This window comes from Telopea speciosissima, chromosome 9, assembly GCF_018873765.1.
Source record: "Telopea speciosissima isolate NSW1024214 ecotype Mountain lineage chromosome 9, Tspe_v1, whole genome shotgun sequence".
Lineage (NCBI taxonomy): Eukaryota > Viridiplantae > Streptophyta > Magnoliopsida > Proteales > Proteaceae > Telopea > Telopea speciosissima.
The window spans coordinates 1,566,802-1,633,223 of record NC_057924.1 but is presented as its reverse complement, the minus strand read 5'-3'; the positions used below and the strand labels follow the sequence as shown (position 1 = coordinate 1,633,223).

The following is a 66,422-nucleotide window of genomic DNA, read 5'->3' as shown; positions in this document are numbered from 1 at the left end:
AAGGAAAAGTTTACATCTGCCAATTAAGTAACAAACAAGACTTTACCCAAATGCATTTGAAAGTGACCAAAAATTCTAAGCCCTACCCTTGGCTGTCTAGCTTTTCATCTATGACTCGAGAACAATGAACTATGAAACATGGCATTCACTACCACTCTAATAACTCAGCCTATATCGTGCTAACATAACATCATGGGTCAAAGCTTATACGCAATAATTAACAAATCCCCACGTAGTAACTTGTCCTTATTCAACTGGAAACCACCTGTCTAAGAATCTAAAGGAAACCACCAAACATCATAATTCTTTAGCAGCAAACTATTTCTTAAAGAAGAGATGTCTATCTTAATATCAAACTAAATTCAAATGCAGCAAACTCTATATTAAAGATGCTAAAATCTACAACAAACTAAATTGAAAATCAACCTAATGTCTATCGGTGACATGCACCTACACAAGCACTAACAATGGTCTAAAAGTATATCTAGGCCATACAGATAACCAAGAAACAAAAAGAACTAGCAACAATCTCCATGATCTTCTAGAATGTTTCCTCTGGTATAAAGAGTCTAGCACCTGCAAGCCAATATCTATCCTGCCGCAAGATGTATTACACCAAAAACTAGAGGCACCCATGTAGAACTGCTAGAAGGAAGCTTACACAACTGCAATTGACGCACCTTTTCTACCTGGCATAAGGATGGTACCGACTACTGCCACTATAACCTGCTCTACTTCCATATAATCCACCTGCCCCACCATAACTGGCACCAGGGCCAGAATCATAACCACCACCATAGCTTGACCCACCATAGCCTCCATAGCCTCCATAGCCTCCATAGCCATCACCTCCTCGGCCATAGCCACCTAGGCCACTTCCACCATAACCACCTCCAAATCCCCCACCATATGATCCCAGGCGACTAGAATAACCAAGGGAGGACTCTCCTCTGTACCCACCTAGGCCACTGCTGCCCAACCCCCCATAACCACCGCCAAAATCTCCGCCTCCACCAGCATACCCCCCATAACCACCAAGTCTACCATCAAGACCTCCAGGTGTCCTATAGGAAGCAGCACCAAAACCACTATATGTGTCGCCAAATCCACTGAGAGGGTCACCAATGGAACGAGCCCTAGAATCACTACCGAATGCAGGAAGTGGTGGTGGGTTTGAGGCTTTCTTTGGTTCAGCCTTCTTGATCTCCACCTACAACAAAGCAAGCAAGTTAACCTACGTTCCACAAACTTTCAATTATCTTGACATCCCTGGCATTGAAAACTGTAAAAAAATCTGTAACGATATCTGGCTAAAGAACTTTGGTTTTTTTTTTTTTAAAAAAAAAAAAACTTAAAACATTTAACTGGAACCAAACAACAGTAAGAAATACCAAACGAAGAAAAATTAACAAACATTATCAAGTATAACATCAAAAATCTTAGAGAACTTAAAGTGTGACATGGAGCAAACCCACACCCATCTCTGTGTTTTCTGGCAAACCACCATTCCACTGAACTCACCTGGTTACCCGCCAGATCAATCATATTACCCTTCTCAAGCATATCATCTACAACTTGTTCGCTGTCAAATATAATAAATCCAAATCCACGAGAACGATTGGTTGCATGATCACGAATTATCTGGTGGTCCACCACCTTCCCATACTTGGAAAAGAAATTTTTGAATTCATCTGTTCAGGAACATACAAGAATTACAGTATCAATTAAATACATTGAAATTATATGATACTAAAAAAAATCATAATCTGTGGACAACCTACCATCAGTAACAGTTGTTGGCACCCCACCAACAAATATTTTCTTTGTTTTAAAATCCTTAGAATGCACAGAGCCTTTTGGGATGGTTCGTTTTATCTCCACCTGTCAGCTCAAGAATGATTTCAAAAAATAAAAATCTGAAGCTTTCCAGGGATAAGGTAAACATATATTATTGGCTCACTGGCTAACCAAGAACTACCACAAGATAATTAATTTGGTAAAAGATGTCAAGGATCAATAGAGCCACCATATTGAACATAAAATCAGTAGACATCACAATAAAAAAGGCAAACATTTCAGTAAAATCTCATAATTTCTTGAGACTGGCAAAACAAAGTAGAAAACACATTAATTTGAAATAGTAAATAAACATCATGATGGAGATGTATCATGTAACAGTATAAGCCAGGCAACTATATTAGTTAACTATTTGTAGTTGCTGAAAGGTTTTCAATATCTCAAACAAGGTGTCACACATGGGCCTGCAATTAAAAAATTCTTTTGTTAAAATTTCATCAGCAGTAGAAAGGTAAGTAAGTTGAGAAACAATGTAGGACTCCAATATATGGTCCTTGTGGGGTTTGTCCATACAATAAATTTAATCGTTGTATTTGAATTCACTTCTAGTATTACATTTTAGACTCAGCTTCAGTAATTGGAATTTGCAATGCGGATTCACCAGTGTAGTCACCTACTCAACCAGGCCCTCTGTGGGAGTCCAGGCAAGGGGAGCCAACCACAAGCAAGGCACTCGCCAAGATTTCTAGGCATCAACCTAGACAATCATCTAGTAAGAGCTGTCTAGTTGTGTATTATGGAATACAGATGCCTTCTACTTCTTAGTTCCTTGGTTTTGATTTGTGTGGAACATATTTTGTTCTACGGTATCATTATCATGATGTAACGTAAAGATTCCATTTAGTTGCTTTTAATTCGTCAATTTGAGCATGTGCTATGTATCTTTGAATGTCAAAATTGAAATTCTCTAGCATTATATTTGATTTGTTGACCAGATAATGCAGTAGCACTCGACTGGTTGGACCAGCATGAACGGGTTTGGAAACCCAAACCCAGTCGGAACTAGCCCAACCTGATTTTTTGGTCTACTAAGGGATGTAGTAGTTTACTTAGTTTTTATGTCATTTGTTTATCATGATTTCTTACGTAGGAATAGGAGATAGAGAGATAGAGTTTGACTGCAAATAAGTTTCAGTTTTAGAGTCTAGTTAGGAGTCTTTGTTTTTCTCTTTATATAATTGCATGTACCCAACGAAAGAAACAGATTTGATGAACTACAAAATTGATATTGAGTTTTTGCTCATGGTGAGTGTGGCGTGACTCTTTCTCCCTGCAATTCTGAGTCTTATCTCAGGTGTCTTCCCTTCTCTCTTTGGACCTCCATGAAATGGTATCAGAGCCGAAAGACCCCATCTTCCTCCCTCCAACTAATCTCTATCTGCCAGTTCTTTCCTCCTCCTACTATTCCCACACTAAGTTCTGGCGCATAATAGTACCCTTCGATTGTGAACTAATCTCCCTAACTCCTCCTTTTCCCCCATTTTCTATGCATAGGACCATCTGTCCTAGGTGACCTTAGCCTCTGAATCTCAAATCTGAGATCTTTTCCTGCGGTGGAATATCACATTGAGATCAAATCTCATCTCTGTTCTATCACCTGGCTTGGTTTCAGCAGTCCTTTAACTCCTTCGTAGTTGTTGTTAATGTGTATTCAAGAGACCTCGCCAATACCGACTCCCCCTCAACACGGCAGGATCGACTGAAGCATATAGGAGGAGTTTTCACCTTCAAAAGGTGTTGTATTTCCGCCGTTTCAGTACATTCCAAGGTAGAAAATGATACTTCAATTTCCCCCTTTTAAAGCTCAAGTTCCCAAATTACCCTTGTCCTTTGTTTCTTATTGAAGCTTCCATCCTTTAATTTATTTCCTTCCAAGTATAACCTCAATCTATAATTCAAATCCATATTGTATCCCTTCCATATCTTATTGACAAATTACCCTTTAAATTCCCCATTACTTAAAATTCTACCACCATCCTCATAATCTTCAGTTTATTTACTATATTACCACTAAACCTTTGATTTGAGTGTTCTCTAGCTTGGGTGGTCTAATAAGGATTGGTAGCAGTTTAGTTAGCCTTTATGTCTTTTCTTTGCCATAAGTAGAAATAGGAAATAGAGTTTGATTGCAAGTTCGTTTCAGTTTTAGAGTCTAGTTAGGAGTCTTTGTTTTTCTCTTGATATAATTGCATGTACCCAACGAAAGAAACATATTTGATGAAATAGAAAATTGATATTGGGTTTTTGCTCAAGGTGAGTGTGGCATGACTCTCTTTCTCCGTGCAACTCTGAGTCTTAGCTCAGATGTCTTCCTGATGTAAGACAAAACATGAAGAAAAAGAGGCCAGAATACTGTTCATGTTACTGTTCAAGTGAACAGTGTCACAGCCCATATTTTCCTTGTGTGGAAATATTTTTTAGAAGATTTTTTGGGCCCATCAAGTGGAGAAAGATTCTATCCTAATGCTGCTATAGTTTAGTTTATATTTTCAGTTTTAGAAAGTATATTAGGTAGATTCTAATTTCAGTTTGTTACTATTTTTGTTTTGTTCTCTAGAATATGAGTTTCTATTTTGAAATAAGGCAGCGAGGAAATTTCTATTTTGGTTGTAAGCTACTTGGTAGTAAGTTACTTTCTACTTTCTATTTACTTGAGGGGCAAGGTATTGCTGCCTATATATGTAATGGAGTAGCCTCTAGCCGATTTGAATAGTTGAATGAAAAAATTGCTTTGAAGCAAAAGATTCTCTTGTCCAATGGCTGTGACATGAAGGGCTTCAAAAGATTCTCGTGTCCAATGGCTATGACATGAAGGTCTGGGAGGCCTGGCTGAGAGAGCCAAAATCCTAGTGCTAGTAGGAGCCAGGCTGTGAGAGCCAAATTCTCCTATCCCTTTCCCTCTTCTTCTCCTATCTTCTTCCCTTCCTCAATCGATTTCCCCTGCTGTGACTACCTTGTGACGGCTACAAGCTGCTGTTGTGAACCTCTTGGAGGCCAGAATTGAACCACCAATTGAGCCTAGACTGCTGCTGCTGCAACCAATCAAAGAGAGACCTTCTACACCCTGCGGTTCTGCTTCAGCCTTGGTTTTTCTTAGGGGTGTAAATGGATAACCAAAAATCCGAATTCGATTCGTATTCATATCCGTTTAGGGCTATCCGTATCCGTTTGGAAACTATCTGCATCCGTCCGATAACTAATCGGATACGGATTCGGATTCCCCATTTCCGATAGGAAATCCATTCTGTTTAACTTTCCATTTACAACTTTACTTTTTTTCACTTTTAATAAAGGCAACAATGCTATCACGTGGGCTGGCAGGAAACATTGAGGTAAAGGTATTAAAATAAATTAAAAAGGCAATGAATAGAGGCGTAAAGAAGTTTCTAGGAAATTGGTATCCTTGTCTATTGTCCCTTCCGTTAATATCCTTTGCTTATTTCAATGCTGGAGAGCTATTCGTTTTTTCTTGAAGCTTCAAGGGTTTCGAGGGAGAGCTTCCTGTATGTTGCAGCAATCGAAGCTCCGACACCGATCTACTCCCAAACTGAGAAAGGGAAGGTTTATCTCTCTCGCTTCTAAGGGAATAAGAGTTTTAGACAAAGATTCAAAGTAGAACTTCTTGTATGCATCAGCGCTTGCTCCAACAAACCAACAAATCGACAGGGTAAGAGCTTCTAGTATGTATAACAGTTTAAGCTCCAACAGATCGACAGGGTCAGAGGAGAGCAGGCAAAAAGGGGTTGGAAATGTGTGTGTCCCCGGGGGGGGGATGGCTGGGGCGGAAGGGGTGGTTTGCATATGCAAGGGCTGGGGTCGAGGATAGGATCGAAAGGGCAGTGGTGGAGGTTGGGATTGGGGTAGCGGCGGAATAAGGTGGGGGTTGGTTTCCGGCGATTTTCTTCAGATTGCTTTTCTCAGAGAATAGGTGGAATTTTGGTTTATCGGATCGGATAATATCCCGATATCCAATAAACTCCCGGATTTGAATATGATATTAGTGTTTTAAATTCCATCGGATATCGGATCGGAGTTGGATATGCCATTCAGTAGACGGACTCAAATTCGGATAGTAGTAAATCCGAGCCGAATCTGATCCGTTTACACCCCTAGTTTTTCTCCAGCAACTTTGTTCTCCAATTTCTCAGCAACAAGAAATCTGATCCAGCAGTGCTTTGGAGGACTGATTGAAATCACCAATGGCTAGACTCGATCCCTGGTTTTGAGTCCAAATTCTTGCTGGTTAGCCAGATCTCATCAAACCCTCTATTTTCAAGGTCTGACTCATATCTCCGCAACCATTGACCAGATCAGGCTGAGATTTGGAGAGGTTTCTTATTGCTGTCAGACCTTCCTTCGATCCCAATTTGACACCAAACTACTGGCTGGTTTGCATAGTATTTGTTACCTTTTATTCTGGTGTTTACCTACTAATTCTGATTTGCTTCCATTATTGATGATCTACTGCAACTATTAACGATCCTACTGCAGAGTGGTTCTTAGATGAACCCCTTCTACATTACTTCCCTTTTCTCTTTGGGCCTCCATCACCAAGCATCATTATATGTCTGATGATTCATTTGGGCTTAGTTTTTATTAAAAAAAAAATGTCTAGATTGCTAAACTTTTAAATCTCATAATGCAAAGAAATAAAGACCGAAGTTTGTCCTTAGAAGTTCTTGGGCAATGCCTAGGCAGGTAACCAAAGGGTCTGCAGGCTGCAACCTAAGCAGGAAACCAAAGTTTCCAAATAAATTGGGATTTACGGTGAAGGTTTTCTTAAAGAACAATAAGCAGATTTTGGGGAATCCATGGGTAAATTCTGATTAAGGCTTCTATTACCCTACAATGCCTTTACTTTCTTTTTGTTAACTTACGTAAGCTGTGGGAGATACTGGACTGACAAATTAACCTCAATGGCGAAAGGTGTTCTCTGCAGAAACATCCAAATGGCCAGATGACCACACCTGACCCCCCTGCCATTGATAATAATCAGTATTGATCCAAAAACCTAGGAGAGAACTATCATAATCCAACTAGCCACCTTCAGACCAACCAACCCACAAAGAAACATCCACTCTTCAAACCAAAGTAAACTGAAACCTTCCACTTCCTTCCTAGAAGGAAATGAGCAAATAGCTTTCTCAATCCTACAACCATACAACTCTTAATTACCAAGATGAGAAGCCTAGTAGCCACAAACCTAGTTCTCTACTCCCAACAAGGCAACACGTTCAATACTTCAATCCCCTGTGACTTCAAGTTTACAAATACCTCATCAAATAGGTGGTATCTGCTGATCCGAATCTGAAAGTAATGACCTTCAGGAGATCACACCAAGAGCCAGCCATTTTCTTATGTTAGTACTTGAGTGTACAAATCCATTTCATAGCTTGAAGTCAGTATCATACCATGGGAAATAGAACCTCATCGTGACGAAAATCATTGCAATCACTCTTTCCATTCAGATTATGAAAGTATGGCAAACACGCTGAACCAATTTTTATTTTTTTTTTATTTTTTTTTTGGGGGGGCATGGGTTGAAGAGTAAATAAGTCATTTCACATTCTTCTTCCGTCACATCAAAGTTAATGATTCTTATAGATGAGCTTATCATCCTTCTGAGTTTTTATTCAGGGAACCACTCTCTGTGGGGAAAAAAATTCTGAGGAATCTCACAATAAGTGACCAATAACTTGCATTTTCTGCAATTAATGCAGATACTTCAGGTTTTGGCAACCTCCAAAAAGTTGTAGCAAAAACAGCAAGACGGATAAGTACAACACCCCCCCCCCCACACACACACACCAGAAAGGATGGGGGAGAAATAATACTTCAAAAAGTTTCTTTAAACAATTTCAACTCCACATAAACAGAAAACACGAACTCAATCAAAGATGACAAAAACTTTAAAAAAAATGACATGGCAAATAGTGCTTACTTGTTTTCCGTTAATGACATGGGTTTCTTCGATAACCTTGTCAACCACCGACGGCTCAGCATATGTAATAAACCCAAAACCCCTTGGCTGCCCCGTGTATCGATCTTTCATTATAACTGAATCAGTTATATCTCCATATTTTCCAAAATATTTGGTGAATGTCGCTGATTGCATCACAATAGAGAGGCGAAGGGAAGTCGTGAGCGAAAAATCCCACAAACAAAACAAAGCCATACAAACAATCAACCTAAACACTATATCGCTAAACTCCAATAGGAAAACTCTTCTTTTTTTTTCTTTTTTTTTTGAGGGGGGTAAGGGAAAACCCTATTAGATAAAGAGCAATAAAGCCAAAACCAATCCAGATTCACCAACAGACGATGAATCGCATTATTACATGTGAGAGGTATTTATTTCAATCTAAACCAGAATTTGAAGATATAATGTAAAAAATAATGCTAAGTATTAAACAACGACGGAAGGCGTACCGAGACTCGTATCTTTATGTAGTCCTCCGATAAAAATCTTTCTGCAGTCGATAGAAGAATGAAAACCAGAATGAGTGAAGCTCAAAAAAAGAAATAAATAAACAACCAACTTAGATGGATGTACGAGAAGAAGACAAACCCGGGACTCGCTCCATCTCCTGTGTTTTTCTCCGATGTCTTCAAATCGTTTTCTGACGAAGCACCCTTAAAATTCACCATGTCTCCGAGAAACCAGATATCCGAGAAGGATAGAGAATAAGGTGTGAAAGGTGAATAAAGCTAGGGTTAGGGTTTTGGCTTCTGCGACCACGCGGCTATATAGGGAACGGATGTGCAGAGAACAGACAGAAGCAGCTTTGGTTATAATGAAAGGAAATCTGTAGAAAAGGCGAGGAATTGGGATTTGGGAGTCCATTTGATCGTGAATTCGTGATAAACACGCGACAACGGAAATCTTCCGTTTTCAAAAGTGGGCTTTGGGCGGACGGGTTCGGGAGTCGGGTGCTTAATTCATAATCCGGACCCATTAACGGTAATATCGAGAGAGGTTTCCATGACGCCAGTGTAGGGATAAATCTGCACACCATATGAATACTGATCATGTAAATAATGGTATCATCCACCTGAAGTCACATTAGTCAAAATAGGAAAAAGTGTCGGTGTGAGTTTCATTTCTTATTATGTGAGAGGGCGCACATTGGAATTTGCCTTTCGAGATTGAGCGTTTTTTTTTCATTAAAATTAAATGTTGGAATTTATTCAACAATTGTGTGGACGGTTTTGCGTCATTCTTTGGTTCAATATTGGCCTTTTTTTTGACGATTTTGGGTCATTTTTTGGTTCAATGTTGGCCTGATTTTTTGGCTAAGGAACATATATCTTTAAAGAAACATCCGTTTGTATAGGTGCATTCATAGCACTTGGATTAGAATCTTTTAATCCCATCTACTCATGTCAATGGACACACCCATTCCATGAGGTGTCTTGAAGGGATACATCCACCACTATAAATAGAGGTGAATTAGACAGTCCAAATCATTCAATTTTTGTGGGACGTTTCAGTCAGTTAGGTTTTAACAAATTCTCAATTCTTTGATAGTTTCAAGTGATTACTGTCTCTGCAAATCAATAATCAGTCCAGCCCGTTTTATCTTGGGAGGCAGATTTGCTACAACCCAGTGCAATAAGAGGGTGCAAATAACTGTCTTAAGGACAGAGCGTTCTCGTTCGACTCAGGCTATCTCTTTGTCCTCTTCTTTTGATATCAGTGTTTTTCTAATATTAAATAAAAGACAAAAATTTTCGAGCATGCCAAAATGGGAAACCGCACCAATGAAGGTGTGACATAGATTTGTTCAATAGAGAACCCACGTTTTGCCTAAAGAGAGAGTGTCAATGTGAGTCGGTCTTACATGTATAAGGTTTCCCATGTCGCCTAATACAAACAAAATCTCTATATATCTCTTTCTTTTCTTTTGTGCTTCCTCATTGTTTATCCTTGGTGGTTGGAGGTTTTCGGAGGATTGCATTTAGTAACTTTCCTTGAATTGACTCCAATCATTGCACCTTATTTTTTAATAAGAAGACAGAAAGTATAACTAATTAAGATGGCAAATTTTTACATTGTTAATATTTGGTTCCATAAACTATTCCTTTGAGGAACCAAGAAGGGAACCTCATATCTATGACCAATACTTCATCAATGAAAACACCTGGTAACAAGTTTATTAAGTAGTGGAAGGATATGGAGATATAGTAACAATTGGTCGTTTTCTCTTAAATTACCTATCATAAGGGATTCAAAACATGAAATCGCGATTTGAGTTGATCCTAGCCAAACGGCTTAGATCAGTTTGGATTGTTTGGAATCAGTATATTTTTGACTTCTAGGTTTTCTCGTACAAGAAATGAACAAGTCGGCTGATTTGGCCGATCCAATCCCAATTCTTAAAACCTTGCTTATCATCTATGTCATGTCTTCACTTGTTGTCTCATTTTCTATTTCAAAAAAGAGAAAGGGATCTATACATTGTCCGTTTATATTGACATCTTATATGTCGAATCAATAGTACATAGTGACAAATTATTTAACGAGGGAAGATAAGAGACCCACTTATTTAATGAGAAAATAGACCATAATAGGAGAGTACACATTGACAAGATATACTCATGTTCTCATATAATTATTATAACAATAAGAATATTAGATTTTTTTTTTCCCTGTAATTATTAAAACATCAAGATTATTTTAGGGTCTAAGAATCATTCCAAAACTTAAACACTTATCCTAAAGAACCCAACCATGCTACATGTGTAGCAAATCAATGTTTAAATGATTTTACCAAAAGTAACTACCTTCTCTATTTTATTCAACATAGCCTCCTCCCCTAAGATGTTATCCATTGTTAATAATACATTTTGAAATCTCCTTCAATCCAACTTTTGGGTTTTGTCAAATATACCAACTTATAAACAATTCATTTCACCTCATGGGACATGGCTTTCCAACGGGGGGGTATTGAATGTTGTCTTGCACTAGTAGGCCTAAATGCATCATTGGGCCTGACTGGTTAAAAGTCGGCACAAATTGACCAGTTTGTAAACGGTTCAATGTTGGACCTAGTCTGATTACTAATTGATCCGTAACGGTGTGAGGCCTTAAATTAGTGGAGATCGATTAGGCTTGATCGAAACCAACAATGGCCACCCTATTGACACCCTTGGTTTCCAATCTACCCCTATTTGTGGTAAGCTTGGGTGAGGTGTAAAACATTTACATAGAAATATAGGGAGTCTTGTCGTTGCTAAAGCTATATTTCTTTCGTCCTTAAATATTTTTATAATAATTTATTATATATTTCCATTTTATTGGCTTTATTTAAGGGTTGGTCATGACTAATAAGCACACTTGACCATGATTGAGGGAAAATAATCCATCCATGTTATGGGGTTGAGTCCTCCATGAATGGTAAGATTACCGATAATAAATATACCATCAATATTGTGGTAAGACTATATTTCTAAAATATGAAATTAATGTTGTTTTCTAACCTTTTTGTATTGCAAATTAGTTTAAGAAAATCTCTTCCTGACCCTTATATAATTACAAAAGGACAAGTTTGAGCTCGTTTGTTTTATTTTATTACTTTATTAATTGAGACAAGTTTTCCTTAATATGCTTTTTTATTTCTTAAAAAATAAAAAATTTGACCATAAAAAGGAATGGATTCCTTAACATTAATCAAGTTGGTTTATACATATTAGTATTTTAAAGGGACATTAACAAGTTTAGCTAGCTACAGCTGTTTGTAGTAGCAATAGAAGCATTATTTCCACATGACCTTAAAATGAAAAGATCAAGAAGGACCAGTGTTACATGACAATAAAAAAATGAATGAGATATTAAAAATCACAAAAGCATCATCATATGGATTAAATATCTTACGTTTTAATACACTTAGAATAAAAATTTAGCACATAGAAGACAATAAAGTGGTATGTAATAATTTTGGTTTAATTTCAGTAATCATAACATTGTGGTAACTTCAATTCTGGGAAATCAGAAGCATGTCCATAAATGTGGCCATTTTGCCTAGACACAAAGTGGGGTGAAATGATCACCCCGCCCCCATGAAAGGTGGGAATTCCATCCCTATTGATGTTTTTATGTGTGCTTTCATTGGTCCCGCATTGATGCAGCAGCCACGCTCCTAGACAGAGATCATGTTCCCTAGTTTTTTTTCTTATATATAATTAATTTTAGGAGAAGAATTGTCTATAATTGCCCTTAAAGAAGTACCCTTTTAACATACAATACATACACATCTTTATGAAGTTGTCTTGGATGTTGAGTTTTCGGTCCGTCTGAGATCTACATCATTGTCTTGGATGTTCAACTCCCATGAATTTGTTTTGAGTTACATTTTCTCACTCATGTAACTAGATTTTTGTAGTGTTGTTACCCACTATGTTTCTAAATGGACAGTCATTTACCCATTGATTTTTATCCGCTGCTGTACTCATCGTATGACACTGTAGGTGTCATGTGTCATATGGGGCTTGCTGTGCACACATGGCACTTGCAGTGCCGCATGATGAGTACAGCAACACTGCAGTTACAGCAGCGGATTAAAGTCCTTTACCCACATTGGAGTTTTTGGAAGTCCTGTTTTATTGAGGATCTTCTAAATCTTATAGTTTTTTTTTTTTGTAAGTAAATGTACTTCATTTTTTTTCCTTTATAAGTTCAATATGTTTCCCCCTTCTTTTTTTTTTGGGGTGGGTTGGGGTGGGGTGGGGGGGGGGGGGGGTTGCACCCTAAACTTTGTGAAGTTGTGAATTTCTTCTTCTTCTTTAGCGATATAGCTAGAAAACCCAAGTCTCAAAACTCCATGAAACCTAAATTTGCAGTTGCTTATACCCCATGAAGGTCAAATGGAGCCTTACTTTTCAATGGTCACCAAATGAGCGAGAGGGAGAGATCATTGAGAAATTGAATTGGTTAGGGCTTAGGGTAAGAGCTACAAAATTAAATTGTATGCCTCTAGTTTTTAATTAATGATGGATGTGCCACATCGGGGAGTTACTGTATAAAATATTTCCTTTATGGGGTAGAGGGTGTAATAAGTGAAAACTTTTTTTACCTTAATTGAATTTTGAGCAAAATAAGCCAACAACGCGAATGTGCAAATTCGCGCACGGCTTCTAACATCCCACCTGTGGATCCTACACACTCTCTCTCCTCATTAACGTCCCTTTATTGGACAATTCGATCACCCACCTCGTAATTGGTGGGAAATTACACTCAAGCATCATAGCAATCCTTCGCCTGTTAATTTTTTCAATTATGTTTCCTGGCATCAATTGAATGAAAAATGACACTAAGTAATTTACAGACCGGCTCCTCTCCAATAAGCTCGCAACCTAGGGAGTGCCTAATGAGCATCCGACGGCTAGGTTGCTAGCACACATCCCGTTGCACATAATTTACACATTAGACTAGGGTTGTGAGAATGTGTTGTTCTAGGAAAGGAGCATTTTCAAAAAAGACAAGAGACAGAGAGTAATACTTCACATCCCATTTCTTTAAAGTTCTTTAAAAATAAAGGATAAGGTTCTTGGTGCAGCTAGACAGGGTAGGCTAGCACCTTTGCGTATACCTCTCTCCACCTCATATGAAATGACATCGCTGCCCTCCTATGTATGAAACTAGTTTGGTGCAACTCATTGGTGCACTCTCCTTTGCCATTTGCTCGAGACCTTCTCCCATAAACATAAAAGAAAATGCAATCATTCATCTAGTAACCAGGTTTGCTTTACTAACTTGAGAATTTGGGAAAATATTAAATGAGACCCTAAGAGAGTGTACATTAGCACCCTCTCTATCTTACTCTTCCTCATCTGTAATGACCTTGCAGCCCTCTCATGTATGAAATAATTCCATCTCTCCTCTATGCCACTTGCTCAAAGACCTGTCTTCCATTAAATTTGTAGATGGACTACAATATGGTATCAAGGAAGTCTAATCACATTGCTAATATATGTAGGGCTGTTGAATTTCAGCCTCACCGATCATACCGATTGAAATGACTAGTTCAATCAGGATCAGGACCAAGATGAAACAAATCTTATCGGGCTAGCTTCGGTATGGGCTCCTATGAAACAGATATAAACCAAAATCGATTAAGTCGAACAAAATGAAACCAGTTGAAACCGAAATCAACAAAAAATGAATAAGATTTGATAAACAGTCGAAAAAATCAAGAAAAATAATAAGGTTACAATATTGTTGCAGCCAAGGTTGATTACAACAAGATTTTCCCATGCCCAATACCAAATCAACAAAGGTTCGATATATAAGAGCCCGTTAAGACAACTCGATAAAAGACTGCACCAAATTACATTGGAACTGAACTTTAGCTCTATGGTTTGGTTGGATTATTAATAGTCCAAAACGGGTTCAATATGATTTAAAATCGGACCGAACCGACTAATTGACACCATAGTTGGAATCTTACCATGGTTGAAGTGCTAGTTCCTATAACATAAGAGTGGATCTCAAGGGTAAAAAGGTAATTTAAAGGAACCTACAAGGAAGGATGTCAATTTAGAATCAAACCGAATCGAACCAAATCAATTTTGGTTTTATGTTTAAAACCGTTAAACCGAACCAGATTACATATTTTCAAACTGAATAAAGAGCCAAATAAAATTACATATATATAATTTTTCAATCAAAGGTGGATGATAAAATCTATTTTTTAATAGTGTTTGGAAAAAGTTTGGTGGATATGATCCTTACAAATAAGGGTTTTTTATTTGGTAAAGATGTAAAAAGTAGGCATAATTACCCAAATACACGAAACCAAATTAAAACCCACTAAAACCCAAATAAAAATCGAAACAAGTAGAATTGGTTTTGGTTTTGAAAATGTGTTCGGATTCGATTTTGGTTTATACATTTTGTATCTTGAACCGAACCGATTGACACCCTTTAATAAAATATTAAGCAATTTTTTTTTTGTTAATTGAATAAAATAAGAATACACTCAAAAAATGAAAGGAAAGAGACTGTAGAATGGGGTGTATAGGACATCAAGAAGAAATTACAAAAGCGCTTACTATCAAAACAGTGGAGAGAGTCTGAGGGGTCATCTCCCATTGGCCATTCTGGTAAGTCAATTTAATTATTCTTTTATTTATTTTGGTTTATTCTGTTAATCTCTCTCTCCCTCCTTCCTCTACCTCGTTTGGAAATCACAATGCAAAACCCCCAAAATCACCTCTCATCTTCCTTTATTTCTCCATAGACCCATCTTCTCCCCTCTCTCTCTCTTTCTGTCTCTCTGTTTGTTTTGTTACGTTTACTTTCTTTATTTCCCCCACCTTTTTCTTCGTCTCTGTGGTTCTGTCTCGCTGTCTCCCCGTAAACATGAGTGGCAGTTCTAGGGTTCCAATCCCTAACAATGTCCGTAAAACGATCCAAAACATCAAAGAGATCGCCGGGAACCACAGCGATGAGGAGATATATGCAATGCTCAAGGAGTGCTCAATGGATCCCAACGAAACCGCTCAGAAGCTATTGCTTCAAGGTATTTCTTCTTCGATTTACTTATATATTTGGTGGGCTTCGGTTAGTTTGGTCGGTCCTGATATCACTCCTTCTGGGTTGAGATCCATGGGGTTCTTTTCAGTTCATTCATTGATTTGGATATGTTTTGCGATTGGGTTGCGAAATTTTGAGTTAGAGTACGAGGGGATTCGATTGCTTTACAGTGTTTGATGTAAGCTAGGTAAGGATGTCTTAGCTCTTTTTCTTTTTTTGGGTGTTTCCTTTCCCCTTTCTTTCCCCACTTTGGTACTGTTTGCGTTTATTGGACCTCAAAATGGGGTTTTGTCCATCTAAAATTTTCTGGTCCAGGGCTTCCATTTAGTCTAAAGTTTTCAAATCAAATCTGTTTCATTGTCGTTTTTTCAGTCCCTCCTTTTTTCTTCCTTTTTTGTTTTATAGGAATTTGATTTATTTGAAATATCTACGGTTCCTTGTTTTCTTTTTTAATGCTCATCCCACTGATGAAGCATGGGAAAAGACAGTATGTTTTTCTCCCCAAATTTCAGTGATTCGCTTCCGCCCTCCTCTTCCCACTCGATTCAAAGAACTGGGGTTAAAGTCAGTGGTTTGGAGATTATACCCTGGTAGAACTCAAGGTGATGTTTCAGGAACTCTGGCTTTCTATGGGCATTAGAAGCATGGTGAAGACTTGTTTACAACCAATTGTTGGATCAGCAAGTGGTGAGGAGTTTCCTAAAGAACACTTGCATTTTCTGGAGAAGGATTGGATGTTGGCATCCAGATTGAATATCAAGTTCCATGGCACAATAGTAGTGACTCTCTGAGGAAGTTCTGTACAGTTGGTGCTCTGTCCATGTATGATTATCACACTGGTGTTTTGGTCAGTTATTGTTTCCCTTAGCTAGGTAATCATGGGAAAAAAAATATCACAAAAAGAGTTGCATTTGGGTGGAGGTCGTCTTGTGGTGGACATGAACAACTGATATTGGGTTTCCAGTGAATTTTGCAGATGATAGTCTGGATTTATTTGTGGGCTCTTTAATGGGTTATCAGGTTATTACTGACTTAATTGGTGTCCATGTGAATTTTGTTTGGTGACTTGAGGAGTATTCTAACCACCATGATGCCTGTAGTTGTGTTAATACTTGTTTTCTTTTCCAAGATTTTGGTAGGCTTTGATGGTGGATTTATTGTGTCTTCCTATTTACATGTTACTTGGTCAGTTAACGACCCCCCTTCAATTGTTATATATAGCTTAGGATTTCTATTTTGTTAATTTTTAATCTGATGAAAAATCACGGATGTGTATAATTGATTTGTTACTACTGAGATTTAGAGAGAGATTTGGTTGTGGTATGCAATAAAAGGGTTAGAGTGTGGCTTAGATAAGGTCTCTCTTGATGTGATTTTAACAATGATTTGAGTTGTTAACAAATCCAAACAAGCTTGAGTAAGGGCTCTCTTAATGCACATTTTTTAGCAGCTGTAAATAGATGCAAACAAGTGATTAACTGGATTCAAGGCTTCAAGTAGTAATGCTAGGATAACTCCTTGTTCCATAGATTACATAACTTGCTTTCATCCTCTTGTTATCTGTGTTCAATAAATTCACAAACAGAACCTCTTTGTTGCGTTGCTTTATATGATTTTCTCAGATTGTGCTTTCATTGTTTCTGTTTTCCTTTCTATTTTTATGAATAAATTGAAAGTTACAAATACCTGGGAAAGTGGGAGTTATTTCTATGTTTAATATGTTTAATGACTTCCAAACTTGTTTACTTTGATTCAACAGATACATTTCATGAGGTCAGAAGGAAACGTGACAGGAGAAAGGAGGTGAGTTTTTCTTTGAGGTGATAAAACCCATTTCATTTTAATTTCTTGTTGCAGTTTCATTCATTGAATAAAGCACAGCCTATAATCAACTTCAAGAGTTATGCCATATAGAATGGTGTTGGTTTTGGTTATGTTTTTCGGAATATAAATTCTATGCATTCAAGGTCTCACTGTTTGCATTTATTTTAGGTTTCGTTTGGAAGGCAAGAAAAGAAAAGAAAAGAAAAGAAAAGAAAAACATAATAAGACTAAAGTACCAATGAAATCAATGATGAGTTTATTTTTCTTTTTTTGTCCTCTGTTTTAAAAGTTTTCAAACTTTTTTTATTATTTTCTTGCCTTCCAAACATAGGCTTAGAGATTTTTGCAGTAATCATTCTACTGGATGTATCAAAGAGGTGAAGATTTGAGTATGTTTGTTTGTTGTTGTGTTCAATGAATGTGGTTATAAACACTGCTTGATGCAGGATATGCAGCTTCTATGAGATGCATGATTGTATCGAGTCTTTAGTTGCTTTCTCGGGCCAAGGGACATTTTCTGTGGTGCTGTATTTTTTCCAGCTTTTACATTCAAGGAATTAAATTTTGATTTCCCTTGTCATCAGAACCGAATTATTTTTGTTTCTAAAATCACAATTAATTTTGTTGTAGTTGAAATCACTGTTTCTTTTGTAAATGATGACTTGGTTCAATTTTGATGGAATAAGTAAAATGTTTTTGCTTCAGGTTCCATCGAAACTGACTTTTAGTTGGGTGATTTCTACTTACATATGCTGACATCTGAACATGTTCACTTGGTTACACCCTCTGTAGTATATTCACTTCGCTGGCACTAATGCTGGTTATGAACTTGGACGTGCCAATTTCATTTAATAGGACAGGAATGGTTATCTGGCCATCTGATCTTTTACCATGTCACACTGCATTTTTGTTCTCAGCCAAATTTCTCTTGGTGTGAGGGTTGGCTATGGGATATGGTAAATATCATTTTTTTTTTACTTCAGATACATTAGAAGCCGAACATAAGTTGAAAGAATTATGTGGGGAAGTATTAACTATTCTGTCTGTTCCATCATGTCTATGCTTTATTTGTTGCTGACAGAATAGGAAGTTGACTCAGCTAAGGGCAACAACTAATGCTTCCAAAAGATTTGATGTCATTATGTCAACAAACAAATGTAGTGGTGATAACTTTTATAATTGAATTTGTAAAGATGAGATAGATGTAAGAAAATTTGGGAACATAAGTAAGATTTTGGATGGTTTTGACCTTGACAAATCGAAGGGAATTCAGTTGATAATTATAATTATATGATACAGATATTGCATTTTACATTTCGTAGTTTATTCTTATCTGTGGCATGTGGAATTTGTCATAAGTTTTCCTTTCAAGCATTATGTGCTATTCTGTGCTGTCTAACTTTCCTCCCTCCCGCAAGGAACTGTTGTTTTTTACTCTTCTTTTTCATTTGTTCACTTGATTGACAGTACTATATTTCTTTATTTCTTGCAGAATCTGAACAACAGAGAGCCTGCAGATTCTAGATGGAAATTAGGTGTGCAGGGGAGAGGGGGCAGGGGTGGTCGTGGAAACTATTCTCCTCGTTACGTCTCTCATGGTATAAATCTAACTTCAACTTTATGAAGCAATTCCAGCACTTGTGTTACTGCCGATATGTAATCTATGTTTTCATCATTTTTCTAGCAATAGGCTTCAAGTCCATTCTTCTGTTTTGTTCTTTTGTATTTGTTTTTAAAATTTCCATCTTTATTGAAACTGGCAGTTTCTGTTATCCTTAATATATATGGTGCTTCTATAACACTATATTGGCTGGGATTCAGACTTACATATTGCAGCTGAGGTGGCAGGAAAATAAACACCTGTTTGTTGCACCATCCTCTATCCATCTGAGTGGCTATTCAATTGGTGGTCTTAATATCTACCTGGACATACTAGTTAAAAAAAAAACCTTTGCCGTATCCATGACATGTTCTAATCTGATTCCACACACAAATAGAAATAGAACGGGGCCAAACCAAAGTGCTATTGAAGTATAGCCGCCAAGACTGAGGAAATCACGTCTTTTATTATGTTTCTTGTTGTTTCTACAGTTTGTTGGTTCAACAAATTTTTATTGAGTTTATGTATTTAAATGAGAGAGTGAAGCTTAAGTTTCAGGTCTTATGGCTTCTTTTTTTGCATCAAGAGCTACCTTCCTCATCTCATCCTTGTTCCTTCGTCCTTCAAAGCACATCAACTTTTATCCTAGAGTGTTTCGATATTGATGTTGGTGTTGCAAACCAGTCTCACCATGCTTATAACAACAGATTGGTTTTAAGTTGTGTCAGTGTCTGTTATTTATATGTTGAGTTGCCAATTTTTTTTCTCTGACTTGTCTGTCTTGTCAGATGCTGGTGGTGGGAGGAACGCTGTGGCTGGAAAAGAAAATGGAGTCAATCAAGGCACTGAGAGAGGGGTTACACCTTCTTTGCCAGTATCTCAGGATACAGAAAATAAAGCAACGACTCCTGCATCAAGGTGACTTGTCAACGTAGTTTTTTGTTTTCTTATTCTCCAATCCTACTGTATTGTGTTGTATGACTTTTACTTGGGTATTGTTGTTTTGCAGCTCTGTTTCTGTTGTGGCTAATGGTTCCACAACTGTGGCTTCTGGGAGTTCCAGTCATGGACGTGCCTCCCAATTGCCAACTGGCAGTGGCATGAACACATCTGAAGATAGTTCCGGTTTTGATGCAAATCAGCTCGGAAGTGAACCTCCTCCTTCACATGTCAATGCAAAGAGTGACATCCCTGCATCTGTGGTTGGAGTTTCAGGTGGTCAGCCCACACCAAGCTCTGACCACTTCTCGGCTTTGATGACTCCTGCATCTGTGTCCGGTGTATATTCCTCGGCTTCAGATCCTGTTCTGGTGCTTTCTCTGGATTCACGGCTTCCAGGTGCGGTAGGCACAATTAAACGTCAGGTGGGGAGCCAACGAACAAGTGTTGAGCCAAATGCGACCATCTCTGCTGATAGCAAGTCAACTGTTCCTCAGGACTTAACTAATCATCTTCAGATGGACAAAACTATAGCTCATGATGTAGTTGAATCTGAGTTTGCTTCATCAACGAATGAGAAAGCAGTTTCAGACATTGGGAGCACCATGCACAGCAGGATGCTTGCCAAATCACAGGGAGTTGACAGGAATCAGCTCTCTGAGCCATCACAACCTACATCTTCTACTCATGGTGGCTCTACAGCTAGTAGGCCTTCATCTAATTACAACAATCGGTCGCAACAACTTATTGGTCCTCAGAAGGGTAATATACACGCTGGAGCCTGAAACCTCATTCTTTTTCTTCCTTTTAACAAGGCATTTGTGTTTATTTATTTATTTATTTTTTTAATATGAAGATATAGGGTTAATATGTGTGATAGATAATTATTGTAATTTTGATTTTTCTTGATGGAATTTAATTGACTTGAAAAAGTGGTTAATGAAATGTGCAGTTGAAGTAAGTTTGGTATAATTCTCATTTGGTGCATTTTCCTTAAAATAAAAAGAAGGGAGAGGGAGAGGAAGAGGGAGAGATTCAATAAGTTGGCTTGTTAATTATTGTTCCTTAATTCCAACCTTGATCTTAGTGTGTTGGGGGGTCCTTTGTCATGTATGTGAATCACAGGTTTACTTCCAAATATTCTCAATTAACATTTTCAAACAAGGAAGAAGAGATGTACCTGTTTGGATATTAAACTGAAACCTACATGTTGAATTAGTTGAATTACAGTCTTCTTTCTGTGTGTTGACCTTTAGTGTTGATGTGAATATTTCCTTTATTTGTATAATTATGCACATTCATTTGGCAAAGCAAGAGTACAGAGTTAAGTGACAATATCATCAGGAAAGTGCAAGTATGAGGACTCAAAGTTTGACCAATTATTTATTCTTGGAAGAAAATATGCTATTAAGAACAGAAACTGCCATATGTATAGGAATGTAATGAAGAATTGGAGATGGTTTTTTATTCTGTAGGTAATGTATGAATGAATAATCTGCATGACATGTTGAATAGTCAAGCTTCACACACTATATGCACTGATAATGCGTGTGAAGCTCATTAACTGAAGGGTTGTCATAGAGATATAGGTTAGAGAATAGTGTTAATTATTACTAGTGTTAAATATTACTTTTTCCTTGCCCTTGTGATTTTCTATAACAGTTACAGTGTGTGATTCAATTGTTGGTATGTTTCCCAGACTAATTTGGCACTAATAAGTTGAAACTTCATGATGAAATTGGTAATTTCTAATTTTATACTGCTTTTTTGTGCTATGCACTTTCTTTTGGCGTCTTTTTTGTAATCAACTCGTCTACTTTACAGGTCAAAAAGCCATATCTAATTAATGTTTCACTGTTCATAATCTAGATTTTAGATTCTGTGCTGGCCTACAGTCAACTTGTGCCCATGAAAACTACCATAAACTATTTTATTTTTTGTTGTTTTTTCTATCTTTACTTTGGGGGAGGGGGTTGTGTAGTTTGTATAGAAGATTTGCAATTGAGTTTTAGAGATTTTTTTTTTTAATTCATTTTTTTACAACTTTCGTGTTTTAACTTTTAATATTTTATGCTATTTGTTTTATAATTGGAGAAGAAGGATCCTTGTTGCCGACCCCATTTAGGTTCTCTTTGGTGTCATTATCTTTTCGTTTATATTATAATTATATAATATAATACATAATATGGGTAGTAAATAATTATTTAATATAATATCATACATATAATATAATATAAAATATATTATAAAAGGAAGACTTTTGCTTATATAATATATTATAAAATATATGTATATGCTTTTATATAATAACATATATGATGGTGTAAGAATGGGGGGGGGGGGGGAGGTAGTGAATTCACAATTGGGTTACATCAAGGATCAGCTTTAAGCCCTTATTTGTTTGCGTTTATCTTGGATGATTTAACCAAAGACATTCAAGATGAGGTTCCTTGGTGTATGTTTTTTGTGGATGAGACTAAATCAGGGATTAACGCCAAGTTAGAGTTATGGAGATCAACCTTGGAATCAAAAGGTTTTAAGATAAGTAGAACGAAGACGGAGTATATGGTGTGTAATTTTGGTTACGTTAGGATGGATAATGAGGTCGTGAAAATTTATGAGAGGGAGATACCACAGTGATTATTTTAGGTATCTTGGCTCAATCATAAATAAAGAAGGTGATATAGAGGATGATGTTTCATAGAGAATTAAAATAGGATGGATGAAGTGGAGAGGTGCTTCCATAGTGTTGTGTGATCGGTGTATTCCTTTAAAGTTTAAAGGAAAATTTTATAGAATAGTCATACGACCGGCTGAGGATGGGCCTTGGTGCAACAGTAAAGGTTGTTCCATTGTGACCAAGTGGTTACAGGTTGGAGTCTGGAAACAACTTCTTTGCGAAAGTAGGGGTAAGGTTGCGTACATTATGACCCTTCCCAAACCCCGTAGTGGCGGGAGCCTCGAGCACTGGGTATGCCCTAGTCATTCGACTGGCTATGATGTATGATGCGGAATGTTGGGCAGTTAAGAAGCATCATGTAGATAAACTCAGTGTGGCGGAGATGAGGATGTTGAGATGGATGAGTGGTAAAACTAGGAAGGATAAAGTAAGGAATGATCATATTAGAGCTGGTTTAAGAGTCGCTCCGATACATGATAAGCTACGAGAAAGTCGTTTGAGGTGGCATGGCCCTGTTCAACAGGGGCCTTTGGATGCTCCAGTTTGGAGGAGTGATCTAATTCAGATTGAAGGAACTAAAAGAGCCAGAGCAGACCTAAAATGATCTTAGGAGAAGTGGTGAGAAAAGGCATGCATAACTTAGGCCTTGTATCAAGTATGACCTCGAATAGAGCTGATTGGAGGGTAGGGATCCATGTAACCAATCCCATTTAGTTCAGATAAGGCTGAGTTCTATTTGTTGTATATAATTTATATTATATTATCTTATATTATATATAGGTAGTCAAGTGTGTACGAATGCATGTGTGTTTGAGAGAGAGAATGAGAGAGACGTTTATTAATGGTACTCGCGTAAATGTGGTCATAATAGATAAATGATACCAAACGCCTGCAAAAACGTTTTTATGTCAAAAAAACAAAAATAAAAATGATACGAAGAGAGCCTTAGTTGGGATACGGCTGAGTTGAGTTGTTTTATAATGCTGGAACTCTAGGACTTTGCAGTATTTTGCACAACTTCTATTGATCAAACTCTTTTATTTTCTGTGGCATTTATTATAGATATTATATGACGTTCCTATGCTATGTTTCCTATCTGCAAATTTTGTTCGTTATACTTTATTTCCTATATGCAAATTCTATTCATTGCAGTTCGATGGAAGAAATTAAGAATATAAAAAAATGTCAATGATTAGGGTACTAAGTTGGCAGGTGGTTTGCATTTTTTATGCATTTAAATCATTGTTACTGCCTGGATTAATTTATTCTGTGTCAATAATATTAATGGATATACAACTGGTGATCTTGTTTTTCCCACAGCAGTAGGCCCTGGCAAGGAGTGGAAACCAAAGCCTACAAACAATAATACTTCTCAAGCTAGTGGAGCCATTGGGATATCTGATGGTGTGTCTATCACTATCGAAGCTGGCGCTCAGTCACAACCTTTATTGAATGCCTCTGCTTCAGAAGAAGCAACTTTAAAGTTGCAGAAGAAGTTGGAAGATTTACGTTTCTCCAATGGTCAACATGTTATCATTCCTACCCACCTCCATGTCCCTGAAGCAGAAAGAACTGGATTGAGTTTTGGAAGCTTTGATGCTAGTTTTGGGACCAGCATGAGCTATGCAAATGGTCCTGATAGTGACAAGAGCTCTACACCTCTGTCTGAATCCTCACAGGGTTTTGAAGAAACTGCTGAGGAACCTTCCTCAAGGTTCGTATCAGAAAACACTTGTTTTTCTGTCAAGTGTTCAATTAATATGATGTCCCTAGTTCTATTAGAGGCCATGTACACTCCCTGCGGTTGTCATCCTTTCTTCCTGGAATGAAAATGATGCAAATGCTATTACCTGCTACATGATTATTCAGAAAGGGTATTGGATGGATAATGAAGAGGATGAAGTATGGATTGGGATTGTACAAGTTGTGGACATAAAGAAATTCTAAGACTGAGTCTTGCGAAAAAAATCATTCTTGTATAGGATTTTTGTGCCAGAATCCAAGCATGTTGGTGACGATAGACATTCTATTTCACTCTGTTGATGCTTAGTATTAAATCTGGCTAAGGGATCTGGATGAAAGGTCTAGAGATGATATGGTGGTGGTTATTTTGTTGGTTTTGATCTTAGAAGAATCTCCGGTGGATTTTATGGTGGTACTTCAGCTCCTGTAAATGGTCTATCTTTACTGCTAGGCTGTTTGAGATTAAGTCTAGTCCACTAAATACATTAACTGTTCTGAATCTTATCATACTTTCCCGTCTGCTGTTGTTCCTATTGTTATTACTCTCCACAATTCTGAAATTTTAACTTGTTTGCAATTGTGTGCAGCAATCACAATGCATTCCCTGCTGCTCAGGAAGAAGGGTATCCTGATCATCCACAGTCACCTACACAGATGCCAGAAAATTTGTCATCTGGAGAGGCTGATGTCTCATCCAGCCAAGTCACAGAGTCCAAGCCAGAGACGCTTTTGCCATCTGGTGGTCCTCAGTACTCGGTTGTCCATACTGCTGCAAATTACAGTTTTGGGTTCATGCCACCTGTGGTAGGAGGTCAGCTGGCACCCTTTGAAAGCTCTGAGCCTCAGGCACGTGATGTCTCTCGCCTCCCAAGCTTTGTTGTAAGCCTTCAATTCTTTTTCTCTCTGTCTTTTATCAATGAATTTTCCCATATTTAGTGTTGGCCTTCCACATATGCCAATACATGGGTATTATCTTCAGTTCTGGCCCCCCTGTACTTTATCATATGGTTCATAGTCTTGGGACCCGTCTGTGTCCCATTTGAGAGATTGACCTGGCAAAGAATCAGCTTAATCCAAATTATTGCCACCATCTATTTTTTTTTTCCTCTATTCATTGCAAAGTTGGAAAAGGGTATTAAAGATTCAGAGTTTCAATTTATGCATGGGTCAGATGCTGAAATCATCATTCCATTCTTAATTATTTGCATAGAGAATGTGTTAGCTTGAGCCCATTCGTAGATGGTCCAGATCATCTGAACATGAAGCATATTGTAGTAATGGAGGCCTCACAATAATTTCTGGGTTAGGACCCAAAACCAAGACACACACGGCCCAGATACATAGCATGACATATTCCTTATGAGATTGCAGGGCAATTGGCAATTCTCTTAGCTATCTCTGGTTTGTTCAATGTTATAACTGGTGTAGATCAATCTTTGTACCAGTTGGACTTTCTTTTCCAAAAAAACTAGCATGTTCTTCATCTACACTGTCGGACTGCACTCTTAAACCATAAGACTGATTTTTATTTCTATCTCACCCTACTTTTTTGTGGTATACTTCCTAGACTGGATTGGACCCTTTAATACTTCAAAGGTCAATCATGTTCTTAAAGAAGTCTTCTCCCGGCACCTCTCTCTCTCACTCTCAATCTCTGGGCTATCATTTTTTTTTTTTTGGGGGGGGGGGTTTATAAGGTACTTAATTATTATTATTATTTTTTAATATTTAGGTTCAGCAGCCATTTGATCCCTCCGCAAGCTATTATACACAGTTTTACCGGCCTGGTGTTGATGGTGATGGCCGCTTCTCTCCCTTCCTTGCTCCCGGAACTGCAACCAAGTACAATGGGAATATTGCAGTGCTGTCTTCTCAGACTGGCCAGTCTCAAGAGGTTTGTTCATATCAATCAATTTAAATATTTATTTTGTCCGGTATGTGAATGATTTAAATGTTACTGGGGTTCTTAAAGAATTTTTTGAAATCCTCATGTGGGAAGATTGAAGGGTGTGTAAAGGCCTTGTTCATTTATATTTACATACATGGGAAAAGGTACCACAATGAGTTGTTTCTGGCACACATGCTTATCAGTTTGGATGATTCATATTTCAGGCAACCGCTTGGATCGCTATTTACCAACACCTGTCCATTCTTACTAGCTCCTAATTTTATCAATAACCTTTCTTTTTTCTTCCAATGCCTGTAACAAAAGCTTACACTCGTTTGGGTGATCCTAAGCATCCAAGGGGTTTTGTTTTCTGTGGGCTAACTTACATGTCCCAATAGGAATTGGCTGTCCTCTGACATTTGGATGCTTAGAATTGAGTACATGTGGGTCATTTCTCTGTCTCCATCTCTCAATAAGGAGTTAAATTTTGATGGAGATGCATAAGGGGCATTACCCACTTCTAGTCCCGCCCATGTGGGGTCTTGGGAGGGGTGACTTGGAGATGGTCCTAACCTTTGGCATTTTTTTTTGGTGTAAAGTGGCTGCTCTCAAGACTCGAACCTGGGCATATGCCCTGGCAGCCCGAACCTTTTACCATTGTTCCAAGCAATGGCCCCTTTTGATGGAGACGCATCCACCATAGAAAACACACTTGGGAAAATTTTTTTCTGCCACAATTTCATAAATAAGGCCAGCATTTCCATGTGATGGCTGATGTGGCTTGCCCAAATGGGTCAGTTAGAACAATTTTAAGATAGGGATTTTCTTGCTGCTTGGTTGAGCTGGTGGATACTTGGCTGGCAATAACAATATTTTTTGAGGGTTTTATTGGGGGTGGGGAGAAGTGAAGGGATTCAAACCCAGAGTGGAGGGATTTAAACCCAGGTTGTGCTTTGACAAGGAACAGACATTACCTGCAGGACAAGCTGTGACCTTTTTATAGATTTTTAAAAAACCTCAATTTGTAATAGGACTTCGACCAACTCCTACTCATAGCTGAATTTAATTATAATCCAACCCACTTCTAATTTTTATAGAAATTGCTTTGCAAAGAAACAAAATTAATTGCTAATAAACCGACTCTGACTGATTTAGTTCAGCTGTCTTTTAACACTAACCATGTGCTTCAGAGCAATGTGAGAACCAGACCCACCCCCTTCTTTTTTAAGAATGAGAGCCATAGCCATTTCTCAGATGTGACTCATTTGCTCCGGGCTTTGGTGATTGTCCCTGGTGATGGTGAATGTGAGTGCAAATGTATGCTAAAAAATAGTCCTAGAACTTTCTTTGTTTTAGGAAATTTTGAATGTTAAAGAATTCTCAATATATGAGAGAGAGTTGACAAGTGGCACTTAAATAATGAAAAAAACAAAGTTGACTGAAATTTGACATTTATAATGGTTATTCAGGGCTTAATACTGGTTATCTTTTTAGTTAGCCCATGTGAACTTTCCATTGGTTCATTATGTATTCTACAGTCTTAGTTCTAGTTCCAGCAGCTCCAAGAACCTTTCTCTGTGTTAAATCAATCTATGCACCTCTTAGATTTTTGTTGAGTAAATGTGCATGTTTTCCTGGCCTTATACTTTGGTGTCCAATTGCAGAGTGGCAACTCCTTGGTCCTGTCTACTACAGCTCCAACTCCACTGGTGAGTCAAGCTGCGGGTGTGATGCAGAGCTCTATAGCTGTAACTCCGCAACCAGTTCCTGTTTTCAGGCAGCCTGCTGGAGTTCATATCTCTCATTATCCTCCTAACTACATGCCATATAGCCAGTATTTCTCCCCATTCTATGTACCACCTCCAACCATTCACCATTTTCTAAGCAACACTGCGTTCCCTCAGCAACCACCAACAGGCAATGTATATCCACCTCCTTCAGCAGCTGCTGCCACTGGTGTCAAATACTCTCTTTCTCAATACAAACCTGGAACTAATACCAGCAACTCAACACACATAGGAGTGGCCACTGGTTATGGACCATGCAGCTCCTCCCCTGCTGGTTACCCTCCCAGTCCTGCCACAAACACAGGAAACTCTGCAGGAAATGACGATGTTGCAGCTTCTCAGTTCAAGGAAAATAATGTCTACATCACTGGCCAGCAGGTTTGTATTCCTTTCGCTTTCTTTGCCTTCTGCAGCAAAGCTTTTCCAGTCCTTTATGTGAGTTCTTTTGCCTTCCGCTCTGCTCCACTTGATGAATGGATTGGAATTTCAGGCAACACAATAGGTGTAAGATTTCCACTGGGTAGGTCATTTCGACTCATGTTGAAATCAAAATATTTCATCGAAATGGACAAAATCTGTCCAAATTTGGTAAATGAGTGGAAATAAGGGAATTACTAAGAACTTTGAAATAAAACTTTAGGTGATGCTTATTTAAACACAAATACGCATGTATGAAAAATTAGATGAAAGTCAAATGAACACTCAAAGAGGTAGTTTGGTTTTGCCCCTATTTTGCTAGTGTAAGACTCTTAAGTATTCAAACATTGCTTAAATCTAATAAAAAAATTGGACCAAGATGATAACATTTAATCGTAGTTTCAACCTAAATATCTCTTTGCAATCTTGTTCTGGGATGGTGGTAGCCTAGATGAGTTTGGGAGAGGTTTGAATTCTCAAAGATTTGTAAGTTTTTTTAACAAATTTGAAACTCTTCAGCAATTTCGACTCAAAATTTGGTATTTGGTACGAATGATTGTGACATTTCATATATGATTTTGTTTCGAGGTCCTTCGTAACAGAAATATTATTTTGAATTGCAAATAAGTAGAGATGTTATACATGTGTTTCAATCTAATCAAGCTGCTGATACTCATGAAAATAATTGTCAATATTGTAGGATTCTTGGCTAGACTTATTACTTATTATAATTGAAATTTATACGAACATTTGTTAATGTGCTTGGTTGTAGGGACCCTGTTCTGCCATTCTACTTTGATTAAAGCTATGTTTATTGTCAGTGCAGAGCCAATTCATATATGTTATTCTTCACTTGGATTTTAACTCCTGTAATCTGCATGGTATCACTTCTTACTGTGTACTGATTGACCTCCATGTCAAATGCCTATACCACATCAAATGGCAATCATTCAACTTATCTCCAGTTTGAGGCCACTCGTAAAGCACCTTGAGTCGCTGAATTTTGTGTTTGATCTTTCTAAGCTTTTCCACTTTTCATCTCAAAACTATTAAGATACTGAGGAATATATCGATATATCAAACAGTTGTATCAGATCAAGCCAGTTTTGAACTCTAATGTATTTCTTTATTTTGCCACTGTATTCTGGAAATTAGAGTTGGCAGATAACTAACTTTTGACCGATTTACACAGAGTGAAGGATCGGCGGTCTGGATTCCTGCACCAGGAAGAGACATCTCTGGTCTGCAGGCTAGCTCTTTCTACAACCTTCCTCCTCAGGGTCAGCATGTGGCCTTTGCCCCTACACAGGCTGGCCATGGTGCATTTGCTGGAATCTATCACCCTGCACAGACGGTGGCTGCGGCAAGTGTCCATCCACTGCTGCAACAGTCTCAGACAATGGCTGGAGCTGTTGAAATGGTGGGACCCCCAGCTGGTGTCTATCAGCAGCCTCAGCGTGCTCAGATGAATTGGACTAATAATTACTGAAAGGGGGATTCTTTGTGGAGAGTGAAACCAAGAAATAGAAATCGATCTTGGAATTCTTGGAGATACATGGAGTTTGGGTGGAGGGGAACATCGGGAAAAAATCTATGACATCGCCATTATCTGAGTGTAAATATATAGATGGATGGGAAATTGTGTCAAGTGGGGGAGGATGCTCGGGGATTGGGATGGAAGGTGAGATTTACCTGTGACTGATATTGACCATTTTAAGTTAGTTGAGGAGCCATGTGCAGGTGTTTACTTGCTTGCTGCTGGTGCTGGTCCTTTTCTTTTTTCCCCATTTTATATTTTTTCTGTTCTGAATAGAAATTCTAGCCCTTTATTTTTGAATTACTCTGGGTGGTGAATAGCTTTATGGGTTTTTTTTCCCCTTCCTTTTTTCTCCTCTTTTAGGTCTATAGGGACTCCTGAAGGTAAGATGAAGTTGGTGGGTTTTCCTTCTTTTTCTTCCACTGTCTTACCTGTAAATTAAATTTTGATAGTAAGAGATGATGATGATGATGATGTATGACAAACTGTTGTAATTGGTATAAGAGAAGTAGAAATATTTTTTGGTCATGACACAGATAATTAGTTAACAGACTTGGGAAGCCATACCTAATACCTAAAGGTTTTTTTCGAAACTGATACGGGTACTGATGCAGTGTTTTATCTTTTATGACTATGATGCCTATTGCTGAGTTGCAAAATGTAGTGAAGTGGGCACTTGGTAGGGAAACAGGTAGGGGCAGCGCATCCTTGCATCACAGTGGAGGCAGCCGGGCTCTCAATGGGCCAATAAATGCGAAGAGCTCTTTTTCTTTCCATTTAAATACACAGCAAGTTATGGTATGTTATAGTGACAGAGGACTCAGGAGAGGAGGATCCTGAGCTTACTGTTCTTCCATTGACAAAGCTTGGATTATTGGTGATCTCTATAAAATTTCATTTTCAGCCCACCAAGAAGTAATGAATCACTAACCTATCATTTATAATACGCTAATAGAGTTAGAACAAACAAAGAGGGAATCGTCACCTTGCCAGTAATGGTATGAACCTTGATCAGATGATAGTTTGCCTATCAAGATCATAGCAGCCCAGCCACTGACTAAGCTCATAATTTGTTCATTGTTTTCGCTCAAAATTGATATAAATCAATGGCTTCACCATTAATTTAGAATCCAAAACAGAGGGTGGTTTCAGATTTGAGCATCTGAATCATTCACATCTGAATCATTGCTGTTATTCTTCATTTTGTTCTTCTTGTTTTAGAATTTATTCCGATAATGCATACCAAACACAACTTAATGTCCTTTTCATTGTTATCCAATCCTGATAAATTTGTAAAATTTATGCATCAAGAATTGCAGGATTGACATTGAGCTAAGGAGATTTGTATAACCCTCAACACTTCATGTCTTTGTTTTAATCTTTTGAAGGGATGATGTTCTTTGTCTGGGAGCGCATAGGGGCGCAGATTGTGCCCAGACACATGGGGTTGGACGGACACATCATTTCGGCCATTGGGGGGGGGGGGGTGATCATTTTGCCCACCCTCATGTGCAGAGAACATTTTTCCCTTTTTCCAATTATTCCAATTAGGCCTTGTTAACATAAAAAATCATATCCAAATCTAAGAAAGGCTTATGATCCATATAGAGAATATTGATATAATGTCTGGCCAACATCGAAATTGAGTTGGTAGTAAGGAATTGTGAAAAGTCAAGCAATACTTGTTTAATATGATTCTTTATATAAACCTCGAAGCAAAAATATGAGCATATATTCACTATGCAACAAATCATTCAACAAATAGAATAATAGAATGCAGAATACCAGGTCTCAAATGAAAACCTCCCAATTGACGAAATAAACACAATATAACAACTAAATACTTAATCTTATCATACATCGTGCAAGTTAGAATGTATGAGATACTTTAAATTCCAATTATATAAAAGAAAATGAAACAAAATTTAAAGGGAAAAAGATCATTGTCAGGCTGCATGGAGACTGTGCTAGACATAGGAGCGCACAAAATTACTACACCGGCTCAGTGAAATAAAAATCCATCCATTTTGATACCCTTGTGCACTCTCATTGGCTAGGGACTGCGTAGCCTCAATGCCGAGCATCACCTTGAACTATGATCATCATGTCGTTGATGCAATTGATGCGATTCACCCACCCATCCTGTCGATTTACCATAATCATTATGTCTCGTATTGTCCATCCATCCCTATGCCCACCAGTGTTCTCTTGCCCAAATTTAAAATAGTTATATGGCAGTTGGTAGCCAGGTCCAGGGGATGTCAAACTTCCGTCGCAAACTCGCCAAGTTTCACGGATCTACACAATTGGATGTCAGTGCGACACTCACTAGCTCACGATGCTATGAGTCAGCCTAAACAAGCCATAAAAGGGAAAGAAAAAAGCAAGGCAAAGACACACAAATGGTGGGAAGACAAAGCACTTTCATTAATAGAAGAAAAACATTACAACCTAGCAATCTAAAGGGCATCGATCACCAAGCGAAGTGTGTAGCAGGACAATGGGGCCTCACGCCGCTTGCATAGGGGCAGACTACCAAAGGCTACACTCCTAAACAACCTGTTACTCCCCTATAAGGATGCTTTTATGCTTTTTACTTTTCGGAAGGAGACATGACCCCCCTGAAAAATCATACTCATAGAAAAGTAATTACAAAAATACCATCAGGCACCATCCCCATGCCACGACTACCCCTCAACCCCCACCTGTGACACTACCGTAGGTCATGCGAACAGCGCTTGACAAAACAGTTGTGACATTCTCCCCCACTTGTAATGTTGACGCCCTTGTCAACTCATTTTGAAGGTACTCTTCGATCTTGTCGGGGAAGGCTAATAGAGACGTCACTGGTTTCCAACTTGCTTTAGACTCTAGCACGCCCTTCCACTTGACTAGGTACTCCATCAACGAAGGTCTGTGGGGTAAAACTAACTTGCATTCGTCGCTCAACTATAATGTATTTGACGTCTTTTGTTGGGGTAAACTTCACTACCGTTGGAGGGCACTTTGAAGTGTTTCAAGCTGGATCATCTGGATCAGCATGGTATGGCTTTAAGCAACTAGCATGGAAAATTGGATGAAGTTGTTGGAGCCAGACATGGAGTTACACCTGATAAGAGACCTTGCCAACCCGTTTGATGATGGGGAAGGGACCTTCGTAGCGACGTACCAACTTCGCAAATGTGCCTCGAAGTGTCTTGAGTTGCTCGGGCCGTAGCTTCACCAGGATCATATCACCAACGTTGAACTTATCAGGTCTCCTTTTCTTATCGGCCCACTTATTCATGCAGTGGGCAGCTTTATCCAGATAGACCTTAATCATTTCCACATTGTCTTTCCATTTCTTGACAAATCGATGGGCTACAAGATTGTTTTCCTTGTTACCAACGGCCAACATGTGTGGTGCCAACGGTTGTTGGCCAGAAACGAGCTTAAAAGGGCTTTTATGAGTGACAGAGCTCGGTTGCATGTTGAGGTAAAACTGTGCAACGTCCAACAAGTTCACCCAGTTATTCTGGTTGGCTTGCACAAAGTGTTGCAAGTAATCTTCGAGGAGGGCATTGAAGCACTCCATTTGACCGCCAGTTTTGGGGTGGCCACTTGATGCAATGTCAAGTTGTGTTATACCCGCACCCCGGGAGTATAATTAATTATTAATTCTTCCCCGTGACGTGTAGTTATCACTACCACGTATGCCGGTGAGTTGTTCTCCGGTGGTCAAACCCGCTATATTGACCATAGTACGAGGTTGCCTGTGGAAACTAGTCGGGACCATGGAGGTTGCCCCTTGACGTGTCGGGGTAAGTAGTTGACCAAATTTTATTGTGTGCTTCGCCCTCTCAAAGCCCTCGAAGTGTGGTCCAAAGGCCCCGACCTCTTATGGTGGGAACCACCTTCCTACTCGCATCGGATGCAAGGTTACCGGCCGCCTCCGACCCCGCATCCAATGTCGCGACAAGGACTCTTGTGGGTGAGACCGTATGGCTAAGGTGCTATGGGTGTCCCGCCATGTTTGACCCTACCCAAATAGACCCTAGGTTACACTTATGAGGCCTTATCCAAACAGGCCATTAAAAGTGATTTTCTATATGAGAGAGAGGGGTAAGACTATTCCTTAGTCTTTCTTTTTCTTTTCTTTCCTAACCTAATCGTGAAAAGGAGGAGAGCTTTGAAGAGAGGAGGCGGCAAGGAGGAGAAGAAGGAGAAGGAAGGGAAGAAGAAGAAGGAAACGGCTGCTGGGTTTGGAGCTTTAAAGAGGGCACATCTTGTGTATCTCAGACCAGGTAAGCCAAGTGCCCCTTTCCCCCCTTTTTCTCTCTTTCTCCCTTGCTCGTTTGAGCTTGGGTGGTTCTTTGGTTGCAGCCCCAAGATGGGGATTTCTTTTTGAAACCCAAGGGGTTAGCTCGAGTCATGTGTAGTTTCCCCTTGTAGGATGCTATCCCATTTTCATTACAATCCTATAAAGACCTCTATTTGACCTCTTGCTGAAGCTATTTGATTCTAAAGCTTCAACCACCAAAGAAAACCCCAAATCTGGATTTTTGAGCTTTTGATCCTTTAAACCCCCTTAAATCTTTGGATGTTGGGTGTTTCTAAGACCCAAATAGACTCCAAGACACCCCTCCCTTGTCCCTTGAGGCTTAGAGAACCAAATGGGACAACCCTGGGCTTTTAAAGACCTTGAAATCACACTTGGGTTGCATCGGAGGCAAGATCGTGAGTCCGATGTTTGCCTCCGATGTGTCCCGAGCCCGCAGGGAAGGTCGGAGGCAAGGTCGGAGGCAAGCCCTGAGTCCGACGTTGCCTCCGATGCAGCTTTTTAAGGCTTATAACTTATGTAAATGGTGGGGTTTCTCTATGAGGCCTCCCCTACACTCTCTCACACTCTTATTCACTTCCATAGGTGCCAACATATGTGCAATGGGGTGATTTTAAGCGGGAATCGTTGCGCTTATACAAATTCCATTTGAAGTAATTGGTGAGTGGGTTTGGGTGACTGTTTGAGCTTGTTTACTATTGCTTATTCATGCATTTATGAATTATATTGTGACATTATCATTCAAGCATGATTGCATATTTGCATTTATTCTTATTCGATGATGATGATTTGGATGATATGGATTTGTGTTGGGTTACGGTGCGGGAAGTCGCACCAACCCCGAATTACGTGGAATTGTATATTGCATCTCATTCTTGTCAGTATGCGCCGTGTTGTCTTGGTACCGGGTGTTAGATGGAATGGGACGTTGACACACCCGGATGTACCTCTCAACACGATAGGATTCATGTAGTATATCGTGTTAGGCTCGCTTCCCTATGCTACGACCCTTACCAACAGGGGTTTAGGTGTTGGGTAGCGAGCACTGCCTGTGGAGAGTTAGAGAGGCCAGGCGGGGTAGTAATGGTTATCGGGTGCTCCGCGGGTGGTGATGACTACGACTAGGGCTCCATAGTAATAATTGAGGTTGCATTGTGGTGAGAATGGAAGGATCCACAATGTCTTCCCAGTTATTGCAGTAGCATATACCCATTGACTTAGCATTGTGTGTTAGGTGGTAAATGGCTCGCCTCCCTATGCTACGACCCTTACCAACAGGGGTTTAGGTGTTGGGTAGCCGAGCACCCCTGCCCGTGGAGAGTTAGAGAGGCCAGGCCAGGGTAGTAATGGTTATCGGTCGCCTCCGGGTGGTGATGACTACGACGGCGCGGCTCCATAGTAATAATTGAGGTTGCATTGTGGTGAGAATGGAAGGATCCACAATGTCTTCCCGAGTTATTGCAGAGCATATACCCATTGACTTAGCATTGTGTGTTAGGTGGTAAATGAATTAATAATAGCATGCACCATGGACTATTTGTGATTGTGTGATTGTGCATCCCCTTTTCTCTCTCACTAGCTCGGTGGAGCTAACCCCGTGTACACATTCTTTTTAGATTTTGATGCGTATGATTACTGTGGAGCCAGAGATCGTGGCGAGGATCATGGCGATGGTTGCCCATGATGATTGTGCCTACGGGCGTATTGATACTTGGGACTTATTCCCTTCTTTTGTTTTTTTGGGGCCACGTGCCTTATATAAATATTTATTGTTATATTTGTTTTGGGATAGTTATGCTATGGTCATTCGGGATGTCCATCCAAACTATTTACGTATCACTTAGCCGTATGAACATGAGGTAACTACTGTAAACGCTTCCGCTTATTTTATGATCGTTGGAAATGTAATATACCTTTGTCTTTCGCACTCTGATATTATTGTATTGTAATATTGGTTTATGGTCGTGAGTTAGCCATCGCATCGAGATCCTGGCGGTGAGGTGGGATGACGCGTGTCACCCCAATCATACCCTGATATTGTATTTTATCCCTTGTTGGGATTGGGGTGTGACAACATGGTATCAGAGCAATGATGCTCTGCACCAACCACAGTCTTGCGGACTCTTGATTTACTCTCCACAATTAGGTTCTAAATTAAAAATCTTCAAGAACATAAATGATTGTGTGCAGACATAGGAGAAGACTGATTGTGGTGAAACAAGGACTTAGAAGATAATAGATAACATGGAACTTAGGACTTGAACCATAGGCTGTTAAGCTACAACTATGTAATTGCTTGGTTGAGTCTTAAGTAGGTCATAGATGGGCAACTATATGTTAAAATTCATAAATAATAATGAATCAATTATAATCACCCACAATTATCAACAATGAATTAAACAAGAAAGAATTAAGTAAATACATAGAGATACATATAAGATTAATTACAAATATCAAATTGTTCCAAATTTTCTTGGGAGGCAATCATATCCTTCCCATTTTAACATTCATGATTTCATCTTTTCCAATAAAAACATATGACTCCATCCCGCTCAATCAAGAGATACCAATCTAAACACCATAATTGTTCCGATTCTCTGTTTGGGCATAATCGTGCCTTTCCCAACTCGAATGCAAGACCCCATTTGTTCCAATTGAAACATTTGATTCTCGGTTATCTCGATTAAATATACAAGTCTACCATTTCTAAAAGTTCCTAGTTGTTCATCCTAAGACAAGAACTAGAAGAAGCGATCCGGATAACTTCAATTTGTTGAGAGAAAGTTGGGATAGTCATTTGCACCACCGCCACCATCGCGACCAAGAAAGGTGTTGATGTCATCTACCCCTCTCGATACCCTCTAGGCGCCGAGTCCGGTCGAAGAGTTGCTTCGTGACCTCATCGAAGCCATCCACCACTCGTAGGTTCAGCCGCCGATGGCCGACGAATGTCACTACCTCTCGCCCGATGAAGGAGTAGGGATTCCTTCCAAGTGAATAGTAGGTCTTCTCTTCCCCAATGGAGACATTGATAATGCCGCCAACTATCTGCGAGTGAAGGCTATAGGAACCCCCTTACATATGAAACAACCCGATAGTTTTGTGTGCGGGTTCCTGTTCGATTTGCATAGAAATATCCGATGAGTTTTGGGTAATATGGTTCAGGGAGGTTGAGAATGTCGGTCCACCCCAATGCCTCGAATCTCTATTCCACCTTGTATGCTTTGAGATCATCCAACACTACATTCCGCCCCTTCCACTAGATTTTTGAAGCGGAAGTAGTCTTGGTAAAGCTCTTGGTCCTCTATCTTTTGAAACCATAGTGGATCTAGGACAGTTGGTGCAACTTGTTCCACGCATGCACGCTGTGTTCTTGGAGCCATTGATTGTTTTAACCTGCAGCTAAAAGCCAAGTAGATAGCAAATTAATAACTTGAATGCTAAGGCCTAAGTAGATGATCAATGTAAGGTTATGAGGTTTAAAATCTAGCCTTTGATTCTTTTTCCAAAGCAAATTAAATTACAACAATATTCTTATGCTAGAAATTTCTGATTTTTATCAAATTGTGATCTAAGAAGTTGGGGAAAAAGAAAAGGTATGACCATTATGTGAATGACATGATAAATAATGAAGATTCATGGTCATAATATGCCTAGAAAGTAATGCTTTATGCAAAACAGTGAGTTCAAGCAAAATATGGATTTATTTGATCTTGAAATATGCTATAAACTTTAAAGAAAATTTTTAGATTTTGTGATTGGAAGTTTGAATCTTGAGAAACAAGTAAAGTTGGCTTGTGACCACTCAAAGGATGTAAACTAAGCCCTATCTAGTAAGACCTATTCATACATGGCAAAAGAGAAGAGGAAAATTCGAGTAGGTTTTGGTTTTTCCAAAATCCAACATAAATCCTTGAGTTAGATGCCAAGATCGTATGCAAGCCCTTGTATAGGTTGCTTATGGTGAGAAAATGGTTAAGATTAGATTGTGAACAGTCTACTGAGCAAAAGGAAACAAAAACCCCAAGTTTTATAAACCTGAAATCGATTTTGGGGTTTCTCCTTGAGAGAAATCAATGGGAGAAAGAGAGATCTTACCCGAATGCGATTGGATGTTGTTGAGGAGTAAATTGGAGCACTAAAATCCACCGAGGAGGGAAGAGAGAGCAAGAACGATCACGGCTTTTGGTTCTTCAAATGTATTAGGATTGTGTTTCGAAGGAGGGAAATAAACCCCTAAGTTGCGGGTTTTAAAATTTTAATTTTTGGGCCATGCGGTTTCACCCGTGGATTCAATTTTGTGAAACCGACTGAGAATCCGTGAATTTCTAATAACAAAATTGGTTTTGTGAAAGCTCGGATTTACCTGTGGTTGCAACTTACTGAAACCACACCTAAAACCGCCCAAGCCAGAAAGGATTTTCTTGCCCTGTCTTGATGAACCAACCTATGTTAGGCTTTTATTACCTCTATTTGATGTTTCCTCGCCCCTCTTATGGCATATCTTACCCCGGTAACTTAAGCTTTATCTTGGCAAATAAAAGTATAGAAGTGAAATGTCTACAAGATGTGAAAATTATATTGTGATAAGAGCATATAAGGGAAAATGAGACACGATAACCATAGGAAGATGTTTGGAGTAAAGAGAAATGAATAAGATCAATGCACATGTAAAAATCCATGTGAGATTCCTAATGCGTGGATGTGAATAATGAGACCAATGTGAACAACATATACTTTTGGCTACTTTACATCCCAACTAATATCAAACAAGCAAGTTGCTGGATGAAAATACCTCAACAAGAGACAAAAATTATTTATTTGAGGAAAAGAGGAAAGATTTTAAGGATTTTATCAACAATCATGTGTACAAGAGAATATACTTGAAGATAAGACAATGTGATAATTTTCTATGAGAATTTATGGCATGTAAAAGAATTAGATTTGAACTTGGAGAGTTTTCCCAAAATATTGTGAATTGAGGATTTTACTATAACTAAAACCTGAACATAATCCAAGTAAAATTCAACTATATATGATAAACCTAGCAACAATCTCTAAAATGCTTGCAAAGACTTGAAATTTATAAAAGATGCAATAATCAAACAAGGATCCAACAACTTAGTGCCATCGATCAAATAGGACTTGATTACACCCAAAAACCCTAGTTTCGGCCAATCAATTTTGGTATGGATTTGGTGTACATGGCTATGGGATTACAAGCAAAATCAAGACATGATCACAACTTGAGATGATTCATCCCAAATCTAAGAAAAGAGAAAGTAGAAATGGGAAGAAAGCCATATCTTGAACAAGTGAGAGTTAAACCTTGAGGCTTAAGATTACAAGAAAACCACCCGAGGGAAGCTTGAACGGAAGTCCCGTAGAGCTTTTTCTCCCTGCGGTTATGTTCCTTTCTTTGGAGCCAAAAGTGAGTTTTAAAACTCGCAGCTCTGTTATGTTAAATTTCTGTAAATGAACGAACGAGCGGATCCACTTGTCGTGAATCCGCTCTGTACAAAACTTGAAATTATCATTTTAAAACTGTGCGGATCAACGAACGGATCCACACTCATGCGTCCATCCGTAGATCCGTTTGACTTCAACTCTCTCGGCCTTTGAGACTTCTGAGACCGGACGAACGAACGGATTTGCATTCCACATCCGCCCGTTAGTCCGCTCTACCTATTTTCACGGAGGAGCCACGAATGCACCCGGAGTGCTGACGTCGCTCGTGAGTCCACCCGATTTTCTTTTAAGATTTTGAGCCTATTTTGGAGACCTTTTGACCACACCTATATGTGATGATCTTGTGCCTATACCCTAGATCGGACACCCCTGTTGTGTGACCCATTTGTGGGGACCACATGAGTCTAGTTAATACCTAAAAATTGAAAGAGGTTAGGACTTGTACCCGACTGGGCCAGCTAATAAGAACTAGCAGGCATTGGTAACCGCTGTGACTCCTCTCTTACCTAAAAGGAGAAGAGTTACCCTTGAGGATGAAGATCCTTAGACCCTATGAATGTAAGGACTCAAACCTTATGGATAGGGAACCCTAAATCTATGCGGGTAGAGACCCCTAAGGGGGTGCGTAGAATCTAAACCTGTGGGTAGGTACTAGGAAAGGAAAGTAATAGGCTGGTTTGGGCTGTTTATTTGAGTAAGCCATGAAGGTCACGTGTATTTGGAAGTCACTCATAACACCTCAAGCTAGTGACGACTCTATTTGAACTTTACTTGGTCCATCCAAACCTTGTTTAGACTCATAGAGAAAGTCCTACACCGTGATTTGACTTTCTAAAAAAGGGACTTAGCGAACCGTGCACTGAGAACTTCTTGTTCGGTGGATTGACCTAGATGACAGATATGTCCATAGGAATTTGAATGTAATTATTGAATCTATGCCTACATATTGGTGTGATATATATATATAGTTATCCCTTAGAACCTTGGACTTGTGTGACTAGAGTGATTCTCCGGTACTATAAGTATGACTTACCTCGACCTTGCCGTGAAACTAGTTGGAGCCCGACCTTGGTTGACCAAACCTTAGGGTAATGAATAATGAATTTAATGACCGAGTAGGTTAATTTATTGAGACCTACTTGAAGAGTTGACTTGGACCAAAACTATTAAAGGGTTATTGGTTCTCGAAAGAGGACTGATGTGGACTCTTCCTTGTGGGATAACCGTGTAGTAGGTTTAAAGGTTGTGAAAGTTGAAATCAAGGATGTAACAAGACCTTCTCCAACGACAGATATGAATGGGGTAATGGATCACCAAATGCGTTCCCTCCGATCGGGAGTGAACAATAGGAGATTCCATCAATATTCCAAATCATTCTAAAGTTGGGTTAGGTAATGAGACAACCAGATGTGAAAGCCTTCGAATGTAAACCCTATGTTGGGTCATGGACAGTTAAACCTGTAACCCAAGAATGACCAGAGATCAAGGCTAGAGTGGTATCACCGATCCGGAAGATCTAGGGAACCTTTGTTCCTTGAGACTTAACTTAGTAGTTGGAACCCCGTTTTCCTAGGGTTATTGTGAACCACACCCTTGTGGTAATGTGACCCGTAAGAAAAAGAGAGTTGTGGAACCCGACTTGTCGTGACATGTAGGCACCGCCTCATCTTGACCCGACCTTTGACTTAGTTTAAGATGTGGGTGACTTGGGATGTTGTTATCCAACAACCCTTATCACTTGAGACCCTAGTCGCCTCAAATTTCGGGACCAAATTTCTTGTAAGGTGGGGAGAATGTTATACCCGCACCCCGGAGTATAATTAATTATTAATTCTTCCCGTGACGTGTAGTTATCACTACCACGTATGCCGGTGAGTTGTTCTCACCGGTGGTCAAACCCAATATTGACCATAGTACGAGGTTGCCTGTGGAAACTAGTCGGGACCATGGAGGTTGCCCCTTGACGTGTCGGGGTAAGTAGTTGACCAAATTTTATTGTGTGCTTACGCCCTCTCAAAAAGCCCTCAAGTGTGGTCCAAAGGCCCCGACCTCTTATGGTGGGAACCACCTTCCTACTCGCATCGGATGCAAGGTTACTGGCGCCTCCGACCCCGCATCCAATGTCGCGACAAGGACTCTTGTGGGTGAGACCGTATGGCTAAGGTGCTATGGGTGTCCCGCCATGTTTGACCCTACCCAAATAGACCCTAGGTTACACTTATGAGGCCTTATCCAAACAGGCCATTAAAAGTGATTTTCTATATGAGAGAGAGGGGTAAGACTATTCCTTAGTCTTTCTTTTTCTTTTCTTTCCTAACCTAATCGTGAAAAGGAGGAGAGCTTTGAAGAGAGGAGGCGGCAAGGAGGAGAAGAAGGAGAAGGAAGGGAAGAAGAAGAAGGAAACGGCTGCTGGGTTTGGAGCTTTAAAGAGGGCACATCTTGTGTATCTCGCACTGTAAGCCAAGTGCCCCTTTCCCCTTTTTCTCTCTTTCTCCTTGCTCGCTTGAGCTTGGGTGGTTCTTTGGTTGCAGCCCCAAGATGGGGATTTCTTTTGAAACCCAAGGGGTTAGCTCGAGTCATGTGTAGTTTCCCTTGTAGGATGCTATCCCATTTTCATTACAATCCTATAAAGACCTCTATTTGACCTCTTCTTGAAGCTATTTAATTCTAAAGCTTCAACCACCAAAGAAAACCCCAAATCTGGATTTTTGAGCTTTTGATCCTTTAAACCCCCTTAAATCTTTGGATGTTGGGTGTTTCTAAGACCCAAATAGACTCCAAGACACCCTCCCTTGTCCCTTGAGGCTTAGAGAACCAAATGGGACAACCCCGGGCTTTTAAAGACCTTGAAATCACACTTGGGTTGCATCGGAGGCAAGACTCGCGTGAGTCCGATGTTTGCCTCCGATGTGTCCCGAGCTCGCAGGAAGGTCGGAGGCAAGGTCGAGGCAAGCCTCGCGAGTCCGACGTTGCCTCCGATGCGCTTTTAAGGCTTATAACTTATGTAAATGGTGGGGTTTCTCTATGAGGCCTCCCCTACACTCTCTCACACTCTTATTCACTTCCATAGGTGCCAACATATGTGCAATGGGGTGATTTTAAGCGGAATCGTTGCGCTTATACAAATTCCATTTGAAGTAATTGGTGAGTGGGTTTGGGTGACTGGTTGAGCTTGTTTACTATTGCTTATTCATGCATTTATGAATTATATTGTGACATTATCATTCAAGCATGATTGCATATTTGCATTTATTCTTATTCGATGATGATGATTTGGATGATATGGATTTGTGTTGGGTTACGGTGCGGGAAGCATCGCACCGAACCCCGAATTACGTGGAATTGTATATTGCATCTCATTCTTGTCATGCGCCGTGTTGTGCCGGGTACCGGTGTTAGATGGAATGGGACGTTGATACACCCGGATGTACCTCTCAACACGATAGGATTCATGTAGTATATCCGTGGTTAGGCTCGCCCCTATGCTACGACCCTTACCAACAGGGGTTTAGGTGTTGGGTAGCCGAGCACCGCCGTGGAGAGTTAGAGAGGCCAGGCCGGGTAGTAATGGTTATCGGGTCCGCCTCCGGGTGGTGATGACTACGACTGCGCTGGCTCCATAGTAATAATTGAGGTTGCATTGTGGTGAGAATGGAAGGATCCACAATGTCTTCCCGAGTTATTGCGTAGCATATACCCATTGACTTAGCATTGTGTGTTAGGTGGTAAATGGCTCAGCTCCTATGCTACGACCCTTACCAACAGGGGTTTAGGTGTTGGGTAGCCGAGCACCGCCGCTGTGGGAGAGTTAGAGAGGCCAGGCCAGGGGTAGTAATGGTTATCGGGTCCGCCTCGGGTGGTGATGACTACGACGGCGCGGCTCCATAGTAATAATTGAGGTTGCATTGTGGTGAGAATGGAAGGATCCACAATGTCTTCCCGAGTTATTGCAGTAGCATATACCCATTGACTTAGCATTGTGTGTTAGGTGGTAAATGAATTAATAATAGCATGCACCATGGACTATTTGTGATTGTGTGATTGTGCATCCCCTTTTCTCTCTCACTAGCTCGGTGGAGCTAACCCCGTGTACACATTCTTTTTAGATTTTGATGCGTATGATTACTGTGGAGCCGAGATCGTGGATCGAGGATCATGGCGATGGTTGCCCATGATGATTGTGCCTACGGGCTGTATTGATACTTGGGACTTATTCCCTTCTTTTGTTTTTTTTGGGGCCACGTGCCTTATATAAATATTTATTGTTATATTTGTTTTGGGATAGTTATGCTATGGTCATTCGGGATGTCCATCCAAACTATTTACGTATCACTTAGCCGTATGAACATGAGGTAACTCATCAGAACGCTTCCGCTTATTTTATGATCGTTGGAAATGTAATATACCTTTGTCTTTCGCACTCGATATTATTGTATTGTAATATTGGTTTATGACGTGAGTTGGCCATCGCATCGAGATCCTGGCGGTGAGGTGGGATGACGCGTGTCACCCCAATCATACCCTGATATTGTATTTTATCCCTTGTTGGGATTGGGGTGTGACAAGTTGAGACCCCAAAAGTTTGAACAGTTCCGACCAAAACCTTCCTGTGAATCTTGGATCTCTGTCGCTCACAATGTTTTGAGGGATGCCAAGTTGAGATAAAAAAAACATTGCACGATAAACAGATCTAAATTTGTACTGAGATAAGTCTGGCTCTACACATATGATGCTTATCCAACAACTGTCTTATTTGTTGACATAAATGTCCTTGTTCACTTAAACCTGGGTGGACCAACCTATGCTTCTAGGCATTATTATTAATAAGGGAAAAAGACGCTGTTAGGCTACATGGCGTCTACGCCCAGATATAGGAAGGGTGAAGTGACCTCCCACCCCCGTGAAATGAAAAATCTCATCTCTATTGGATGCCCCACACGCACTCTTATTGGTCCGCGCACTTGTGTAGGGGCCAAGCAGCTTGGCAGCGATCGCTCTCCCTATTATTATTTTGGGGAAGAGAATGCTGCTTGATCGCATGTAGCCTAAGTTCAGACATAACCCCCTAAACTGACCACCCCACCCCCTATAAAATGAAAACTCTCATCCATGTTTATACTTTTTTCCTCTAAGGTTCCCTCACCATACGGTTCGTGAGGTTCTCCTTGGGGATGCTCGACACATGTCAAACAAACATCCAACGACTGGCTTTTGAAATACAGTTTACGATGGTGGTTCCCAATGAACTAGTGACTCTCTCTCTCTCTCTCTCCTCTCTCCACTCTCCACTCTTTCCTCAAAACCAGACTTGTCTCTCTCCTCTCTCCATGTATGCAGTTTTCCAATGAAACAACAACTCTCACGTCTCCTCTCTCCATTCTTTCCTCTTTCCCACTCTCGTATCTCTCCTCTCTCTATACTATTTTCAAAAATCAACGAAGAGCCTTGGAGAAACTCCGGTGAAGCCGAGCTTGGTCACCTCTGCAAACTCCGGCGAATATGGTGGTGGCTTGGGTGTTCATTGCCTATCAACCAACTTGTATTACTTATTTAGTTCCTCTTGAAACATAACCATGTGACTATAATGTTGAGGCTTTCAACCTTGCTTACAAGGGAGGAAAAAAAAAGATTTTCTATTTAATTGATAATATTCAAAGCCAATAAGTGAAATCGAATTGCTAAATCAAGATCAAATTAGTTTGAACGAATATAAATTGGGTCACTTGTTTAAGAACTACCCTTTTGGGTTCTGTGTATCCTCCTTTATGTTCAATTCGTCGAACTATGCCAATGGAACCTTTTCATTTCTCTGTGCCCTTATGATTGCTTTCTGTGAATTAACAGCTTAAATCAATGGGCCACTAACTTGAGTTCCCATCCAAATGCTCTCTTCTCATGAGTGTAACTGATTGTTGGAGTCTCAAGTACAAGGTGGGGCAGTGCTTTGGGAGGGATATTGATGAAAGTGTTGAGGTGTAAGGCACAAAAGCAATAGTCATATAAGCAGTAACCAGGATTCTTTTGAGTCACCAGTTGGAGGAGAGACTATCTTTTATGATTCCAGACGAGGTATTGTTGCTGAGGTAAAATTTTTTCTGTCATTCCTTCTAACTTAGCCTGCTTGCATGAGGACTGCACTTTATCCACTATTCAGTTACTAAACAGTAACTTGGTGGAAGATTTGCTTTCTAAAGTTGGTATTTTCCATTGAAAGGTGGCTCCTGTTGAAGGGATGACACTACTTCACATTCATGGCTATAAGTGTATGCTACATGAAGGCTGAAATGTTACGAGGGGCATCAAATGTCTTCTGATAAGATGTAGCTTTTGCTTGACAAGTGTTGGAGCTTTGTCATTCAAGCAAAATAGGTATGTTAGTCACTTCAAGTTTCTCTCACAATATTTATTTCTGATTTTCTTGTTTCTCCCAGTAAGATAGTTTTTTGGCTTTTTCATTTCTTAATTTTAATACTCCTGTTTTATTGGCGTATCCATTTAGTACGCACACAGCCACCATTGCTGCAAGTACTATTACTCTTCTGATAAATAAGATGGAGATCAGGGATCTCAAAGTTTACAAAGTAGCAGCATTTAATAGAGCATTTGAGATACATGGAATCAATCCATGTCTGATACATTTATTTATCAAAGACACCACTATGCTTATATTGTGAATTAGAATTGGTTTGGGGTTTCAAGCTGCACAAACCATGATTCCTGCAGCTATACTGTTTGAACCATAGTGATATCAAGAGCCAGATGTCCAAGGCTTACTCTTAACATTTCATTGTATTTGCAAGGAGACTAGATGAGAGAGAACGGAAGCAGACGGAGGACTCACGCACGTGCAGCGTCTTCGCTTTCACCTTGACCCGCATTCACTGGATTTTGCAGAGGTGACCAAGCTCGGCTTCATCAGAGTTTCTCCAAGGCTCTTCGTTGACTTTTAGAAATAGTATAAAGAGAGGAGAGAGACGAGAGCGGGAAAGAGGAAAACGTGGAGAGAGGAGACGTGAGAATTGCTGTTTCAATGAGAAACTGCAAACATGGAAAGAGTAGAGAGAGGAGAGAGACAAGTCTGGTTTTGAGGAGAGAGAGAGAGAGAGAGAGAGAGAGAGAGAGAGAGTCACCAGTTCATTGGGAACCACTATCGTATATTGTATTTCAAAAGCCAGCCGTTGGATATTTGTTTGACATGTGTCAAACATCCCTAAGGAGAACCTCACGAACCGTATGGTGAGGGAACCTTAGAGGAAAAAATTCCCCCCTGCATGTGCTCATTGGCCTCGCACTAATGCAAGGGCCTTGCGACTAGACAAAGATCTCCTACCCTAATAATTAAAAGAAAAGTTTTTTTACGCAGCCGAGGCAGGTACACTGCTATTAGCTTAGACCGAATCTATCCTCATCTTCTCGTGAAATGATCTTTCTAACCTCCATTAATGTACAATACCTTTTATCTCACTCTATTGTTTTGCTCCCCTATGCCCCGCCTGGGCCTTCTCCCATAGTGGCTTAGAAGAATCCATCAATAAGGAATTAAGGACAGCAGGGTCATTTCATGTGGAGAGAGAGAGACCGGCGGCTTGGAGTACCATATTCGCTAGAAATAAATATCTTACATATACATTCCCAAAAGCCAAACAGGGTCTTCGAATTTGCTCTTACCTCTCCGTTTCTCCGACAAAAAACCCTAGAGAAGAGCCACTGAGTACAGCGGATATCGTCGGTTCGTGCTTTCGCTGGAGAAATCGTTAGTGGTAACTGCATCTCCGGTCGCCCTCAGGTAAGTCTCTCTCTTCCTTTTTTCTCTTTCTCTTTTTCTTTCTATGATATGATATTTGAAATCTTGATTCTTCTTCAGATTCATCAACTCGTCGTGGAGATCTTCGGCTAGCGTCACCGGTCCATCAATCAGTGTAAGTCTCATTTTCCCTCTGTAATTTCTGAACCCATAATTGCCGGTAGATTGGAAATCTTTATTCTTCTTCATATTCATGCCAAATTCCAAACGATTGTTTTCTTTTTCTTTTGACTTGTGTTTGTGACTGGTAGAGTGGACCGAGTTAATCCACAACTCTGTAGGAATCGTAACTTAGCTTACCAATAGCATCCTTGCACATCGCAGTTACCTGTTCCAATCTATAATTATTAGAGAAGAGCCACGCTTGTACATCAAATGAATTTTGGAATTGAAACAGTAATATATGCATAATGTTTCTAGACTCCATAAAACTAACCAATTGGAATTGTCTGCACTTGCTCTATTTTTCTCTCGCTTTTCGAATCAACAATTGGGTCGTTTTCTTTTTGCGTAATGATTGGGTTTAGGTATTGAATCATCAACCAACCAGAATCCATTTTGGTCTCGTTATCAAGTTTGTTTTAAGGGGAGCTTTAAATGACAGTATGCCTGGTGTTTGCCGGTCCCTTTCCTATTGAGTAAGCATAGTGCTGGGACCGCGGGACAACCCCACCTCAGCCATCATACCGTGGACAACCCCACCCCCAGCCATGATCCATCGCATAAATAAAAGCCAGGTGACTTGGAAACAAGTTGAGTAACTTTCTACGAAAAAGAATTTTCCGGTGAAGGATCCAAATTTCATGATGAAACCACAGAAACTTTATCTAATCAGGGAGTTGATTTGCAGCTGAGGATTCAAGGGTATATACTTCAGCTTATGATGACAACCTGTCCTTGTAATTTGTGTTCTCTTTCTCATGTATGACTTTCTGAATTCAAAATTATGTTCATCTTGTTTTATACATTCTGTTTATGTGGAATTTTATGTATTTCATGGATTCTAACTTGGGGCATGTATGACGGGGTAAAATCTTTAGCTGTTGTTTGTGTTTATTTCAGTTGGGGATTTCCTTTTGATATATTTATATTTTATATGCTACTATTCTGTTTGTTGAGTGATGTACATGTGTTTTGCATGAATATATGCCTGTATCTTTGTTCCCGTATTTTAAAGAGGGACTGTATTAAATACGTACCATATTATTTCCGTGCGTGTTTTTTGCACTGAAGTAGTAGTATTGAAGTATAGGTCTGTTTAACACCCATACGTAGCCATACCCTTTTTTTCACTGGTCATTTTTATAGGCGACGATCATGTTGCATATGCACTTGGTGCTAGTTTTTTACTTCTTTCTAATTTCTGTTTTGAACACTTTTTGCTTTCAGGGGATAGCAAAAAGAAATGACTACAGCAGCACGACCCACATGGGCACCTGCAAAAGGTGGTCACGAACAAGGTGGTACTCGGATTTTTGGCCCCTCTCAGAAATATTCTTCGAGAGATATTGCATCTCACACAACTCTCAAGCCCAGGTAGAGTTCAGTAACACACTGATGTCGTTGTTAATTCATTAACTGTAATGAGAATTCTATTTTCCATATTTTTTAGAGATGGCTTTGCTGTCTATGTACTTTACCACATTTCTCTCCTGGGATACTTTCATTGCTTCTGGTTCTATGGTTAATTTATATTTATGTTTGTTTTAAGTGAACCCTTTACAAGGATTAAAATTTTTTGGTATTTGATCCTATATAAGTGATGCGGATCACATTTGAAGTGATTTTAGTTGGTGGGTTATGCAACTGAAGGCTCAAGGACTGTGGAGTTAAAGTTCTTGGTGTTGAGGGTATTAAATTAAGTTATATAAGGATTGGGGTAAGGCATGTTAGAATCATTTGCGGGGAAAAAATAAATGATCAAGGACTGATGGTATGTTTCATAAACAGGAGCTATAACTCAGTCCTAGGGTGGTGTTCAAGGGCCATTAAACAATCCAGAATCAACCCAACATGGTTATAGGTTGGAACCAGTTGCTTTCAAGAGGTTTCGGGACAAAGAAACTATCTCAACACAACTCAAGTCAGAGGATGGAACCAATTAGAGAACCTTTAGATCCAAGTAAATGTTGATTTGACAGTGACGACCTAAATGAACCAGTAGTGTTAGCTCCACAATCTTTTCTTGATTAGAGTTATAATGGTCAGACAATAACTCAGGCAGCTTAAAAGGAGTAGTTGGTTGTATATAAAATGATATTTTACTTCCGTATGAATCAACTTGACTGAGAAGTCAGTTGGCCATTCGAAGTATTTGTGGAGAAATGTATACAAGATCTGTATTCATAGACTTCTTTATGTTGAGAAACTTTTATTCTCACGTCAACTTCAACTTTAACTTCCGAAGTGGAGAACTCCTACTTTTAAATTATTTAACTTGCTTACCGGGACTGATGCAGTTAGACCGTTGGTTTAAATAGAAATTCTTTGTAATTTTTTTTATTTATTAATGTCATTAGAATCGTAGGAAGGTAAGAGTCCAAATTTATTTAAACTTGTCTTCTGTTTTGGATTAGATAGAGTTAGAGTTTAGTTATGATTTCAGTTTCAAAATAGGAATAGGATTTCTTTTCTTTTAAAAGGGCATTTACTCCCATTGATTGAATAGAGCGATTTAGAATGAAAAGTTTTGAATTAAAACTGATGGCTGCCATGATCTGCGCTTACCTTTTCCCTCCTCTGATCTGTTCATCTTCTTTCTCCTTTCCAAGGTCTCTTTTTTTCCGAGTGTCTTCACCCTTTTACTCACGGTACCCTGTTCAGCGGTACTGTCAAACCTCTGTAAAAATCGATTGAACTTCCCTCTGTTCAATCTCAAGTGTGGGGTTCATACTTACCTACTAGAAGCGACTTCAATTCCAAGAGCTCACGTCCTAAAGCCCTTGTTGAGGATAGAATCAGATCTGGTTTCTCCACCGGAATTATCTTCACTGTCAGCCTCTGATTTCAGATCTCACCAATCAATTGCAAGCAGAATTTTGAGGTTATTTCTTGTTGGGATCAGCAGACCTTGGCACTGTAATTTTGTTCCAGAATTTGCAAGGAGAATCGTCTTTATATGAGGGAGTTTCTTCTGCTGGAAAGAATTCAGTAAACCACCTCTCTTTCTATTGTGTTATTGCAAGTTGAGGAAGACATAAGTGTTTAAAATTGCAAGTAAGGACACCTCATATTATTTACACAAAACCCCCATGTTCTCTGATGCTATGCTGTTTATCCTCATTTTAAGTGTTTCAATTCCAAGAATACCCCTTCCTTTAATCTTCTTATCTGTTATGCCCTTATTTTTTCCTTTAATTCCTAGATTACCCTTATTCTTTAATGGTAATTTCAATTCTGTCCTCTCTTTTAGTTTAACTTATTACCTTTTGAGTTCCTCTTTAATTATGATACTGCCATTCCATTATAAATTTCAGTTATTTACCATTCTGCCATTGCTCTTGTGAGACTTCAAATATTTACTGTTTTGCCACTTGTACTTATGATTTGAGTCCTCTTACACTTGGGTGGGGCCCGTAAGCGATCCGAGCTAGGTTTTCAAACCCCGGATCCGCATCAAATTGGTATTAGAGCCGAATTTCTGGCAGAACCATGGCAGGTGGTCACATCACCAACATCGAGTTGCACAAGTTATATCAGGAATTGGCTGAGAGTCGACAAAAGAGTGAGGCCAGACTTGAGAAGAATGAAGTTAAACTTGACAAATTTTTGGAAGGCTATGTTTATTCCAACTTTTATTGCGTGAGAAAATGATTCTGAGAGTCGTAAAACTCCAGATTCAATTTTCGTAATTCCTTTCGGTGCTTGACTTTTACCTTAGCAGCAAATTGATGATAACCCAATATAGCTTGGGATCTTGAGGTGTCCCATTGTAAAGGTGCTCGACTAAGCTTCCAAATGATAATAAAATAATGTTTAATGTGGTTTTTGATCTACAATAGATAGCCTGTGGGATGAATGATGAAATTAGCCCATATAATGGCTCATATTTAGAAAAAAAAAATTCTCTTATTTAACTCCCAACATGCATGACCTCTCTGGAGTTGAATATTGATTTTCGTTTTTTGTCCCCCAAGGAAGAAACAAGGGTAGTTTGAAGTGTGGGATGCTCATGCATCAATACCTGCTGGTTGAGAAAAATACTGACTTGAGTTGTGAAGTACTGTAGCACCACACTGTCAACACAAACCTTCATTGCTTGATAGACTTAAACTCCCTTGGAACTGGGAGACTAGTATAGTTGTAATACCCTGAAAATTTTTGGAAACCTATTGGAGGTACATGCTAAGGTAAAACGATTTGACTTATATTGTGAGGTGTATGTATGCGATATTAGATGATTCATGATTTATTTTGGTTCACACTCCGGTTCCTTTTCGCTAAGACTATTGATCTTGTGGACCGTTAATGAACTAAACTTCTGGGCGGATTTGGCGGCGTTACAATAGTTGAGCCTCTTTTTCCTCTTAAGGATTTGCCAATAGCTCTAATTTTTGGTTCTCCAATTTGGAGTTTCATCTTCTGTCTGGAATCCTTCCCTATGAAAGTTTCTTGTAGAAATTGCCTCTTTGATGATCTTTGAAACTCCGACAAGAAGTTGATTCAAGGTGTGATCTTGACAAGATGGTCACAGTTGTTGTAGACATCTTTTACATTTCTGGATTTGCATTTGAATAGCATAGGAGGTGCTTGTCATTTTAAATTCATTGAAGAAAAAATTGGATCATTTGATGTAAATTTAACTGAGACCTAGTTGATTTAGGACATCCAAGAAAACCCTAATCCTTGAGGGTTCTGCGACTTTCAGCAGCAACTGAGATCCAATAAAAGCTTATCAGATGTAAGAAATGGAAAATCTCAAACCGACCAACACTTCATACCACTACAGTGGACTTGAATACTGACAAATCATTTCAAGCCCCACTAAGATTGGCAAACTCTAGCGGGTAAAATATCCAAGTTGATCAAGTTTTGTGCACTTTCAGTTTTACCAACCTTGCTTAGAAATTCACTGACAAATCAACTAGGGCCCCCTAAATTCTGAAATTCTAGGGTATGGTAGAAGAACCCCCCCTCCCCCCTAGCTTCTTCGTAGCCTCAGTGGTTTGTTGATAATGTTTGCTACCATGAGGTTGAAGGTTCAAGGCTTGGTGCTGGAATGTCACAAAGAGGACCCTGCTGGAATGTCACAAAGAGGACCCCCCCTCCCCCAAAAAAAATATAAGAAGTAAAACAACCCTAGCACCTCATCCTTGAGTTGGTTTTGCAATCTCTGATTCTCCTGTGCTTCTACTGCAATTTCACTACCAGAATACGGTTCTCACAAGTTGTCCATATGCTTGGGCCAACCTGGAGATCACTTAGCACCGTGCCAAGGCCACATGCATTGCCCTAGTAGCCAAAATGGCCCTGTAAAAAGCAATACCAAACAAATATGATCGTAACAGTACCCCTCTTGTCTCGAGGGAATACCTTATAATAAATTAATAACATTTTATACATGTATTTACGATGCTGAATCCTTGTTAATCATTGGCTTCGTTATCAACTCTGAAATGTGAATACAATTTCTTGTTTGTGGTCCATGTTCTTGTCAATGGTTGAGGCTGTATCTTTTCTTTACAGGAAAGAAGGGCAGAATACCCAAGATGAATTGCAGAAACGGAACCTTCGGGAGGAGCTAGAAGACAGTGAGCGGAGGCATTTTGCCTCAAAAGGTAATGCCTTTATTGATAAAGACAATAATTTGTACTAGATTCTTCATATTATTCTCTTTCTTTCCATACTACCATTGAATTTATTATTGGCTATTATATGATTGTCCTTTATGACTTTATGATATGTGACATTCACATAATTTTTATTGATTTCAATCCTGAATTTTGTTTGGTTGCAGAGGACAGAGACCGGAGGAAGGGAGGTCACCTTCTCTTGGAAGGTGAAATGCTTGTTTCTCTTGTAAATGAGCTTTGTTTAAATATTACTGTCAACTAATTTTCATGTTCAATTGTAGGAACAAAGAGAGATGCTGAAGATCGCATTGTTCCACGCAGCGTGGATGCTGATGATTCAGATGTTGATGTTAAGAGTGATGATGGAAGGTTGTTCCTTTTTACTCGCATCTAAATGTCAACATATTAATGCTTATACCAAGTCACGGAATCTTAAGCATGCCAGTTCATTTAATAGTCATTGCTTGTTCATGGGTCAATACGTGGCCTGTTAAACAAGAGAAGGTGTCTTCATAAGTACATGTGGTATATAGGTTTACCGGAATACCCTAGTCAGGAACAGTCCTGAGTTTTGACCCACCCCAACATTTTTCTTCACATGTAAACCAACTGGGCAAGTGGATCCAAAAGTATAGAAATCTGGGGATTATACAGTTTGAGAATGATGCATTACTTGCTTTTAAGAATTTGCCCTGTGCATTCCCAAAAATGTATGATTCATTGCCTGGATATTACTTTTTTTTTTTTGGTTGGGGGGGGGGGGTTGTTAATTCATAAATTAATCAATAGATTTGTTTTTAATCACTGAAATTGTGTCTATTATGTTTCCAGTGATGACGACGATGATGACGATGAAGATGACACTGAAGCTCTTCTGGCCGAGCTTGAACGAATAAAGAAAGAGCGAGCTGAGGAGAATCTTCGGAAGGTTAATTTTCTTACCATTAGGAACCACTTCTTGATGTGCATCTCTATTAAGCATATTATGTCGGGTTCTCTCATGTACTTATCTGGGGTTTCAATCGAATCAAGCAGGTACTCTGCTAAAGTTGGCCATTTGAATACTCTTAACCGGTTCTGGACTATAAATCCTTTTTGGTTTTTTGTGGGTGGGTTGGGGGGGGGGGGGGTTTGTTTTCTAATTCATGGTGAAAGCAATATACCATGTCCTGGCATGCACACTATTGGGGTTTAGTGTATTGCTTTTGACGTAAAAATTGACAAACTGTTTTATGTGTTTTTTTTGTAGGAACGGCAAAAGCAGGAAGAGGATTTGAAAGTCAAAGAAGCAGAACTACTCCGTGGAAACCCTCTACTTAACAATCCAACTTCCTTCAATGTCAAACGAAGGTACAGTTGCCTGATTGCCTCAATACAAATACCGTCTAAGTTTATTTCGCAATTGAGAGAAATATTGATCTCTGTCCTTGACACCATTATTTCAATGTATCCATTCGGTGCAGGTGGGATGATGATGTAGTTTTTAAGAACCAAAGTCGCGGTGAAACCAAAACTCCGAAGCGTTTCATCAATGATACTATTAGAAATGATTTCCACAGGAAATTTCTTCAGAAATACATGAAGTGATCCTAATGTTCGAGTTGATGAATCGAGAGTAGATCTCTAGTAAATCTGAAGTATTCTTCTCTGGGATTTCAACATTGTATGTAGATGTGATTACTGAATATTATAGAACAGATGTAACTGTGAGATTTGTCTGATTTGATATTCTGGGTGAAACTAATTTACTTGCATCTCTAAATGTAGGCCATCGCCGTCGCTAGTTTGACCATCTCGCTTCCTACAAAATGAAAAAATTCCCCCAATCAATGCCTTTGCACATCTCCTCACTGGCAAGGCGGGGTTGGGCACGCGACTGGGCGGAGTTCTTCTTCCATATTTTTAATTTTTTAAAATAACATAAAATGTAGGGAAAAAAGAATATATGCTGCCAGAGTGCAGATTCCAATATGGGTCCTCTAACATAATAAGCTCTAGGATCTACATCTGATGTTCTCTCTCATATTTTGACCATATGGGATCGTATTGGATCTTATGTGGATGGAATTTTTATCTGCTGTTGCAATTGGAGCGCTGCTGTGCGCATTGTGCGGCGTAGCAGCAGTCATGTGTGCATAGTAAGCCCCATTGTGCATATATGGCCGCTGCTGTACCGCACGATGTGTACAGCAGCGGATAAAGGTCCATTTGTAAGATAGAAGGTGTCAACTTGATTAGTTGGCGAGGTCACTAGCTAGTAGTTACAATCATCTAGGATCAAATCCAGCTTCAACTCCTAAATTCACTTGGACCAAGTATATTTTGTTGGCTGGTCGGTCAAAGAAATTGTTATGTGCTAATGAGTTATGAAGAATATGGTTCAAATTTTGTAGACTGGTAAATCTCTGCATCCTTTGCTCGAATATTAAGTTTCATCATACATTGACAGTCCAAAAGTTACAAAATATAATATATCTTAAAAATACAAGACTTGGGTATAATAATAATCACAATAAGCCTAGGTGTGCATGGACTTACATGGGAATGTATATAAACGGGAAGTATATGATTGACTTTGAGTGTGAAATGACCTATTTAAACCATCCACTATGTATCAACAGTTGGAATTGCAATATCACTTTGCCTTTGGCTGAAGTAGGTGGACCATGAAGATAAACTTATATACAATTTACCATGACATGGTGAAGCACTTCCTATTCCACTGAGAGGGATCTATGAACAAGTGGCACAAAGGAGGGCATAGAGATCATTTCATGCTGTATCATTTCGTTATTAATGGTGATTTTTTACATCCATTTCATTTTTTTTTATGGAATAGTCAATATGGTCAATCCATATCGGTATTAGTATCGACAACAACCAATACCAACATTGATACCATGAACTAAATCCTTGAGAGAGGCTGCTAGCGTACCCTATCACTTACTGACAAGTGGCATAAGGGACACACCAATGAGGTGTGATAGAGTAGTTTCATACATAGGGAGGCAATGAGAGAGAGAGAGAGAGGATGCTAGCGTACCTTCACCCAACGGTTTAGGGAACCTTTTCCCTGTGTATATAGGTGTGGGTTCCCTACTATGCATGAGAAGAGAGGGTGTGATGTCTATGGCATCCATGAGTGGTATGTGAAAACACGTGTACACAAAAACTGTATATTGGCTTTATGCATTTTTTTTTTCATATATAGGGAAAAGGTTCTCTAAGCAACATGTCTGTAGAATGGGGACCATTGTACTAAATAAATGGTAGAGATTTCATATCACGTCAGACCTTTACACCAATAGTAGGGCAGGGTGACGAATTGTCCAATTCGAGAAAGATATTTATTAAAGAAAGAGATTCTGAGACCCATGAGCAAGAGGTGAGAGGGCGTATGCAAGAATCTGCATTGGATCGTGCACGTCTTTTTTTTTGGGGATCAATGCATAGTTGGAAAACTCGATTTTTTGACTCAACAGAATAATCATAGTCTAGTCCTTGGTTTCGAATAATTCGTACCCAAACCTGTGTATCTCATGCACCTTATTTGAATGAAATTTTATTGCCAAAAAATTATCACCCAACACCAATTTTCCATTATACCTTCCACAACATATGCTTTTCTTCTTACCGATGCTAATAACATCAACATGAACTAATTTCAGTGCCTCAATCTAGGAATATCAATTCTCCTCCAATGATTCGAGCTATTGTGGAAGATATCCAACCTTCAAGTATGCTTTGAGTCTTGTATTTTTTTGTTTATTCCAACATCTTCAAGTGGGTTTTGTCCATTACGAGTAGGACAATTTGGCCTTTATTCGATCAATCTAGAGAAATCTAAAGAAGTGTTACTCGTTTTTTTTGAATAAATTTTTTTAATCCTGAAAAAAAAAACATCTAGAAGACATTTTTTTTTTTTTTGATAAAAACGTGAAAAGACATAACTATTAGTCAAATTGGACCACTCTCTCTATACTGTTATCCAATATCCATCCATTCACCAAACGCCACGTATACATATGAGAACAAAATAAATAATTGAGTGAGAATATTACTAATTTGATTAATCAAAGTAAAGCATAGCTCCCCCACCACAATGCAAGAGAATTGCAGATATCCACATTTTCTTCTCCTTCGTCTTCCCCCTCGTGGACCAAACCTCGTCTTCTCCCCTGGTTCTACGCTTGCTGAAGTGTTGAAACCTGTAACAGGAAACCCTTCTCTCTCCTTGTTCCTCTTGAGAATTTGGACTTTGGAGTGAGGGTCGCCTTTGCTTGATCACTTGATCGATTGGCTTTAATTAATGGAGCTGGTCCCTTATTCCGATCCAAACTCTAATCCAACCGATGCGTCCAATCTTCCCTGGCAAGACATGTTTCGATCTGCTTCCGTTCGTAAACCCGACCCTACCCCTTCTTCTCAATCCCTACCTGATTCCGACTCACAGAAGAAGAAGAAGAAGCCCAACATGGCATCATCCACCACCAACCTCGATGATTCCGATCAGAAATACCTTTCCGGTGATCCTCAGGTCAGACTCGCTCTCTACATCGCCATGGCCCATGCTGGCATGGCTTTCTCCGCCTTCTTGCTCTACGGCGTCTGCATGTTGCTCGAGGAATATCTGCGCCCCCTTCAATGGGCCGTCATCTGTTCCATTCCTCTCAGAGGTATTCAGGGTACCCTCGTCGATTTTTGGTCTGAACCCTTGAAATCAGGCCTCACGGAAACTGTTCTCGCCGTTCCCGTTGCCGTTTTTAGGGGGTTCGTTAGTACTCTTGTTGATATTCGCAACGCTTGTTTCCGGATCGTTCTCCGCCGCCGTGGTGAAGAAGCGGAGATTCCAGCAAAGACAAGGAATCGGTTCTCCAAGCTTGTACGATGGCTCGTCTCTTTTGGAGTCTTCCTGATTGCTTATGAGCAGATTGGTGGTTTTGGGTCTCTTGCGCTTCTGGTGTCAGGTTTCATGTTCACTTCTGCTGGTACTGTCGATTCCACCATGTCCGCCGTCTCTTCTCTGAAAACCAATAGCTTTCACCGGACCCGACTTAGCGCTTTCCTAACTCGTGGGATTCTCAATAGGTTGAAAACTATCGTGGCTGTTGGGTTGATTGTCGGCATGATCGTTGGCTTTCTTTCAGGTTCTATCTTTTTCTCTTATAAAATCGGAGTTGAGGGTAAGGATGCTGTAATATCTCTGAAATCGCATCTGGAGGAGAGCAATTATGCAGAGAGGATTGGCGTTAAGAAATGGATGGATGAGAATGATGTCCCTGGAATGATGGATAACTACACAACCAAGATGTATGAAGCTGTGTCTCAACAAATCGATAGTCTGGCCTTGCAGTATAACTTGACAGAGTTTGTTGGTGGGTTTAAGCATTTCGTTATACCCCAAAAGGTTGATCCCTCAGAGCCTTCCACGGCTTTGATGAATCCTTCCCCCATTGCTCAGAAGCTAGTGAGTCTGAGAAAGCGGATTTCAAACAGAGAATGGGGACTGATTTATACAGAGCTCGACGAACTTTTCAGGGAATTACTTATTACTAGGGAGGATTTGGTCGAGAAGTCTAAAGCTTTTGCTTTCCAAGGGATCGATGTGCTCAAACGTGTCTTTGCCAGTAGTAAATCTCTTTTAGGTGGAAGTGCAAGCCTCATGTTCTCCATTGGTAACTCCATCATATCTGGTGCAGTAGGTCTTCTCAACTTTGTGTCTCAGTCCATGGTTTTCTTTTGGGTATTGTATTATCTCATCACATCGGAGTCTGGTGGGGTAACAGAACAAGTAATGGGTATGCTTCCAATTTCGAGGTCTACTAGAATTCGATGCGTGGAAGTCCTCAACAATGCTATTTCAGGTGTTCTTTTAGCTACTGCAAAAATCGCTTTCTATCAGGGTTGCTTCACGTGGCTCTTATTTAGATTCTACTCCATACATTTCTTGTACATGTCAACTGGTCTTGCCTTCATTAGTCCTCTGCTGCCAATCTTGCCTCCTTGGCTTTCAACTATCCCTGCGGCTGCACAGTTGGTGATGGAAGGTAGATACATAATGGCCATCACATTGTCCCTGATTCACCTTGCTCTCATGGATTATGGAGCAACCGTAATTCAGGAGGATATACCTGGTTACAGTGCATACCTTACTGGCCTTAGCATTATTGGTGGAATTGCTTTAAGCCCATCTGCACTGGAGGTAATAATCTTCTTCCTCATGCTTCAATTTCTCAGTTCACAATGGTTCATCTTGCTTAGTATGCTGTTACTGGTATCCTGAATTTCTCATTTGAGTGAGCTTTGTTCAAATTTTACATGCCCTCTAAACACTAATCTAATCAATAGTTAGTAGGTTATTCCTTTCCAGGATTGTATGTACATGGAAATGCATGTGTCGTCTACTTTTGGTTAATAGACACAGAAATTGGAGTGCAGGCACCAATAATAGGAGAGATAGGGCTAAGCTTTCCTTCACTTGTGGTTGTGGAGAAGAGAAATCTCTTCCCCATTCATGATATGACCCTCTCTGCGAAAGCAGGGGTAAGGCTGCGTACACTATGACCCTCCCCAGACCCCGCAGTTGCGGGAGCCTCGTGCATTGGGTACACCCTTTTTTATTGGTGATATGGCCATGTGATTGTACTCTTGGGTCATCATTACACTCCCACCAATATTGATGAAGTCGAAGTTACCCTTCCCTAATTGATGGAAGGGGATGTAGGGATTCCTTCTTCTCCATAGGTACAGAGAAACTCGGTCCTGGGAGATAATTGAAAGCTAAAAACTTGAGGGTACACTTCATAAGCAGCTTCTTGTATATGTAGCCAGAAAAGCATTAAGGCCCATCTTTTCCGAACAATGAAAATACTTGCCTGCTTTCCTGCTTCTAATATAATTATGCTTTACATGGAAGGCTACCCATTTGAAGAATTAGAAAAAGGAATTCAACCATTTTGTTTGCATATAGTTCATCCATTCTCCTATAATATGACTAGTAGTCTTGAAAACCGCTGTTGTGGAACACACATAAAATTACTCTTTTCAATTGCGCCCTGTATTGTAGCTCTGTTTATTTAATTGCAGTGGTAGTAATTTAGTATAGGGAGCTGTATTAATGTGTCAACCACAAAGTCGCCTTTATACATTGTTATCTTGTGTCTCAAATCTGATACAGTTTATCAGGTATTAAACCACCATTCTAATCAAGAAAGAGTAGCTTTGTAGTCCAATGTTTAGGATAAATAATATAACTACTAGATTCGTTGGTATGTGTTTACGACACCCCCCCCCCCCCCAAAAAAAAAAATAAAATAAAATAAAATAATAATAATAAAAAAATAAATAAATAAATAAAGAAGAGGGTAAAATACTAGGGTTACTCTTCAATAATGGTCTGCAATGCAGCCTCTATATATTTCATTGCAAGTGTGTTTCTTTGCTGGAAATGGTATTATGGTGTAACGAACCTTTTAAATCCATTCTTCTTCCCCATAAAGTTGATCAAGTACCACCATTCACATCATGGAACCATAAGTGAAACCAATCATAGAAGTTACTCTTCCAAAATGGGCCTGCAACATGTTTTTTTTTTTTTTTTGTTTAAATACAATTGTGTTCCTTGCAAAGGTACTTTGAGGAACTTTCTTGATTATGCACCAACCATGAGCACAATTTTGTTTAACCAAGGAGAGTAATTTTCTTCCTCGTACAGATTACCTAGTCCATTGATGTTCTGTGGAATCAGTTATTGAAATTTATTGGTAACTAACTTGTGTTATTTGATTCAAATGGTGTAACTGATGTTGGTATTGGGTCTTCTATACTGTTCCACAGGGTGCCATTTTGGGTCCATTAATAACAACAGTTGTGATTGCTCTAAAAGATTTATATGCAGAATTTGTTCTGACAGAATCCAAGGAAAATGCAGAGTAGGCATTCCTTATGTAGATATGGGCTGTTGATCCCAGTTCTAATGCTTTTGGCCTCCTGACAAAGAGTAACTTGTTGATGTGAGGTTCTATACAGGAACTGATCTCATTGCCCTTTCCTGTACACCTAGGCATGTATTTATTCATTTTTTCTCATAATTAAATTTCCTATTAGTTTCAATTAGGATTTTTTTTGGGGGGTCATATTGCTGTAATTTTTGTTTGTGCTATACTGCTATAAACGAATTGTACATTTCCTTGTATTCATTGTTTAAATATATAAGCATCTTTCTGTACTTGGCCAGTTTGAGATATTCATATTGTAACTACTGTGATGTTTTCAAGAAGTTCAATTGTCCCATTCCTTAACAAATAGTTATTAATAGAGTAGCAGCTGGAATCAGTTGTGTTGAAGGACATAAAGTAGTTCCGTGAGATTCATATTTTGAAGCCATAAGCCTTGCCACTCGGTAGTTATTGACCAGGCATATTTCCACTTATGGATCAAGTCTTGGAGTTCGATTGTGCCAGGGAATAGGAGAGCTAACAAGGAAGTCATAAGTCTTGCCTCTTTCATCGCTTGGTTTTTATGGCTAGCCCGTAATGACCTCATTTTTAAGAAGAAAGTTTGGTCCCTGGATGAGGTGGTTACAGCAGCCACTCATGCTGAATTTACCCAAGTTTCTCTACGAACGAAGGCTCCTTCTCCCTCCTTGGTCCAAAGGCAGCAAAGTGTGGGATGGTGCCCCCCACCGGGTAGGTTCCACAAGCTGAACAGCGACGCCTCACTTAAGCCAGGTACATATTATGGAGGATTGGGATTTATCATAAGGGACGAACAAGGCTCGTGTACTCGTGCAGTCTCTATATCCGCTAAATTCCAGTCAATTCTGGTTGGGAAGGCCCTTGCGTTGCAGGCAGCCCTCCTTCATGCGCTCGATGAGTGTATCGACAGGGTCCAAGTGGAGTCGGACTGCATTGAGCTGGTCCTCCTCATCCAAAACCAGCAGAAGCCCAGCCCAAGTGTGGCAGAACTAGATATTCGCCAACTCGTGTCATACTTCGTGGAATACTTGATCTCACACACTTGTAGGGAGACTAACAGCACTGCTGACTCCTTAGCTCGGAAGGCCCTGTCTCTTACATGTGAGATTTTGTGGTCTATTTCCACTCTTTGGATTCAAGAGTTATGTACTTTGGACTCTTTGGCTGTAACAAGTTCTTCAGATCAATGAAATCGTTTTTACCTTAAAAAATAACTACCGTGTGGCATATCATATGCGGTCCAAATTTTGTGGATGGACTCCTAGATCTCCTAGACGCAAGTCAAAATTTGGCCCAATGGGAATTCTCCATATGATAAAACATAAACTTTGGAAATCTAAGGCCATGAGAGAGTCGATAGTATTTGTTAGTAACGTAGGTCTCCATGGACATAAATGCTTGCTAGTACATGGGAGGGTATTCGATTGAACAAGACTCGGAAATTTGACAAGTGGCTAGTCTAGATCATGATCTATCTATTCAATAGTTAGAATAACCATATATGGGGCTGCAAAAGGGTTGGGTTGGGCCGGGCCTTTTAAAACCTCAGCACAACCCTGAGTACCCTTAGATGAGCCCAAGCCTGGCCTGGTCCTGACTCAGGGCTAGAAAAATCCAACACTGATCCACTAGGCCACCCGTAGGGTCGGGCCAGGCTGACCCTGATTGGCCCTAACCATGAGGTGGAAGGGAGATGCATGGGTAGGCCAGGTTGGGAGGAAGAGGAAGAAGAAGAAATAAGAAGAAATAAGAAAGGCCAGGCTAGGAAGAAGAAGAAGACGGAAAAGAAAAGAAAAGATACAACATGAAGAAGAAGACAGTGTCGGGTTGGGTTGGGCCGGGCTCTACTTGATGCCTAAACTTTGGCCCGGCCTGACATTGACTCAGGGCTAGAAATTCCCAACCCTTACCCACCCTCCTCAAGGCCAATATATCTAGGGCTGTAAATGGATAGCCGAAAATCCGAATCCGATCCGAGTTCGAATCCGTTTAAGAGGTTCCGAATCCGAAATTTTGGTTTCTGAAAAATATCCGAATCCGTCCGAAAGCTAATCGGATTCGGAGTCGGATAATAATTAGATAATTTATTATCCGATTGTAAATTATGGTTTTTTAATATTTTTTATAAATAAATATCAATATTACTGTATTGCCTTTATTATGTATATTTTATAAGGTTATTTTCATAATATCATTCTTAAGTCTTAACCTAATTAGGGCTTCCTATTCTCTTGAATCCCTTTCTCCCTCTTTCACTCTCGATTCAAGTCTCAGAATTTCAACACTCAAGCGCTCAAGCTCTCAAGCTCTCAAGCTCTCAAGCTCTCAACGGCGCCGGCAACCTGCACTCAACCCTCAAGCTTCAAGGTTAGTCACTCACTCTTGATTTTCGGCTCTTAGCGGCAGTGGCGACGGCAACGGCAACGGCAATGGCATTCGCACAACCCCCTCGACTCTTGCTTTGGACTAATTAGGTATACGATTCTTCTTTTTCTTCCGTATCTCTCTCTTGGTTCTGTCTCTCGCAAGTATCTTTGGTTTGGTGTTGTGCTAGGCAATAAACTGAAGAATCCCATTTGGGGAAGATATACTGAAATTTATACTTTACAACTTTCCATTTTTGTGGGTTTGTTTTTGCAGTGATAGATGTTTACACTTTGATTCAGGCTCTCAGCTCTTGGTTTCATGTGTTTAGTTTGAGGCTTTGAACACTTTAAGCTCTTGTCTCATTCAATTTCTTTTGCTTGATTAAACCCCAAATGAGTTTGAAAATTGGACCCATCAGGTCTGCGAGCCTTGGAGTTGCATAATTGCATAGTAAGGTAGTTTACAGACGGCATGAATCCTTGAAAGGGATTGGATGAACTGGTCTCCAGAACCATCTAATTGGTCTCAACAGGTTTGAAAGGTCACATATTATGATTGGCATAATCTCTTACTTCATGAACATGGGCTGAAATTGGTTTGGACTTTGTGTGTACAAGTTTTTCCTTGCATTAACAACTTTGCCATTGTTCTTTGGTAAAGTGTTGGTCAGTCACACCATGGATTTCCACCCCTATCCATGACCTTTCTCAAAGATCTGCATAACTGGAATGGTTAGTGCAGAATCTTGTTCCCATGAACTTAGTAACATAAGGTGTTTACCCAATATTTGTTGCACATTTCAAGGATGATCATAAGGTTGACATGGACGGTGCGTACACCTTCAACCATCGATATGTCAATTCCAATCCTCATGAAGTTGAAAATGCTACATGGATGTTGACTGTAATAAGTCCTAAAATCTTTAGAATGTAATATGAGGTGAAGTTTAGATTAGTTGTGTACCCAATGTTAAATGTTCAGTTGCTACTAACTGTGCGGCTGCCAAATTGTGCCTTCAATTCAGACTACCTTAAGTTCTAACTCTAGGATTTGGTAACCCAAAATATTAATGCAATGTGGATTATTTTAACAATCCTAAGAGCTGTTTGAGTTTAAGTGGATGTAAAAACATGGATAACTATACATAAAAGATCAACTTGAAGGACAATTAATGTAAAAGATGGTTGTGTTTTAGGTAAAGCCCAATCCAAGAGGTGTCCTGTTGAATTAATTATTTGTTCATGCAGGTCACTCCATCTCCTTTGAAGTGTACCGACAAGTCCTACATGGGTCTTGGCCTTCATGGCTATACTTCATAGACCTCTCTTGGGAAGATTGCTTAATGGTCAATGAAGTCCTCTGTTGGTATACTCTGTTTTTCTTATCTTCTTTCCTTTGGTTTATGTTTTTAGATAATTTGTAATTCTATGGAAGGTTATAATATGATCAAATGTTTTCTCAATTCTCACTATTCTTTGATGCTGTCTTTTGGTTAATGTAAAGGAACTAATTAGGATAATTGGTATACAAGTATAGGGAATCTAATCTCCATTACAGATCTAAATGCAACTAGTATAAAATGGATTACAGATCTAATCTCACTTGATTAGCCCTGCCTAGACCTGACATTTGTCTTTTGCATTAACTATTGTAAATGCCATTTGTTTCATTTCATAAGCACAATTATCATTCTAATTTGTTCTATCATGTTGTCTCTTGCTGTGCATTATTATTTACATTTTCTTTTTCTCCAAGTCTTGGTCAATTGAGTGATAAGTTGATGTTAGTCTCTATTTAGATGGTTGCCCTTATCCGGAATTATAGTGGTCTCCCTCGAATAGCACTCATGTACATTTAATGAGATGATATCTTGCAATTAAGTTGTCCACATTTAGTAATTTATTCAACTTACCTCAAGTAGGCTTTGCTATTTGTTTATGTGCATTTTTTATTATTCTTGAGCCTTGTGAATTTTTGGAGTAATTGCTAATTGAAGCATAGGTACATGTTTAAATCCATGTGAGAGACATGAATTTCCTCTATAGATCCTCAGTACATCTTGTTTAATTTTTCTCTCTTCCCTCGATTGTTTTTAGGTTAAACAATCTTGATTCAAGATTGAGTTTTCGAAGACTTGAGCTAGGAGCAAGGATTGGAACTTGGAAGTGCCCAAAAAAGTGGGAGTGTGGGTTTCTCTAAGAGGTAGGCTACTTTCCTTATTAAATTTCTAAAAGTAGTTGTGGGTTAATATTGGTTTTGAAGATATATTTGGTTGAATATTTCGGTTTTAGAGTTTTAGTTTTGTAATTATGTTCTAATATGTGTATTTGTAGTAGATATTTGACAATGCTACTATTTTTTTTAAATTATTTGTTGATACTTGATAATTGTCTGAGGTGGACAATGATTCTTGCTTTGATATTTTACATTGGTGGAGAACCAATGGTCCCAAGTTTCCAATCCTTTCTAGAATGGCTCGTGATATCTTGGCAGTTCCAGCTTCATCAGTTGTGTCAGAATCTGCCTTTAGTATTGGAGGTAGATATATTACTGAATCTCGCTCATCGTTACTTTCGGAAGTGGTTGAAGCTTTAATTTGCTTGAGAGATTGGTTGCCATCAATTAAAGCTGGTAAGTATTTATAAAGTCAATAATTTTATCTCTTTTTTTTTTTTTGTGGAAATATAATTTTATCTCTTCTAATATTTATAATGTACATGGTATAAACTTATTGTTTTCTTACTATTTTGGGCAATTTTTGTTATATTTAATGGATAAGATTCCACTGTGGATGTATGAGCATGACTACCAAGGTGTTAGTTATTGGTGTTATTTCTACTACTGGTAAGTGGTAACCTTTGATCTTATTTATAGCAAGTAACTTATTGTG

The 66,422-nt window shown here is 39.4% G+C and overlaps 4 protein-coding genes across 9 annotated transcripts; 3 read left to right on the top strand and 1 right to left on the bottom strand.

Moving 5' to 3' along the window:
• Positions 1-306: 306 nt before the first annotated feature.
• Positions 307-8,607, bottom strand: LOC122640449 (heterogeneous nuclear ribonucleoprotein 1-like). The gene is made up of 6 exons (XM_043833652.1): positions 8,426-8,607; positions 8,287-8,327; positions 7,799-7,962; positions 1,782-1,881; positions 1,522-1,691; positions 307-1,210 (listed from the first exon to the last, which is right to left on the bottom strand). The coding sequence occupies exons 1-6, from the start codon at positions 8,503-8,505 to the stop codon at positions 686-688; spliced, it is 1,080 nt and encodes a 359-aa protein (XP_043689587.1). The 5' UTR covers positions 8,506-8,607; the 3' UTR covers positions 307-685.
• Positions 8,608-15,062: 6,455 nt separating this feature from the next.
• LOC122640064 (GBF-interacting protein 1-like) lies at positions 15,063-30,334 on the top strand. 4 transcript variants are annotated; one of them, XM_043833180.1, is made up of 10 exons: positions 15,063-15,377; positions 17,151-17,194; positions 18,708-18,813; positions 19,604-19,733; positions 19,825-20,516; positions 23,755-24,148; positions 24,765-25,023; positions 25,910-26,071; positions 27,730-28,230; positions 29,462-30,334. In XM_043833180.1, the coding sequence occupies exons 1-10, from the start codon at positions 15,218-15,220 to the stop codon at positions 29,756-29,758; spliced, it is 2,745 nt and encodes a 914-aa protein (XP_043689115.1). In that variant the 5' UTR covers positions 15,063-15,217; the 3' UTR covers positions 29,759-30,334. The 4 variants fall into 4 exon arrangements, with proteins under 4 accessions (XP_043689115.1, XP_043689114.1, XP_043689113.1 ...); XM_043833179.1 differs by having other exon boundaries at positions 15,064-15,377; positions 23,761-24,148; positions 24,765-25,056; XM_043833178.1 differs by having other exon boundaries at positions 15,064-15,377; positions 23,758-24,148; positions 24,765-25,056.
• Positions 30,335-47,450: 17,116 nt separating this feature from the next.
• On the top strand, positions 47,451-54,855 carry LOC122640129 (protein CWC15 homolog). 3 transcript variants are annotated; one of them, XM_043833266.1, is made up of 10 exons: positions 47,451-47,512; positions 48,233-48,235; positions 48,787-48,933; positions 53,083-53,174; positions 53,354-53,395; positions 53,471-53,558; positions 54,021-54,117; positions 54,439-54,539; positions 54,653-54,783; positions 54,829-54,855. In XM_043833266.1, the coding sequence occupies exons 3-9, from the start codon at positions 48,803-48,805 to the stop codon at positions 54,774-54,776; spliced, it is 675 nt and encodes a 224-aa protein (XP_043689201.1). In that variant the 5' UTR covers positions 47,451-47,512; positions 48,233-48,235; positions 48,787-48,802; the 3' UTR covers positions 54,777-54,783; positions 54,829-54,855. The 3 variants fall into 3 exon arrangements, with proteins under 3 accessions (XP_043689201.1, XP_043689200.1, XP_043689202.1); XM_043833265.1 differs by lacking the exon at positions 54,829-54,855 and having other exon boundaries at positions 54,653-54,827; XM_043833267.1 differs by lacking the exons at positions 48,233-48,235; positions 54,829-54,855 and having other exon boundaries at positions 54,653-54,827.
• A 2,541-nt stretch (positions 54,856-57,396) lies between these two features.
• Positions 57,397-61,446, top strand: LOC122640128. Its single transcript, XM_043833264.1, has 2 exons — positions 57,397-59,391; positions 61,026-61,446. Exons 1-2 carry the CDS (start codon positions 57,499-57,501, stop codon positions 61,122-61,124), a joined length of 1,992 nt encoding a protein of 663 aa, XP_043689199.1. The 5' UTR covers positions 57,397-57,498; the 3' UTR covers positions 61,125-61,446.
• The last annotated feature ends 4,976 nt before the right edge of the window (positions 61,447-66,422 follow it).

Excerpts from the sequence above, each read along its gene's own strand:
- LOC122640449 (XM_043833652.1), bottom strand. The coding sequence starts at position 8,505 with ATGGTGAATTTTAAGGGTGCTTCGTCAGAAAACGATTTGAAGACATCG. Across the intron at positions 8,328-8,425 it reads GGAGATGGAGCGAGTCCCGG|AAAGATTTTTATCGGAGGAC; the intron begins GTTTGTCTTCTT and ends TATCGACTGCAG. Across the intron at positions 7,963-8,286 it reads ACATAAAGATACGAGTCTCG|CGACATTCACCAAATATTTT; the intron begins GTACGCCTTCCG and ends TGATGCAATCAG.
- LOC122640064 (XM_043833177.1), top strand. The coding sequence starts at position 15,218 with ATGAGTGGCAGTTCTAGGGTTCCAATCCCTAACAATGTCCGTAAAACG. Across the intron at positions 19,734-19,824 it reads GCAACGACTCCTGCATCAAG|CTCTGTTTCTGTTGTGGCTA; the intron begins GTGACTTGTCAA and ends GTTGTTTTGCAG. Across the intron at positions 25,057-25,909 it reads CTCGCCTCCCAAGCTTTGTT|GTTCAGCAGCCATTTGATCC; the intron begins GTAAGCCTTCAA and ends TTTAATATTTAG.
- LOC122640129 (XM_043833266.1), top strand. The coding sequence starts at position 48,803 with ATGACTACAGCAGCACGACCCACATGGGCACCTGCAAAAGGTGGTCAC. Across the intron at positions 54,118-54,438 it reads CTGAGGAGAATCTTCGGAAG|GAACGGCAAAAGCAGGAAGA; the intron begins GTTAATTTTCTT and ends TTTTTTTTGTAG. Across the intron at positions 54,540-54,652 it reads TCCTTCAATGTCAAACGAAG|GTGGGATGATGATGTAGTTT; the intron begins GTACAGTTGCCT and ends CATTCGGTGCAG.
- LOC122640128 (XM_043833264.1), top strand. The coding sequence starts at position 57,499 with ATGGAGCTGGTCCCTTATTCCGATCCAAACTCTAATCCAACCGATGCG. Across the intron at positions 59,392-61,025 it reads TAAGCCCATCTGCACTGGAG|GGTGCCATTTTGGGTCCATT; the intron begins GTAATAATCTTC and ends ACTGTTCCACAG.